The sequence below is a fragment of the Crassostrea angulata genome, chromosome 7 (assembly GCF_025612915.1).
Source record: "Crassostrea angulata isolate pt1a10 chromosome 7, ASM2561291v2, whole genome shotgun sequence".
In the NCBI taxonomy this organism is placed as follows: Eukaryota; Metazoa; Mollusca; class Bivalvia; order Ostreida; family Ostreidae; genus Magallana; species Magallana angulata.
In genome coordinates, this window is record NC_069117.1 from 12,373,120 (window position 1) to 12,433,116 (window position 59,997).

Sequence of the window (59,997 nt, forward strand, 5' to 3'; positions counted from 1 at the left end):
TGTTTTTCCATCTGTCAAAGACATATGCACTGTAGAATTATTGTTTAAGATGTTAAAAGCAATGTTTCCAAGCATTAAAAAGTCTATGGTGGCTGAAAAGGGAAACAATGAAATTAAAAGGAAAACAAGTGTTATAGGCTTAACATTTGAAGTGAGACCAAAGACTCCTATAAATTTCACTGATTTACAAACACTGATTCCAGCCCAGTGGAAATTACTGCAGAAAACAAATGAAATGCTAAAATTAGGGTTAATTTCCTTAGAGAAGTTTAACGGAAATTCTGTTATTACTGAACTAATTATTAACAATACAGGTTTTGTCCAAGTTCTTGTTGCTGGTAAATCAGTAGATCTGTCAGAGTTCCTGATATCCAACCATATAAAGTTCAACACAACAGCAGTGGATGGCCTATTCAGAACACTTAATACATTCTCTCTTTGTCATGGAGCGCCCCTGAATCCTGGTGAAGTGGACATTTTCTCCAGTGGCTGAAAGTCTGTAAAGGAAAGAGTCGAATGCAGTGAGACCTCAAAAACTGTTATTAGGCATATTGATTGCATAAGGGTTGTTTCTTTGAACTCAAAAACTGGCATATGTTTAAAATGTTCCCAGTGCAAAAAATCTAGGAAAATATACAATTTAAACAAGAACATTTCTACTGTTGACAAAGAAAATGTTGATCCTAACCTTGCACATTTACCAACGGTTATACAAGAATTAAAAAAAATAGCACCAAATTTAAATTCAAACCAATTAATGCTGATAGCAACACAAATGAAATCATCAGAGTGTACAAGTGCAAGTGGAATGAGATGGCCCAAAGAAGTAATAAGCATGTCCCTTACCTTGTACAATAGAAACCCCTCAGCCTATAGGGACATCACAAAAATGGATGGGTAAATCTTCCGTCTGAAAGCCTTCTGTACCTCTACAAATCAGCTGTAAAACAGAGACCTGGAATCATTCCTGAAATGATGCAGTGGATGAGGAATGAAGCTATTAACTCAAATATTAGTAACGAAGGTCTGTATGGTGGTATAATCCTTGATGAGATGTCCATTCAGGAGGACCTACAAATTGTAAACCAAGGTAGGAAGAGCTCTTTGTATGGATTTGTAGAATGCGAAGCAGATGTAATGCTGATGCACAATATCAATGAAGGGCGATATGAGAACAAACTGGCTAACCATGTCATGCAGTATTTATTTCATGGACTTACTGGCTTTCGTTGGCCATTTGCAAATTATCCGACCACACAATTTTGTCCAGCTGATATATTTGTGTCCACCTGGAAATGCATCGATTCTTTGTATGAATGGGGGTTCAAACCAATCTACTGTTGTATGGATGGGTCCAGCAACAATCAAACATTTCTTAAAATGCATTTCCCCGAAAATGAACCACTGTCTACCGAAATGGTTGCCAGGCACTTCAAAAACCCTGCAAGAAAAAATGATATTCATTATGGATCCATGTCATCTTATTAAGAAGTTACGTAACAGTGTACTGAGCAGTGGGATTCAAAAAAATCACCAAAGGTTATTGACAGTTGGGGGAAAATCAATTCAGTGGCAAATGTGGATTGATGCATATAACTGGGACAAAAATAACCATAGCTTTAAAATACATCACAGGTTATCACAGAACCACATACATCCGAATAATGCACAGAAAATGAGAAATAAACTGGCTTTCGAAACTCTTGACTCTGACATGTTGCATTTAATGAAAACTTACAGCAACACTCTCGGTGAAGCTGGTAAGGCTGCTCTTTCTGGAGCTGTAGAGTTCCTTAAGGCATCTAGCATACTGGTGTCGTTTTTTGGGGACCCAAGACCTGTAAAAGACATGAGTGATGTAAGATTAAATGAACTGAAGGAGTCGTACAACTGGTTTAAAGCATGGGAGAAAGAAGTCTGTCAGAGCGACACATCAGCCAAACGTTATAAGAGCTTGATAACTATGGAAACTCGTGAAGATCTCGACTTTATGTATTTTGGTGTCATGTCCTTGATTAAATTGTGCATTGAAGAGATTCACACAGAAATAATCCCTGCTAGACTGAATAGTGACATAATTGAAAACATTTTCTGCCAGCAGAGATCTCTCTATCATGGACCTATGACAAATCCTACTTACAATTCTTATAGAACTGGCATCAACAGTGTCATAATAGGGGAAACCGTTGTGTCCAAAAAGTCAAATTCTGGAAGACACTCTGCATCTCCATTTGTTGCGGAAATACCTCCCAAAAAACTGAGACTTTAAGATAAAAAAGAACTGATTGTAAAGCCTGACATATAATATATATTGAAAAAAACAACAGGTAAACGTTTTTTTTTAATTTGGTCTAGTTAATTTTTTAATTAGAAGTTTAGAACATGTACATTTAGTCCATTGGGGAACTAAAATGTGCAACCTTTCTACACTAAACTTTTAGTTCCCATCTGCATCCATTAGTCCGTCTGTCTGTGTCTGTCCCACATCAGCTTTGTACATTTTTTAGTCCCCTACCGGTTTCACCAGAGGGGACTACAGGTTTGCTCTGTGTCCGTCAGTTGTCTGTTACACTTCACGAATTCCCGCTTTTTTTCAAAATGCATTGGACTGTTGTAACAAAACTTGCTGGATAGGTTTGTATTATCAAACTACAGAACAAGTTTATACTTTGTTCATTGATTAACAGGTATTAACAAAAAAAATTACTCTCAGAATGCTTGTTATACCGGTATATACTGGTATTTGCTCTGGTCTTTTGGGAATAGATATACAAGTAGTTACTAGTATATTCAATCATTAAAAAGTTATTTTTTTAAAAATTGTAATAAATAACAGTGATTATTACTACTACCAAGTGAACATATAATGGACAAGTCCATGACCTCAATAAACTCAATGATCCTGAATTTTAAGATTATCAAACTGTCATAGATAGTTTTTATGATATCACTCACATTTCCATCTTGTCCTAGGTAAAAAAAAAAATTAAAAGTAGCATCAATAAAAAGATTAGTAATGAAATGCAATAATGTTTTAAATTTACACATATGACAGTCAATATGCCATTAACTTAATATATAAATTTACATCTTAGCTAGCCAAGAATAATTTTGGTCTAAAAGGTTTTGTAGGAGCAACTTAGGCTAGCAAAGATAATATATTATAATATATACATATTTTATGTACTTTACTGTATATATTGGTACTCACATCTTTAACTTTGCCTTCATTCACAACACTTCTTACAATACCAAACTCCATGATCTCTAATAGTTTTTAAAGCTTTCCCATCTATATTCTGGCATATTCTATCATACCATTCATCACAAATGTCACATTGAATCCAGTCATCTTCATCGGTTTTAACAAGACCACAGTTGGAACACACAGTTTCATCTTTACTTTCAAATTCAGCAACCACAGTTTGGGTTTTTCTTTTCTTTCTTGTATAAACTGACTTAACTTTTCTTTTTCTACCAACTGTTTTCTCTGACTGAGTTTGTACACTGCTACTTGATGGAACAGCCTCCTCTGAAGGTAACTCTGGTGCATCATCACTAGTAAGAACATCAGTGTTGGGAATACCTGGACAGTTTGGAATGTGATGAATTAGGTTGTCAATTATGGTTGCTTTAGTACTTTTCATTGACTGTGTTAAATTGTAGGCTTTAGCAATATTAAGTAGTAGTGTCTTTGAAAATCCTTTTAAAGCTAAAGGTCCAGTTTCCAAAATGAGAGATTGGATTTTCAAATGAGATCGTAGTTTTCCAGGAGAGTCATCATTGTTTATGTACATCATTGTAAGTTTGGTTGTACCGTCTTTTAAAACACTTGAGGCTGATGATTCCACAACTCGCTTTCTCAGAGTGTCCGTTTTTTGCTTTCTGAAAACTTTGATCATATCCTTTCTGAACTGGTTATCTGCAACACGACAAAATCTCCAGATCATATCATCATAGAGTTCTTTTAAACTTTTCAATGCCATGTTCACATCACATTTTAGAAATGATTCATTAAAATCAAAGTTCTGTAACAAGTGCTTGAATGAGTTAAATAGTTCCTCATTTTTTGAGAGTTTTTCATTTACAAAATTTAAGACATTTGAACCTTGCATATGAAATGCCTGTTCATAAAGTTGGGACTTCATCTTATCCACTTTAATGAAAAAGTCTAAGACATTGTCTTTGATATTTGTCAATCCCTGGGAAATGTTCTGGTGTCTTCTTGTCTCTTCAAGAGTTTCTTTGTAGATGCTCTTATCCATCAATTCAACATAGGTAGAAGTTAAAAAATCCAACATTTTCACTTTCAGAAAACAGCCAGAAACAACTATCACTTTGTCTTTTTTGTACATGTTATTTCTCCCTAATTTCATAAAATAATGTTTAGATTTGGCAACACACCTGCCACATATATATCTAAGTTTGCCTACATCAGAGGAGTCCACTGTAAGATAGTCTTGTTTTGAACCTTGGGTTGGAGCGGTTTTCAAAGCCTTTGCTTTTTCTTCTAATACAAAGTGTGAAACTATGTCAAATAACTTGCTAAAAGTCAAAAAATCATGCTCAGCAGCATTGTGATGAACACATTCTTCAATCATTGATTTATATTTATCCGAATTTGTGAATTTATACAACTCGGAATAATATTTGGTCCAATTCTTTGAGTCTGTTTTTTTTCCCTCACTTGTACTGCAAAGTTCAGAGTATATTGTTGAGAGTTTATGATAAAGTTTACTTAAAAATGTTCTTGCATCGGTTTCATGTTTTTCAATGAGATCAGTCAGTCCAGAATGTATTAATTTTTGCTCATCTGTCTGTACAAGCATGCCTTGTATGCTCGAAATTATCTCTGCAAAGTCTATAAGACATTCAGTCTGCTGTGTCTCTGAAGATTCCTGTAGATGTTGAGTTTGAGAACTAACATTTTCAGATAAAGATTGATTACACATTCTGTCAATTTCAAGTATTTCATCTGAATCAAAGTCTGACAGTTCCGAGTCTGAAGATAAAAGTTTGTTTTCAAAATCTTTGTTCAAATCTTCTTCCAATGAATATGAAATTTTGCAGCATTCTAATTTAGGAACAAATGGAAATGATTCCTTGCTGTAGAAATCAAAAATAGCAGCATCTGGTTTCAACACATTGCTTGGGTGAAAGTTTAATAGTCTCAATCCTTTCTTCTTTCTTGCCCGTCCAATCGCAACTCCCAACATGCCTGCTTTAAATATATTTGAACAATCTACTTCAACTCTGTCCAATGTCAAACCTTGAGCTTTGTGAATGGTTATACCAAATGCAACCACTAACGGAATTTGGGTTCTGCTCGCAACAACTTTTTCATCCTCCGAGCTATATGCAGTGAAAACTTCTTTCTTTAACTCTGTCACTGTATTACTGAATGTCACCGTGACTGAATCTTTTGATATGCTTAAAACTTTTCCTTGAAGACCATTTACTAAGGTATTGCTTAAATTTTTAACAAGCATAACAGGACAATTTTCTTTTAAATACAAACATTTTGGCACAGGAATTTTTTCTAAATAATTAGCATCCCCTTCATCAATTGCATTGAAGGTTTTGATTTCTCCAGGTAAATCTATTAATAGTGACGAGTTAAATATTTCCTTGTCAAAATTTCTTGCAAAAAGACGCATAGGATTATCTCCAGGTGGGAGGGCTCTTTGCAGACGTCTCAGTAGATTCAAACTTTCACTCGGAAGTTGGCCCTTTGACACATCATTGATAGCATTAACAAAGTCTGCTTCATCTTGTCTCATCACTTTCTCTAATATTATTTTGTGTCTAAACACACTCGAAAATTTTTTAGATTTAAAGCAAAAGTCACCAGAATCTAGTTTCAATGCATCAGGGACAGGGGGCAGTTGGAAAAAATCCCCTATGCCTACAACTTGAATGCCACCAAAGTAATTGTCATTTGCTCGAATTGTTCTACATATATATTCTAGTTGGTTAAAAAGTTTCAAGGAAAGCATGGACAACTCGTCGATGATCAAAATATCTGTTTTCTGTATGTTGTGTTTGTATTTTACGAAATGTTCGTCATGTAAAATTTTCGTATGCAGTTTTTCATTAGAAAATCTGCCATCTCCAATACCCGACCACGAGTGAATTGTCACACCGCCGATGTTCAGGGACGCCACGCCTGTAGTTCCTGTTACAGCTATACATTTTCCAGAGTTTTTAAACTTTTCACGTATTTTAGTGATTAAATAGCTTTTCCCCGTACCACTCTGTCCTAATATAAGAAGATTATGCCCTTCTATAACAACTTCTACGGCCGCGACTTGTTTGGCATCCATGTTAATGTTTTCCCTTCGAGGCTATAAATAACTCGTTCAGTTTTCCTGTGTTATTTTAGAAACCGACTCCTAGCCAATCAGAATCCGATTTACTATTCTCTGCGATACTATCATGTCAGTGCCTACGGTTCAATTGGAGTCTATCATGTTTTGACGCAGATTATGCACATTAGAATACAACAAAAGTAAGCATGCTATATATGGTTGTTTAGATAATTTATTGTAGAAGAAAATGGTACTAAACACTTTTGCATTGCATTTCGTATAAAAGCGAAAACGACTGCAACACACGGGAGGGGGTGGTTTACCTCATTCGGAGTTAGATACCTTGTGTTATTATTATACCATAGGGTAATGAAACAAGTGCCTGTGATAAAAACTTATATATATCGAGTCATTTTCAAGGAACATTCTGCATAAAATTGAATAGTCTGTTTCACTATTGATGCTATTACTAGGTCAGGCGCGGATCGAAAATTAATCCTCAGAGGGATCTCTACTTAGCATGTAAATTGTTGCAACAGCTGACAAAAACTATTTTTTGTATTGTCACATTTATTTCTAGAACGTATTTTATTCCCAATTAATGAAGATAAAGTTTAAAATCAATAAACCTCTAGATTTTTTTTTTTTTTTTTTTTTTTTTTTTTTTTTTTTTTTTTTTACCATTTATTGATTCCTTATAAACAAGTACATAATAACATATCAGAAAATAGCATATGGTGAAAACAGAGTTACAATATATATCAGGTTTTAATAAACTAAAATTGTACACTGTATATATATATATGAGATAGTCAGAAAAAAAGGGGAAAAAAATCAGTATATGTTGAAAAAACGTATACGATATATATCAAGATTTTATGGGGAAAAAAATGTTACATGTACACCGTACGTACATTTAAACATGTATGTGTTAATCAAAAAAAAGTGAGAGAAAATAAATCCTTGCATTGATAATTTACATGTGATTTTTTTTATATTTTGGCCCACACATAACAAAGGGTTTCCCTACCATCAGTCAAAGTCTGTGTCCATGTTAGAAACCCTTGTATACAACAGAGGGACTGTCTCCCTCGGAGGGTGGGCGTATATAAATATATATATACATACATAATAGATATAAGCATAAGTACATATTCATAGCATAAATGAATATTCATAGTAAAAATGCAAAATTTTGAAAAAGTTTCTTTTCTTTCATTTGATGTAAAAAAGATAGAACAGAACAATAAGATAAAGTATTCTCTTTAATATACATTCTTAACGATTGGCTTGTTTCTTCTAAGTTTTCGACTCTACAGAACATTTTATATTTGTAAATTCTGAATGCAATAAATGAGAGGAAGATATTATAAAGCTTTGTTGTTTCGTTATCATCAACAAAAAAGCCAACAATGACATTTTTTCAAACAATATTAAAATTTAAGCATTGGCTTGCCATATGCCAAACATGTTTTACATTTACACAATCAAAAATTAGATGCTGTGCATTTTCTATCTCGGTTCTACATATTTTGCATTTGTTATTTACCCCTTTATTCCACTTACTGATTAACAGATTATTACTTAGTAAATTGTTTAGAAGTTTATAATTAAATTCCGCAATACTTTTATCTTTGACATTTTTAATTTTGTTGAAATATATTGATTTCCAAATTTCCTTATCTTGGATCTGGAAATCCCTACCAAGCTTTCCTTGTGAAATTGGACTTTGAAATTTGAGCTTTACAAGCTTCGAATAAAAACATTTAGTTTTGTATTCTTCGTCATTCTGTTGCATTTTGATATAGGGGATTTTAGAAAAATCATACATGAATTCAAATTTCTTAAACACTTCTTGTATTATTGTATACTCGCAGATCCAATTGCTTTTTTTGTTTAACCTATCAAATATATCTCTTGTACTTTTTAATTTACCATTTTCTTCAAAGATATCTTTAACATACAGTATTCCGCTATTAATCCATTCATCAAAACATATCGTTTTACCTTTAAAAGTAAATGAAGTATTCGACCAAATTGGTTGTAATAAAAACGATTCGGTATTTATTGATCTGTCATTATTTTGCTTAAAATCTTTACATAGATTAAAACAGGTAAAAACTTGCTTATAAAATTCTGGAAAGTTTTTTAGTATACCATAATTTTCAGTCGATATTTCTGTTGTGCTCATTAAATAGTTTATATTGATATTCAACGGTTTACAGAGACTATCTATATATTTTTTTACAACATGATTAGTTGTAATTAGGCGGGCAATCCACGTTGCCTTTATAGCCTTTAATTTAGAGTCTATGTCGGTAATGCCTATACCGCCATCCATAACATCACCTATCATCGTATTTCGTTTGATTCTGTCTGTTTTATTCCATATGAAATTGTATATTACTCTATTTATATCATTCACATAATTTCTTCCGGGAAGTTCTAAAATACTAGAAACATATATAAGTTTAGGTAAGGCAAGAGAATTAACTACAGTAACTTTACCGAATAATGTTAATTTTCTCTTTTTCCATGATTCAAACAAAATTTCAATATCGTGGTAAATCTTCATCCAGTTTTTATTATAACACTCGATTTTGTCGTGTCCTACAAAAATACCTAAGCATTTTACAGCTTGTTTAGCTACTTTAATACCTTCTAGATTTTCGAACTGGTCTTTTAAATTTCCTAACAATATGCATTCAGTTTTTGATAGGTTTATCTTTGATCCAGCTAATTTGCAAAATTTATCTATGGTGCCAATAGCATGTTTCATGGATTCTATATCTCCTAAAGTAACCGTCATATCGTCCGCGTGCTGTACATTTTTTATTTCATCTTGTAAATTTTTCGAGGTAAATCCATGTATTAAATTATTTTCTTTAATTTTACTTGATAAAATTTCCGCAACAAATAAATATAATATAGCAGAAATCGGACACCCTTGTCTTATACCTCTATTCATTACGCATGTTTTTGAAATCCATCCATTATTTTTTAAACGGAAAACGGGGTTTTTATAAAGGATTTTTATCCATTTTATAAAATCTGGTCCAAAATTAAATTTTTTCAAAGTTTTAAAAAGAAAATTCCATTCAACTGAGTCGAAAGCTTTTTCAAAGTCTAGGAATAGTAATATACCGTTTTGATTATTATTTTCACAATATTCGAAAATATCAAGAATAAGCCTTGCGTTGTTTCCAATATATCTTCCTTTTATATATGCTGTTTGTTCATTTCCTATATAGTTATCAATAACCTTTTGCAGACGGCGAGCAAATATAAAGGCAATTATTTTGTAATCAGTATTAGTGAGACTAATTGGTCTATAGTTTGTAAGCTGTGACCGTTCTCCTTTTTTGTGAATTAAAGATAATACAGCAAGTCGTTGTGAAAATGTCATTTCGTCTAAACTGAATATTTCTTTAAGCATATTATGAAAGAGTATTGATATTTTATCCCAGAAACATTGATAGAATTCAACTGGTAATCCGTCTAACCCTGGTGATTTATTATGTTTCATGTTCATTACAGAATCTCTACACTCTTCTAAGTTTGGAAATTGATCACATGTATTTTTTACATTTTCAGATAAACACATGATATTACTATTTTGTAAGTAGTTTTCAATATCAGAACTACTTATATTTTTACTGCGATAGAGTTCTTCATAAAAGCTACACATTTCACCTAATATGTCATCATCCGTAGAAAGAGTGTCATTATTTTTATTTTTTAGTTCATAAATAGTATTCTGTGTTTGGTGCTTTTTTTCCAAGCCTAAAAAGAATTTCGTGTTTTTCTCCCCTTCATTTATCCATTTTGCGCGAGACCTAATTTGAGCGCCTTTTGCTCTTCTATCGTATAGATCGCTTAGTTGTCTTTCAAGAGTTCGCTTTTTATTCATATTAATTTCTAAATAAGGTAACGATTCTATCTCGATTATTTCCTTTTCTATGTTTTTAATCTGATCTTTGTAACTCTTTTGACTTTTTATTGAATAATGAATAGAAAATCGTTTAACCTCCTGTTTCAGCTGTTCCCATTTTTGCATACAAGTAACGCTTAATTTACTAATATTTTGAATAATGTCATATATTTTTTCCTTATAATCAGATTTTTCAAGTAAAGATGTATTAAGTTTCCAATAACCCGTTCCTCTTTCATTTTCGTGTAATTTAACGTTAAATCGTATAGCCTTATGATCTGACATTCTCGTTCCGTTAGAATGTGTACCGGGGATTTTACGAACTGAGATATTTTTAGCTTTTAAATATAAATATTTGCTTAGAAAAATGAAATCAATTCTACTTTTTGGTGTGTCAGTAGCATCGCACCATGTAAAACCGTCTGTATCATTCAGCTTATCCTTCCATATATCAACAACATGTAATTGAGCTAAAATTTCTTTAAGTAACTTGGAACTCCTATCTGTAGAGTTATTTAATTTACAATTAAAATCACCGCATACTGCAATATTTGTTGCATTATTTGAGTAATTATTAATAAAAGATCTCATTCTTTTAAAAAACTGTACTCTGTATGTTTCATTATTAGGTGCATATATGTTAACTAAAGTTAAATCTATATCACCAATTTTAACATTGATTAGTAATTTACGTCCATCATTAGATCTATGTATGGCTAGGATTTCTATTTCTAAACCTTTCCGAATTAAAATGGATACTCCTCTGCTAAGGGGGGAATCTGAGTAACAGTGTATAGATTTCCCAGGCCATATAGAATTATAAAGAAATTCATTACGTTCGACATACTGCGTTTCTTGTATAAAAGCTATATCAACTTTTGAGTCGCTAAGCCAATTATAAAATTTAAGTCGTTTTTCTTTTGTATTTAGACCTCTAACGTTAGCAGAGACAAAATTAAACTGATCCATGGTTTCTCATAAAAATTATGAAAATAGATATGCTAATATAGATATACTACAAAAAAAATACCGTAATTAATTCTCACATTCAAGAGGAAATTGAAGCTCATATCACTGTCCGTCTCTAAAGTAATGGTCCTGTTTATAAGGAATGAAGTTATCCATCACCATCGCGTTTCTTGGAATCGCGCACTTGGCTTTTAGGAGAGGATTTCCTGCTACCGGAACAACTGCGTTTCCTTGGGTTCTTCAGCTCTTTAAGCATTTGCGAGATATTTGACTGGGATTTAGTTTTTTCTTTTGGCGCAGTTCTCGGAGCGGAGTGAGAGCGACCTGTGGCGCGGCGCATACGCGAAGCAATTTCGGAAATGATATGACCAAGTTTGTTTGATCCAGGCCATGCACTAGAATGTGCATGGCCTCTAGATTTAATATTTGACTACTATCGTACCTATAGATTCTATGAACTAGACTATAAACACGAGGCACGATTTTTACTGCGAAACTGAAAGGGTCAAATAAAACCACATTGTCTAAAATTTAAATGACAATAACATTCGCAGGGGTGAATACGGAAGGAATGAGATTTGTAAGAGATTTTGGAAGACCGGCAAATTCTAGAGATTTATTTAATATTGAGCAGAATTGAAATCTTGTACAGTCAGTTCAAGCATATCTTTTACAACATACACCATAGCATAGCATAGCATAGCATTGAAATCTCATAGCATAGCATTGGAATCTCATACCATAGCATTGGAATCTCATACCATAGCATACAATCTCATAGAATCGCATTCGTTATATCATACCATAGCATACCATACAACATTATTTTAACTCGGTTTTAAATGTTTTTATTTGAAAAAATAAATGGTTACATGATAGATTTGTTGTAAACTTTGGCTTCTTATTATTTCACTTCGAAATGTGTGGAACTCTTCTGTGTATGGAGGCGTTTTTGTTCAAATCTCATAGCATAGCATACCATACCATATCATTAAGCCCTTCATTTTAATTTCTCATAGCATAGCATACAAATCTCATAGCATATCATTAAAATCGCATACCATAGCATAGCATTAAATTGTAAAAGATATGCATAAAATGACTGTAAGGGGACTGCCGTTCAAATGCATGAAAAGCTCCCCACTAACATTTGGTCTGATTGACAGATATTTTTTCAACCATAATACTGGACATATAGAGTTTTTTGCTGGCTCCAATGTTATCAATACTCCCTTTCCTGACTGATCTGTTTTTGAGAAAGGAATTTTTAATAACTCTATGTAATCCTCCCCCGATTTGTGTTTTGTTTTAAATTTAAAATGTTTAATACAAATGATTTGATTTTTGCAATTTGAATTAGCAGTAAATTCACCAACTCGTAAGAAACCATGATACGCCAAAGAAAATGCCGATGAAAAAAGGATAGACTCAAACTTTGACGAGCATACTAATGATGTTACATTAATAAGTTTTTTGAAAATGTTTTTTGTAATCGGAAGTCTGCAATATTTTGAATGTTTTGACCTTCTGATTCATTCCAGTAATTTTCTGACTAAAAAATTTTGTGAGTTGTCCGAGGCTCCTACAAGTTTGTATTTAAAACCAATACCGGATATATAAGAAGAAATAGTAGCATGGGCTAAACCTTTAAGCGATAGATGAGCAATAAAACTGCAAATGTGTGAAACAGGGGGAGGCCAAATTAAATTGAGTTCGTATAACGGCCTGAATTGCTCAAAACTTCTTACAATAGATGAGTAAGAATTTTTTGAGTTTGGTGCTATTGAATTAAGCGATAAGCGTTTTATTTCAGCTTCGAGATTATTTCTATAAAATCTTCTGGAATCTGGATAGGGTGTGGCCTGGATTTTGGGGCAAGAGCTCGAAATTTGGTCCACCGTTTGCGTGAAATAGAATCGGCAATAGAATTGTTATAACCAGCAATTTGACAAGCTTTAAAGTAGATCTTACGAATCATGGAATGTAAAACTAAAGGCCGAACCAATTCCATAACCCTAACTGACTTTGACGATTTTTTTGTTAAAAATGGAAACTAAAGCTTTGTCGTCAGTGTGAAATTAAATCTTTTTGTCACAAAATTGAGTCTTAAATAAATCAACTGCAAGAACAATTGGCACTAATTCCAAAAAAGTTATATCTGACATAATGACTGGAGTGCTTAATTCCGCACATAGCATCACAAAATCTTCTATTTAATGCTCTAGCTGATCATGGAATTGCTTTTGCGCAAAAGTTAAGAGAACTTACTAGTGATTGTAACTTTCCAAGAGTAACTTTTTTTTGGTAACATTTCTAAGAGTGCTGTTTCTAAAGTCAATATTTTGTCATTAGGAATTGTAATAATCATATTATCTGTATCTATTACAATACCTAAGAAACTAATAACAGTTTTAGGTCCCTCTGTTTTATCTTCCGCTAAGGGAATACCAAATTCAAAACATGTTTTTCTAAATGAAGACATCAACAATTCACATATTTCAGAGGTGTCTCCTGCAAATATAAAATCGTCTAGTAATGATTCAGAGTGTGAACTCCAGTTTTCACTTCAACTACCCACTGAACAAAATATGCAAATTTTCCCCAAAGGGCACAACTAATTAAACATCCCATTGGTAAGCACATATCATAGTAGTAAAAATTATTGAATTTAAAACCAAGGAATTGGTGATCTGAAGGGTGAACTGGTAGCAATCTAAATGCTGACTTAACATCCATTTTTCCTAATACAGCACCCTTACCTAGTGAACCTACCATTTCTAAAACCTCATCAAAAGAAGTATAATGTACAGAACATGCTTTCGGATCTATAAAATCATTTACACTGAAATCAGCAGGATGTGAAAGATAAAGGATTTTAAACGCCAACCACCATCTATTTTTGCAACCACCCCAATAGGCGATAACCTTAAATTAAACAATGGTTCAGTATCAAAGGGACCTGCTATCCGACCCAGTGAAATTTTTTTGTCAATCTTTTCTTTCACTTCATTAGGATGATCATGTACAGAAACTAAATTATTACAGGTTGTTGACATTCGCGGACCTTGATATTGTAGAAAAAATCCATACGTAAACCCATTTCTTTATTCAAAAGCAACAGATTGATTGGGATACATTGCTAGATAAGGACACATACTTTTTAGTCCCCTACCGGTTTAACCGGAGGGGACTATAGCTTTCCTCTGCGTCCGTCAGTCCGTCTGTCTGTCCGTCCATCTGTCTGTCCCACTTCAGTTTTCCGTTGTTTTTTTCTGCATGCGTTTGACGAATGATGTGAAACTTGCTGAGCAGCTTCAAAATATCAAACAGCAGACCAAGTTTATACTTTTGTAGCGTCTGGTCAACACAATTTTCAGAAATTTAATTTTTTTCATTCCAAATTTTTTAATGATCGGGTTCGTTATCGGGCTCGGTGTGTACTAAATGAACGAGGACATTATGTGGTCAGTAAAATAATAAATAATATCGTGCATTATTTGTATTATTACATTTATCATTTCTAATAACAAACAAATAAGTTCTGTATTATGGTGTCAAGTATTGTGTAAATTTTAACGGCAGGGTTTTATCATAATTATTATTACAATCGGGTTCGTTATCGGGTTTGGGCTGTTGAACAATAGACTAGACTTCTGTGTTTCCTTTGCTTCAAATATGTATTTTTTTAATGGATTTTAGAGATTGTTTGCTGTTTATTATAATCATTTTTCATAATTTCATACTTTACAATTACTACATTTATGATAGGGAATATTTAATATACAGGGTCTCAAACTTTTGCCATTCTCAATCAAAGGGGTTACCGGTAGGGGACGTGTATTGCTTATGCAATACTCTCAGAATGCTTGTTACATTAACTGGAGTTGAACCGGTTTTTGCCACGAATGGAGTTAGGCTGGTGTCTATAGCCTGACTGACGAAAATTTGATGAGGCTGATTGTGAAGCTTGAAAGTGTTTTGAATTGGGAAATTCTTGTAAAGATTATTTGTCAAAACAATGGATAGCAGGGTGTTTGTTTTGACATTTTAAACATTGATGTTGATATTGACAGTTTTGTAAACGACAGACAAAACCTTTGTAATTGTATTCATAACAAAATGTTGGACTGGTTTGATTGTTTTTTCAATACTGAATGCACATTTGGAGTAATGTAAAGAAGCCATAACTCCTGGTCAATTTTCTCTCATGATATTGAATTGTCTTTAGCTTTTTTCAGACGAAACTGCCAGTCTGGCGGTCATAATCTCTCCAACCCAATCCGCCGGAAACACGACTGGCGCCGAGTTTAACATTTGCTATATATTTGATTAGACTGTGAGTTTCATCAATATATGCGGACAAATAAATACTCATGAAAATGAAAAAAAGCATCCAACCAAGCATCAATTGTTGTAATTTTGATTACATATGTAGGTTTCAATGTAAATTGCCCAAATTCTTTTTGATATGATGGTTTCAATGGTTTTGTTTAACTCTGGAAGCATCCTCTCAGCCACGGATGACAACATCTTCCAAGTCCGTGGTGGTACTTGGTCCAGCTCGTCCGTGATTCGGCGCAGTTTCCTGGGCTTTATCCGGGTCCACCGCCTTGCATTTTCTTTTTACTCCCGGTAGTCTTGCTTTCCCGGAAAATTTCCTTTTGGCGTTTGACACCCTCCCCCTTCCTCAAGGGAGTGCGATTTCTGCCTCGGTTGCATCGAATCTCAAAATAACAGAATAAAATTTGATAAGAAATTGGTTTATACTTAACTATAAGATTCAATATTTTAGTTAAATTCATAAAAATATTGATTATGCTGAATTCATTAATATGTACAGACTGTGGACAAAAGTATCGGAACGATTTACGACGTCGCGCAGTTTACGGAATATACTCCAGTTTGATTCGATACCGAAAATGGCCGTAGTATATAAAAGCTAAAAAAATAAATTACATCCGTTTTAAAGAGGAGACAATTTTGCACCTTTCTATCTAAAATAAAGCTTATTTGTAAAAACGTTCCTTAATATTTTGTGATATAACCCTTGGCTCTCCGTACTGCAGCGATTCTTGAAGGGAGGGATTGATACAAATTTTGAATGGTCTCACAATCAAAACGGGTCCAAATCAAAAATATGTTTTCATACAATTGTTCCACAGATGTTATTTCATGCACAGACTGCTCTATTTTTCGTGTTATCTTTACCATAAAATCTCAATAATGTTTATATCTGGGCTCTGCGCCGGCCACTCCATCGTATTGATATGGTTGTCTTCCATGAAAGTATCAGAAGGTACATTTGACCCCTTATCAGATATATTTTAATATAGAAAATTTTCCTATTTTCTACATATTGTGTCTTTATATTGTAATTGTGTTTCAAACTATTTCTGGAACAAAATGCACAAAAGTAACTAATATCTTTTTGTCACTATAAATCCCATTTCGCCGCAAGGAAATATTTTCTATCACTTGATAATCTGCTTCGTAAATATTCACACTTTTCATGGCGACGACCAAATATCTATCTAGTTAAGGTCAAACAAATTTTACGTAACAAATCACTTTTCAATTAGAAATTTCTTTTAATGTTTGATCTACTCAAATAGTGTCAGGTCATCGGATTAAGCCCCTTTGTCTGAACCCACGCTATACCTATCTTTTTGTCAAGACGCCCTCGCAAGGGAATCCTTTCTTATTTTTATTGATATAATAAGTAATTAACCTGTTATGTACCTCACCTGGTCTAAGTCGATTTTTGTCCCAAGATCCCAGCGCGTCACTTTATGCTGGACCCTTGTGGAATAAATATCTTTATCGTATATCGACTCCATTTATCAATTACAGAAAACCAACCTCTAACAACAACAACCCAAAGCACGAAATACTCTTTGTGACGAAATATTTTTACGTGACAAATACTTTTTCGTGACAAATGGTGGAAGAACACGGTTCATCCCTTTGAAAAGTCAGCTAGCAAGCTCCAGGACCTATAGCCTTGACAAACTGATGACTGGAGAACAAGTCCCTCTGAATACTGAAGGAGAACAACCAGGACATTGGCCTCGACAAAGATACTGACAGCAGGACCAACAACAACCATGGTGGCAGTCGACATGACACCCTAAGCAATGGCCTACAAGTCAACAGACGCCACAGCTGACATCAAAGCAACCTCAACAGCCAACTCAGCGATGGGCTCCACAACATTAGTGACAGTCCACACTACATCATCCTGTCACTGCAACGCGACAGTGGAACCAGTCTCCAAGGCAATGACCTCCACAACAACACTGGTAGCAGTCTCCACAATAACCAGCCCAGCAACCATGGCAACGACCTCCAGTACAACAGTGGAAGACCACACTGTGTCCTCCCTTCACTGTGACAGTGGTACCAGCCTTCAAGACAATAATGGCCACTACAAACTTTTGCTACATAAAAGACTGTGTTTAAGGTGGTAAGTCTTGTTTTCCAAGACATTCTTACCCTTCATACAATTCCTTTTTTTTTCCAAAATGTACAACACAAGGAGTCATTCACACAACACGTTAAATTACTTTCATCAGACACCAAAATACATCAGTACCATTATAATCACAAAACACCAATTCACAAAATGTACTTATCTAACTAATAGTCACTGACACTGCACGTTCCTCAACAAAAAAACCCAGTCTACTAACATACTTACAGACCCAATTTCAACACTCCTTTACAAAACCTTACAAGTGTTTAATAACAAGCATGCACCCTGATTCTCTCAAAACTTGTCCGGTTGCAGTGTTTAACCAGAGCTTGCATGTTTTTACGAATGAATTTAAGTTGTTGCAAGTCCTAATCTTTGACAGCTTTGTCTACATCCTTACTTCTCTCTTTGCTCACTGAGCCACTCGTTATGTATACTTGTACATATTTAACATTATTTTCTTTCCATAGAACTAATGTTAACAGTTAAACCTAACCCTTAACTTGAGCAATATTGACAACTATACATAACTCCTGATCTATCTGATCTTAACTTCCTTCCCTAGGTCACTGGGACTACCTAACACTTTCCTATTCACCTGCATTGTTTTGAATGAATTAACTGCATGTTCTTGGGCATACTTACATTTTTACTAATACATGACCTCATTTTACTCAAACAGACCTGTGCACATTATCTGTACTCACTAACAACTTTACACCACCACAATAAACCCTCAACTCACAACTGGTACTGACTGCATGCTTCATCCTGTTTGCTCTGACAACCTGCATACCCAACATTTGACCATCGATAGTCCAACAATTCAAAACAAACACACCAACAAATCGGTCAACATTCTACAAAATTTCACCTTTCACCTTCAAAGCATCAAACTCCAATCAATGTAACACCAACCTGCACAACATACTTCTTGTTATATTCGACTCCCATTCAGAGTTTCAAATTTATTCAATGATTTTTATGGGAAAGAATCTTGGAACACAATACTTCCAGTGTAAAAGTGTGTATGTATTCCCTTAAAATAGTGTACACCCATGAATTTTTTCATTCGCTCATTTGTTGTACAACTGTTACTTTGTACCATACATGTGTAGTTATTTTTCAGATTTTTGTATATAGTAAAGTTGTATACTTCGTACTTTGAGATGCTTTTATCTCATCTGTACTGATGTATCTTTATTTTGAACTTCAACATCACCATTGGTTTTGAAATTTTGTTATTTTTTTCACTCATTAACCAATTTTAATAGTCTCCATGTTGTTTTGTTATGTTTTTTAAAATATTTTTTGCCAAGCATAATCAATTATGCTGTACTATCACATCACCATAGATGTTGATATTTTTTACCAGCATCAACCACTGATGCCCTATTCTCACATCATAGATGTTGATATTGATCCCAGCGCGATGCTGATATTGATCCCAGCGCGTCACTTCATGCTGGACCCTTGTGGAATAAATATCTTTATCGTATATCGACTCCATTTATCAATTACAGAAAACCAACCTCTAACAACAACAACCCAAAGCACGAAATACTTTTTGTGACGAAATATTTTAACGTGACAAATACGATTTCGTGACAAAAGTTTAAGTAGCCCTAGAACGATGAACTGGTGCATTATCATCTTGAAATATATAATTATTGTCAGGAAAGTGTCTTGCTATAACTGGCCATAGATTGTTGTCTATAATTTGAATATATTTATCTGAATTTATGTCTATATCCACGCGTGTTAATGTGCCGACGCCATGATAGGTTATGCAACCCCACACCATCACGGTAAGTTTCTTGTGTTTTACAGGTGAAATACACTCTGGCCTGAAGGCTTCGTCGCTTTTCCTCCAGATATACACTTTGTTGTCAATACCTATAACAATTTGACTCTCGTCTGAAAAAATGACCCTTTTCCAGTCATTGTTTGTCCATGCTGATTTTGCTCGACACCATGCTACTCTCCTCTGTGTGTTTACTGGGGAAATTCTTATTTTTTTCTTACAAACACAGCGACGATATTTCTGATTCTTTAGAAAACGCCACACAGTCTTTTTAGACACAATTCTGTATTCATTGTTGTTGAAATTATCCGTAACATCAGCCAATGGAGTTTTCCTGTTAGCTTTAACTTGCCGTAAAATTTTTCTTCCGTCGCAATCGCTCAGACTTTTCTTTCGACCTGTTTTGGGGCTGTTTTAACAGTTCCTCGTTTACAAAAATTTCTGTAAACTCGTTGGATAGATTAAGACTGGTGTTCCAACGTCTTAAGGACTGTGGCATCAAATTGTCACCAAAGAAGTGCTCTTTATTTAAAAAGAGAGTGAAATATGTGGGTCATGTGGCATCTGCCAGTGGTATTGAACCTGATGACGAGAAAGTCCTAAAGGTCAAAGAGTGGCCTACACCCACCAAACCGGAGGAAGTAAGGAAATTCCTAGGATTTGTAGGATACTACAGGAAATTCATCAGAGATTTTTCAAAGATAGCACGACCCCTCACAAATCTTATACCCTCCACAACTAGATCCAAGACAACGATGAAGAAGAAAACAACAATTCCTGAATGGAAATGGGAACAAAAGCAGGAGGAGGCTTTTGCGACACTTTAATATTGCCTGACATCCTCACCCATTTTATCCTATCCAAACTTTGATTTACCATTCGAAGACCATACCGATGCCAGTTCAGTTTGTTTAGGAGAGATCTTGTACCAAAAGCAGGATGGACATCACTATGTTATTGCCTATGCGAGTAGAGGACTCAGTAAATCAGAGAGGAACTACCCAGCACATAAATTAGAATATTTGGCAATCGAAATGGGCTATAACAGAAAAATTCCAGGACTATCTATATGGAAAGAAGTTTACTGTAATTACTGACAACAATCCACTGACATACATTTTATCCACTGCAAAATTAGATGCAACAGGACACAGATGGGTGGCAGCATTGGCAGCTTTTGACTTTGATATACTGTACCGACCAGGTCGCAACAATTCAGATGCAGATGCGCCTCACGGTTACCTTGGTTAGAGTGTAAGGATGATTACCTGCCAATCTCAACAGACTGCATCAGAACAGTATCAAGTGTCCATATTCAGCCCTATGAACCTTGCATAGAGAGCATAAGTTTCGACAGTGAAACACTTCAACCTCTGATGTCAATAGAGTGTCAACTAGTACACAAGTTTGACATTGAGAAAGCACAACACCAGGATTCAATTATTAGAGACTGGATTTATTTTGTTGAGCAGCAGATGTTTCCAAGCAAACATGAATTGCCACCCACACAGGAATCGACTATCCTCAGAAAGAACTTTAACAGATTCAAGATCATTGACAGGAAACTTTACAGAGAAACAACATCAGATTCTGAAACACAGCAACAACTTGTAGTTCCACCGGAGTTAGTTAATGAGGTGTTAAGGTCATCACATAACAACCTTGGACATCCAGGTAGGGGTAAGACAACTTCCTTTATCAGAGAGATTTTTTTGGCCCGGGATGACGTGTGACATCGAAGAATGGATAAAAGGATGCAAAAGATGCCTGTTGAGGAAATCACCAACAAACAACAGAGCTCCTTTAGTCAACATTCAAAGTTCTGAACCTTTGGAATTAGTTTGCCTAGATTATCTCACATTAGAAACATCAAAAGGTGGATATCAACACATACTGGTTATAACAGATCATTTCACCAAATATGCTGTTGCCATACCAACTAGAAACCAAACTGCGAAAACAACTGCCGAAGCCTTTTACAACAATTTTGTACTTCAATACGGACTTCCAAAACGTTTACACTCAGACCAAGGTGCTAATTTCGAATCCAAACTTATCAGGGAACTTTGTGACCTCACAGGAATAGAAAAATCAAGAACAACCCCATATCATCCAATGGGCAGTGGGCTCACTAAGCGCTTCAACAGAACATTGCTCCAGATGTTGGGAACTTTAACAATTGAACAGAAGCAGAACTGAAAGAAGTATGTTGGTCCTATGGTGCATGCTTACAACTCTTTACGGCAAGAAACCACTGGCCATACTCCCTACTTCCTGATGTTTGGAAGACAACCCCGGTTGCCAGTAGACATATCATTTGGTCTGGACAATACCAAGCAAACCAATGGTGAGAAGCAGCCAATGAGTAGTTATGTTTCAGATCTGAAAAACAGATTAGAAAAAGCGCACGAAATAGCTTTAAAAGCTACAAAGACTGCTCAAGAGAAGCAAAAGACATGTTATGACAAAAGAGTGCGGGGAAATAACATCGAAGGTGGAGACAGAGTACTTGTTAAGATACTGGCTTTTGATGGCAAGCATAAGCTTTCTAATGAATGGGAAGAACACCCTTATATAATTCCGTCAAAGCCAAATCCTGACATTCCTGTCTTTATTGTGCAGAAAGAGAATGGTGAAGGGAGGCAAAGAAACCTTCATAGAAATCTCCTGCTCCCAGTAGAGATCTTCAACTCTGAGGATCATGTAGAATCAAAACCTGTTCCAGCTCCAAGGAAGAAGAGAAATATCCCTGATAGCAACAGACACCCTGTAGTATTAGAAAGGGATGCTGAATCAGTGGATGATGATGTTGATGATGAATCGGATGTTTTTTTATTTCCACAAAGAAACCAAAATCAGTGCCTAGGCCAACAACATGTATCCCACGTGTCTCTTTTGATCAGACTGGTGACGACCAGAATGACAAGAGAGGACAGGTTATGGAAGCCGAGGGAGACGCCTCTCATCCCGTCATTGAGGAAAGTGTTTCCATACAAGAAGCTGATGAAGCTAGTGTAGCTAGTCAAATGAGTACAAAATCATTTTGACATGAGGTTTTAGGTGGAGCTGATGATGTAAGTTCATCTAATATTGAAGTTACAGGGCAAGATGAAATTAAAAATACCAATCCCAGTGACAATTCAGAAAACATGGTAAATAAGACTCCAATACCTCCCCCTCGTAGATCCAAGAGAACAACGAAACCACCCCAGTGGATGCGAGATGGAGAATATGCTGTAAATATGGTTTGCAGGGCAATGTAAAATGCAGTGTTAGATAAGACATAAGGTGCATCTAAATCAGTTGTTTTTAATCTATAGTTTAAGTATTTTCCTTTACTATTACGTACTCGTATACTCCTAGTGCAATGACGAGGACGTCATTTTATATGGAGGGGGCATATGTGATGGTGTGTTTTATTAGTTTAATTTAATTTGTCATATTGTTTTCGACATATTCAACATATCTGCAACTTTCTGAAAAGAATTTCCCTTCTGAACCAATGCTACAACTGATTCTTTAACACCATCTGATGCATATTTACGATTTGCAGCCATGTTGTTTGTGGATGAATTTACTTACTATAATTTGCAGACGACAATATCTGACGTAGCTAATATAAACATGAAGACGTCATTTTAAAAATACCCGAGGTGTACCATTAAATCGTGTCTACACCGAAAACACCCGCGGTAAATAACGCGAACATGTGAATTTTTGTCTAACGCAACGTAATTCGTTCCGATACTTTTGTCAACAGTCTGTATGTACCCAGAGCAGGGGCTAAACATTTTTTCAAATAATCGCAAAAAATGCTTTTTTCAATAAATTTTGCCTTTTATTAATCATGATATATAATTTATATTTATATTACAATAAAATTGAAAGAAAAAAAGAAATCTGAAAAGGAAATTTGTTTTTAAAGCAAAGACATAAAATTTGCACCCAACTCTCGAATTATTATTATTATAACATTTATATAGCGATAAATATAATAAAATTACTCTAAACCGCTTTACAAAATAAGTTAATACTAAACAATGAGCATACACAAATAAAATTGATTGAGTTTTTATAAGCATATAAATCTATAAAAAGAGGATTACATATTGAAAATAGGCTAAACAGTTTTTAAAATATTCATAAAACATTTTCAGCACAGATTAAACACTGAAGATCTAATTAAACTGATGAAAGGGTCAATTATAAACCGCTAATCTAAAAAGATGTGTCTTGAGTAACTTTTTAAAACTGGTCAGATTTTCTTCGAGTCTTAAAACTGCGGGAATTCAACAGCTAGGAGTGTGATGACGTCAAATATAAATAGAACGACGTCATGTATGGTATGTCATTACGCGCAAAAATTATGGCGCTAATCATGAGTCAAGCAAAATATGATATTACTATAATAATTTGATTTGTTTTATATTCTAAATAAATCTTATTAAGCTGCAATCGTCCTTGTTGGAGCATTCTGACATTGCGAACCATTCCATTAACTTCACCGTTCTCCGATAACGTCGCCGGCGAAGCAACGTTAATTGAAAGCGCCCTTGGAGCTCGCTTCGCAGCGCCGGCGAGCTGCAATCGCTATTAAAATCAAAGCGTCCGCGAGTATGGAAAAATCTTATAAAGCTCGAAGGATTAGAAGTTAATGAAAGATATGATCACGTACTGACTGTAATGATCACCTTAATAGTTAAAGTGTGATTCCTTTTTTTTTTTATATTAAAATCATTTTTCAATAACTGTACTTACAATTAAAATTATTGATATTTTTTTTACATTATTTTGATCACCTACTGCAAAGCAAACGCGTACGTTTTTGGCAATAGAATTCTTAAAAAAATTGACTCTTAGTTTTATCACTGACAAAGATTCTGGAGAATGTAAATATATACCGATTAATAGTAAAAATTGGTAGATTTCAGGATGAAGTTTAACATGTAAAACTGTTAACAAACGACGCATGACCAATGGCAATAGGTTCCCCGAGTGACTCAAGTGATCTAGAAAAATCACATGTTCATTAAATGGCAATATTTGTCACACCCCTCCAAAAAATGCGTCGTTTGTTAACAATGTCATGGCCTCATGGACATCACAACTATATACACTAGGCAAAATTGCTAACGCACCACTTACTATTTCTTTGATTGTTTCAGATCTGAACGCAAGAAAGATTGATTAGTATATTATTTAAATAGTTTATTATAATACGGAAAATGAAACATCATTTGTTGCAAACTTATTGACCAGTAACTTTGTGTACTGTTTATGAAACATTAGTACCCCCGCCCCATTATGTGATTCACATATCACGATCGGGTGTGAACTTTATTTGCTCGGATAAATGCGATGTGTCTGTCTTGTCGCGTAGTAGTTACGCGGCGCTTTGAAATTCTTGCTCGGTCCCTTACACTTCCGGTTTGTACAAATTCCCAGTACAACCCTGCAATTTCCGTGTAGTGCCTATTACACACTGTGACTACCTAAAAAGACATTGATTTTGTTAGATAAGCACGCTGTATCATGTTTGATCCAATATCACAGATAATCGTTAATTTATTTTAAAAAATTCTAACCTCTCTAAAGAAGCATCCCGCAGAGACAATACCAACTGCTCTGCCACGCTTTTCTGTGGTCAAACGCGGCATACCCCGTCAGGTTTTTTGTAATACATGCATCAATAATAAGAACACAAAAAGGAAAGTAAAGATTGATTTTTCCAAAAAAAGTGTGAGCACGATTTTAGCATTTCTAAAGAACAGTTACCCTTTGGTTAACATTGTATCCATTTATCCGTTTGGGCATTTAAATGTCTTACTTATTATTAAAGTAAACTATTTTAACATCCAATTTATTTTAAACAAATTTTCGGATGTAAATATTATTTTATTTTAAATGGTGCATTAGCAATTTTGTCTAGTGTACATGTAACAATAGTGGCCCCGTCTTAAGGCCTGATTTCTTCACCCTAGGTGAAGACAAATTATTTATTTTCATCCACATGTGTGGAAGTAGAGAAGACGATTTTTGAAAAATTGGCTTTTTTTGCATAATTGGCCCAGCCTATGATGTCTCAGGCTTGGTAAGGTCATACATTTCACAATTTAGATTCCTCTAATCCTTAAAATGCTACGAATTAAAAATGATAGCAATTGGTCTCCATGTGTTTATGACGTTGCAAGAAGTTAAAAAATGAAAAATTGTTAAAGGACGACGCACAACGCCGGACAGAGACCAATATTACTTCAAAATATATTTTATATAAAGTTTAACACTTGAAGTCAAAATTTGTTTTAAAATTACAAAAAAAAAAAAATGTTGCATAGATATGTATGCACTTGTATATGTTACAGTGTAAGGTGAATTTAAACGAAACGCTGAGAATCAAATGGATATTTCGTTCTACGTGAAATGTGTCTATCACCTTTTCTATGTTCACGGAGCAGGGCATGTTTTCCTCTTTTAAGTTTAAAAGAGTTTTGGTGCGAAGGAAAAACGATAAAATAAGGTGTAGGACGGAAAATACCACCACGAAAACAAACCAAAATTTCCTTTTGTTACAAACTTTTCATCACAAGAAATATTTTGGAAACGTTTATGACTGGTTTGTTACAGTCTTCAAAAGAAACCAAATCTGAGAGACGGATTGTTGATTAACAAACATAGATTACAGACATGTGTCGTCTACCCAGTGTTTAAACATTCTTCGACCATATAATTAACCACAAGCATTAAAAAGATATAGTAAGAGATAAATTTTTTTATAAAACTGTCACTTATTATTTTTATTATTAATATTAATAAATCGGGAATATTTGTATTCATGGAACAAAACTTTTAGTGCCACATATTATTAAAGTTTTTAACATTCGTTATTTTCTGTAAAATGGTAAGATAAACTTATTCTAATCCATTGCAATTTTTGACGGTCTTGCTCGGGAGAATAACGAGACTGCGTGAAATGTGAAACTGATATTAGATATTGACAACATGTAAGGTTAGTCTAATAAAGGATAAGGACTTGTTTATTGGCAATAAAAATTGTTTGGTAGTATTATCTCTGACAACTTAGGTAATTGGTTTTCAATAAATGCAACTTTTACCTGCAAAAAATGTGCACAAGATTGTTCAATTGGCAATTCTTTTATAAAAAAAAAAATACCACACACAAAATTAGCATCGCACATGCACTTTGTCTTGATTCTGTTTACTACATACACGCCTGGGACAATAAGGTTGAAAAAGAAAGTCCGAACTATCAGCAAAAATTGCGACAACGATAATTTCATAGATAGGTCCCTCATAGGTGACACTGTAAGCTATAAGGAAGTTAATGTTTGATCTATGTATAGAGGATCGTAAAAGAACAATTAAAAGTCCAATTTTAATTAGATTACATCTTATTCAGACGCATTTTCTCCTAACGTTAGCTTTGAAAAGACGTTTTCAAATGATACAATAAACTCAATAGCAACATTATTAAGATTCCAGCTATTTTTTTCACATTTATATGTAAGTCCAAAGATGCGTCTAAAATGATCTGCTATTAGGTTCAAATGCGTAGGTTACTAATTAATTCAAAAAACGATTTACTTGGGCATGTTATGTTAGTTTTAAATAATTTCCGATAGTGTGTCTGGGAGTGAATTTTTTTTACTCCAATTTCTTTATCCCAGAAAATCAAAGTATGTTTTCGTTTTCTGCTTAGTTTTTAAATTAAACGCAGACACTCCTAATTCGGTTCCACTATAGTACAAACATACGACAATTTTATCATTTTCGTGTGTATCAGGAGGCACTTCCAAAACCAGCGAGCCCAACCTAGTACAGGAGTTGTCAGTCACGTATTCAGGATGTGGAACGGAAGATGCGTACACTTCTAGCAAAGAGTGTGACTGTCCACGATGTAAACTGTATTCTTTCCCTGTTCTGATATCATAGAGGGACACTCGTTCACCAACACTCAAGTGAACATCAAACACATCATCACATATGAGTTCTCCATTGATGATACGTTTTTTTCTTGGATCGCTTAAACCTTCCTTAAATGGAGCCATCATCGCTATTCCATAAGTGTATTTACACACTCTCGCAACAATGGCATGGGGATCATGGCCAAACAATACAGCTCCTTTCAAGATGGAAGCAGCAGATTCAGGAGGATGAATAATTTGGAGATTTGGAAAATGAGTTTCGAAAGAATCTCTGACCACACGACTTTCGGCATACCCACCAACCAAAAGTAGGACACTAACACCAGAAACTTGTTCCTTTTCTAATAAAGACTGAATATGCCTCACAATACATGAAATTGATTTGTTAAATAATCGATGGAAAGTCTTTGGGAAAACCCTTAATTTGTCTTGAATTAACATTATTTCTCCATTAAATTTGGTTTTCAATAGTCCTTGGAAATCCTGTCCACTCCGATGTTTGTAATGGTCCACTAAAGACATTGGTAGCTTTAATGACAAAGGTGTATCCTTGTCAGGCTCAAAAAAGCGTTTCTTTAATTCGAATGCCTGAAGGAGATCAACCACATCTGCTGTAAATTGGTTTTTAAACTCCTCAAATACCTCAAGGCCAAAAATACTGACAAGAAGTGCACGAAACTCGTCATCGACTGTGGAACCTCCCCATGGCCCACCTGTTGGTTGATATACTTCCTCTAAAGCACCGTTTTCGAGAACTCTGTGAACGGTTATGTCAACAGTTCCACCTTGTTAAATAAACCAATATATTTTGATTAACATTGTTGCACATCTTTTAATTATATCCTTCAACAAGAATATCAACAAATCTTACCACCAAGGTCGACAACCATGTATTTATTTTTTGGTCTAAAGACGTCGAATTTTTCAGCATAGTGATGGACTGCCGGTTTGTATGTTGGAAGATGTTGACAATACAACGAAGCAGCTTCAGGTTCAATAGCCAGTGTCAAGTTTCTTCTTTCAATACCAGCCTTTATTCAATAAAACAGAATTTTTTTCATATATGTTGTTTTTACACATAAAGTGAAACTCGTGAATAAACTTTCTAAAAAGAAAACCATTTTCACATTTAATATTTACATTCTACTGTGTTTTTCCATACAGTAGAAGGAAAAATTCAAAGATACAGAGAAAAAAAATAATAATAAGAGACTTGAACATTAAGGAGTGAATATAGATGATGATGAATGTTCCAAACGTTGAAATATATCTTTCCAATAGGTATCAAACAAGTGGTAATTACAGTTTTTCATAAGCCAAAGTTTTTTTCATAAACAGTCTTTTGGTTATAGATTTCTTAATGATATTTACATTTATCCTTGATGTTTTCATTTTACTTTGCAGAATATATTGTTTTGCGAAAAGAATGATTAAATTTTTTTACCTATGAATTTCTGTATTATCATATTTTCCAAAAAGAATTGTACATTTATCAAAATTTGATTGTAAACCAAAGATATTTGTCATCCATTTCACCAATTCAATCGAAATTTCTTTCACTAAATAACAGTTGACAAAGATATGTTCTATTGTCTCAGGGGTACGTTGACAAAAGTAACACAATGAAGAATTTACTATCCCTACTCTATGTAAATATTAATTAGTTGGCAAGATCCTATGTAATAATTGGTATTTTAAAAAGCCACAATAATTTTAAAATCCTTTGTGCACTTAAAGGGCATACAATAAAATTTTCCTCCATTGTTTTTTAGTTAATTCGGTTTCTGGCATCCATTTTGTTTCAGATTTTGGATAAGTTCTTTTCTTTGATATTAAGAGGTTGTACAGGTCACTGCAACCCCTTATAAATCTACAAAATATTTCTACTGTATTTGGATAACAAATATTACAATTCTTAGTTTACTGGATTTTTTAATGCGTTCACATAATTTTGTAATGCTTTTGGTAGACCGAAATATTGAACAAAATTTGTTTAAGTTGAATCTGGTTTTTTTCAGCTTATTATAACTAAACATCTGATTGTCATTTTCATTCATATCCCCTATACATATAAAACCTTATTTGAAAAAAATCCTTACGGCAAAACTGATTTATTGTCGATTTTAATATGATTATACCTTATGTGTTCATTAAACATTCTATCACAATTTTCTTTTTGCATCAATAATTTTTGTCCAACATTGTAAAACGTCTTTCCAAAATCTATTGTTTGAATTTTTTTATAGTCATATTAGTAACATCAATACCAAATTTCATCAATGTTTGCATATTATATCCAAAACTAGCTTTATACAAGTTTGTCCATTTTGAATTTGAAAATATAAGCAATCTAATCCAGATTGATTTTAGTGCTATCAAAATTTTTTTAAAAATCTATCATTTTTAATCTGCCATTCTCATATCCTTGAATAATATCGTTTAATCTGGAAAAGAGTTTATCAAAATTTATATTTAACATCTTTTCCAGATTTACTGAAAAACTAGTACCCAAAAGATTAAACCTTGTGTAAAATTCAGTAAATTTCCATCTAGAGTGATGATAAACTTCTTTTGAGATTTTTTTTACATCTTATCCACATTAATTTTGTTTTAGTAAAGTTTATCTTTAATCCAGACACATTTGCATACACATCTAGTGTTTGGAGAATTCCTTCATGAGATTTTGGAGAGCCGTCTTTGTTAAGCGAAGTATCATCTGCATACTACGATATTTTGTATTCTTCCCCGTCTATATTTAAGCCCTTTATATCTTTTTTATTTCGAATGAAGATACAACGAATTTCAGCACAGAGTATAAATAAATATGGAGTAATGGGTTCCCCTTGTCTACATCCTCTCTCTGGTTGGAAATATTCAGATATAATGCCATTTTGTATAATGCATGAAGTTATCTTGTTGTAGAAAACTTCTATCCATTTTTTAATTGATATACCAAAATAAGAATACTCTAAAGTTTCGAAAAACATTTCCAACACACTGAATCTTTCAGTGTAGTTCATAATAATGATGATATCATTTAAAAGTCTGATATTTTTCAGATAAGAAAGAGATATGACGCATTATACGCCCACTCCCTGGTGATAAAATGTAAAAAATGTAATTTCTTTCAGTCAGCTTCAACAAAAAAAATTTAAGGCCATGTACATGCGTATGTAAATATATTTAATTTCAGTTTACATTTTCATCACTGCTGTACCTATAAATATCTAGCCATGCCGTTGCTTTCTTATTTCTGTTTTATAGTATAGGTTAAGAAAAGCAGTTTGGAAAAATTTCGGACACAGTATATACAAAAACAAGAGGCCCATGGGGCCACATCGCTCACCTGAGCACCAATGGGCGTTCAAAAGATATTGTGCCATATGGCCCTCGGTAGAATAACAAAAAAATAAATATTGTAAAGTATTCAAATTTTACACTTATTTTTGCATACACGTTATCTTTGACATTGTACCTTCATGAAATACTGTTTTTACACAGAATAAGAAAATCCTACGCAAGATGTAGAACTAAATATTTGGTAGGGGCACACTGTTATATAACTTCTAATTCCCTGTATTTTTGTTCCGCCCCCTCCCCCACTTAGTAAAGCGATCAAAATATATGAGAGCATATAGGTACATTTTCTTCCTCAACTACTTACTAGTTATTGTATTTTCTTTTAAATATAACAGTTATTGTACTTTATCAAAAAAATCCTACATGTATATATGTGAAGAAGAAAATTGCACCTCAATTTCTCAAATTAAAAATATTCAACAATTTAATTTGTATTCTCCATTATAATTAAATGACTGTTGTTTACCTGTGACTTTTATAACTTTACTCACACTTGATTGATGAATACACTGGAATGAAAAATGTTGTCACGTGACATGTAAAAGAGCTATAAAAATCAATGTTACCGTATTGACAGGCACATCACTCTAATTTACTATGGCCCACCCATTATTTTCATTTTTATTCAAAAATAACAAATGGCTACAAACCAGGATAATTTTCCGCTGTAATATTTTCTTAGGAACAACAATAATTCTTTTATTCCCTCAACAGAAATGTGTCAGAACTATGGAAACTGTTTTAATGATGTCGTTTTTATTTACTCACATTTTACATTATTCATTGTATAAAGAGGGGGCCCCAAAGAGTAGTTATATACAGCATATCATTGTTTAATTTTTTTGTGTACAAGTATTTAACATACTCTAATTCATATAGAATTTCTAATAATCAACCAAAATTTCAGCGTCAATCGTAGAATTATAAGCAAGATGAGCTCAAAATTTTGCTAGATTTGAGTCATGTTTTGTTCACATGACTTTATTACATTCAGCTTAAGATATTTAACTTGGTATTTCTAATCAGACATTTGAAATGGAAAAAAATGAATGGCCTCAGATCTGTGTACAAACATAGAATTGTGAGCAAATCTCTGTATCTTGCTTATAATTCGAAGCTTAACACTCAAATATGGTAAGTAAATAGAAACTGTAAACAATTAAACACAAGAAACAATCGACTATAACAAATAAAGAACACAATTTATTTTTCAAAATGAATCATATACATGTATATACCTACATATTTCCGTCAGCGATATTAAACTCTATTTAAATTTTAACTGAATAAACTCGAGAAAATGCCCATCTTCGCCAGCAAAGGGTTTTCGGTCCACTTTGCTCCCCATAAACCCTTGGCGGATTTCATTACGAAAACTCGGTGACAAGCTCCGTTTTATGATTGGCTGCAGCTGGGAGTAGCTGATCCAATCGCAGTGCTTGTAAATAAAAACTTTAAAAGAAAACACATGTGTGATCTTTGGTAAAACATTCGGTGCTTTTAACAAGTTGAGGCACAAGTTCTCGAGTACAGTTCCTCCCCAACGATGGTCTAACCAGATCGCTTTAAAAACCTATATATTTTACTGGGATTATACATAGTTCTGCAAACTTGTCAAGGCTCGCGTGAATGCATGGGAAGTAAACATGGCGAATGTAGAAGTTGCCTATCCTGTTAGTATATTCGTTCCTTCTTATGGTTATTGCTTTTAAAGGTTCAATGAGCTCTGTTTTATTTTATTTGTTTGGTTCGCATTATTCACGACAACGATACCTGGTTTTATGGCATGAAAGCTTTCATATAAATCGGCGACTTTTTCACTCCCGGTACAGGTCCTTACAAAACACTATGATTAGTGACTATGAATAAAGCATTCCGTGCTTTCCCATGGTTATAACTTAATTCTTATTTAATAGCATCGTTAATTATGTTCCGATATTCGGTAGTCAACATGTTTTCAAGTTGTATTAATGCCGTAGTGTATATAAAACCCGTTGTTTAATTCGATTAAAATGTAAATATGCAAGGGGCGCAACTCAAGTTGCTCGCTAGATAGCGCCACCACATCACCGAGTTTTCGTAATAAAATCCGCCAAGGGTTTATGGGGAGCAAAGTGGACCGAAAACCCTTGGCTAGCGAAGATGGAAAATGCCGAGCATCTCAACAAAACATATTGCATTATTCTACCATTACACAAAAGATGATACCGAATAACCGATAGCCTGAATGAATTGCATTTTAGTTCTTTCTTAATACATCAGATGTTGCTTAATTTGCGCAGGTAAACAGTTAACTGTTTGATTTACCGAAGTCTCTGTTTGATTTGATGCGTAAAAATCAGGAAATACAAGCGACAGTTCCCAGGTTAACGCAAAGCATAAATGAAAACGAAACGAAAATCACAACAAGCTAACACCACCGTCATAGGTAAAAACTGTCAACGCATTGAAATATTTGGCCTCAATTTACTTCACAAAATCAGCACCAATGTATTTTGCATGTTTCAAAGATTCCCTTCGTACACGAACTGTTGCACAACAAACAAATTCATCATTGTCAGATCGACCCGTTTATCATATAGTGTCATGGCTGCTTTAAACAAAGAACCTCGTTTTAGAATGATGGAATACGAGTCTTGGTAAAATGGGTAAGCAACCCCGGGACGGGGCAAAATAAAAGCCGGGGCAGATCGGCAATCGTCAACTCCAATTACGCATTATTTTGCAGCAATATTTACAGCGAATACAAATATACTGGTCAGTAAATATCTTGAAATTTTAATGAGATTGGCAGATTAATAACTGTCAATCTTTTATTTTGTCCTGGCCCGGTCATGCCTACCCATTTTACCAAGACTCATGGATGCTATAAATTGCTTGAAACACGCTGTTTCTTTCTTATTATTTTCGTAATAACTCAGATTTGAAACAGAATTCGAGAAGAAGATTTTTTAAAATGCAACCCCCCCCCCCTATTTCTACAGTTTCGAGGTTTTCTCCGCTTTCAATAAAGATCGGTCTTTCATTTCTGCAATTTATAATCACCTTTCAATAGGGATGCTTTGTGCCAAATTTGTTTGAAATTGGAATAGTGGTTTTAGAGAAGTTCAAAATGTGAAAAGTTTACAGACGGACAGACAGACGGACAGACGGACGACGGACAAAATGTGATCAGAATAGCTCACTTGAGCTTTTAGCTCAGGTGAGCTAAAAAGAACAAAAATCTGGTTCAACATATTTACCATTCACAATTTCATATTGTTTATTCCATATAAGTCGTATAAAGTATATACCTTCTCAGCCGCTTTTCTCATGAAAAATTTAGCTTTATCATCCCAAATAGCTGGAACAGTCACAACCCACTGCACGTCGTCTGTAGATAATTTGAAACTAGAATCCAAGCATTCCCTAACTCGTTGTTCAAGGTGTTGTTTAAAGTACAAAATGGTTTTTGCAAAAACATCAACAGCTACCATTGTTTTCCCATTTATGTCGGAGAGGATAAATTCTGTTGAAAGATTCTGCAAGATAAACTTTGATAATAAAATTAATATTGAGCGGATCTAAGCTGAATGGAATAGCGTATGTATATGAAAACCATTAAGAACTGAAAGATTAATGAGGAGTACTATCAGCTTATAAAATCATTTCAGCTCAAGGCACCGTCTATTGACAGCCATTTTGTTTAACAAAGTAAACCTGATCATTTAAAGACAGGCGCTTGTCGATGGAGGATGCCACTATATATTTTTAATACTTTTCAAAGTTTCAATCATATATGTAATGTCCAATCCAAAAACCATGGATAATTTTATACAGTTTATCTTGTAAAAATTTTTATCAATATTTTTAGTTAAGCATGAGTCTTTCTGGACCCCAGTGTTGTTTTAAAAGTTTTTTTTTTCTCAACAATTAAGAATCAACACTATATTAGGATGCTTTATGCAAAAATACATTCTTTTCTTAAATGAAAAACTTTTTAACCCTTTTAGAGATCCCACTATAGTTTGATGGTTATGATTTAGCAATTGAAAATCTTAATTATACCCCCCGCAAACAAAGTTTGGGGGGGTATATAGGAATCACCTTGTCCGTCCGTCCGTCTGTCCGTCTGTCTGTCTGTCTGTCTGTCTGTCCGTCTGTCTGTGCAATCGTGTCCGGTCCATATCTTTCTTATGGAGAAACATTGGAAGTTCTTACTTCACACAAAGATTGCTTATGACCTAAGGGTGTGTCATGACCTTGACCCAAGGTCATTCGGGCAAGGTCAAGGTCACTGGCAGAAAAAGTGCAAAATTCGTGTCCGGTCCATATCTTTCTTATGGAGAAACATTGGAAGTTCTTACTTCACACAAAGATTGCTTATGACCTAAGGGTGTGTCATGACCTTGACCCAAGGTCATTCGGGCAAGGTCAAGGTCACTGGCAGAAAAAGTGCAAAATTCGTGTCCGGTCCATATCTTTCTTATGGAGAAACATTGGAAGTTCTTACTTCACACAAAGATTGCTTATGACCTAAGGGTGTGTCATGACCTTGACCCAAGGTCATTCGGGCAAGGTCAAGGTCACTGGCAGAAAAAGTGCAAAATTCGTGTCCGGTCCATATCTTTCTTATGGAGAAACATTGGAAGTTCTTACTTCACACAAAGATTGCTTATGACTTAAGGGTGTGTCATGACCTTGACCCAAGGCCATTTGGGCAAGGTCAAGGTCACTGACAGAAAAAATGCAAAATTCGTGTCCGGTCCATATCTTTCTTATGGGGAAACATTGGAAGTTCTTACTTCACACAAAGATTGCTTATGATTAAAGGGTGTGTCATGACCTTGACCCAAGGTCAATTGAGAAAGTTCAAGGTCATTGTTTCAAAAAAGCTAAATTCTGTCTGTGTCATGTCTTGTATTAATGGAAATATTAGAAGCTAAAAATTAACAGTTTTCAAAAATAAAGCAGTTGTTATTTATAGAAAATGGACGGTGAAATAGATTCATCCAATATTTTCTATAATAGCAAAAATACACGCGTTATGATTTTTTTCTTAGCGGGGGGTATCAATTGTGAGCTTGCTCACAGTACCTCTAGTTTTATTCTTATATCAAACTGTTAACCCCTCTTTGGTGTTCAATATTTTTGTTGGTGGTTATATTTTAAACAATTTAAAATTTACCTTTACGAGGATGTTTGAATGGTATACGGTATTATGTATTGCAAACAAGCCCATGGCTATAGCTACTTACACTTCGGCATATTTTCATCAGCTTTTTTACTTTGGCATACAGAAAAATGTGTACATTATATTCAATACCTAAAATCGATATTATGTTTTTGTTCATTAGAAATAGGTAACACTGAAATTTATAAAAAAAAAAATAATCATATATAACAATAGCGTACCTTGTTTTTATCTAAAAAAGAGATTGTCTGGTTGTCACCCTATACATTTCTTACACTAACCCCCCCCCCCCCCCAACCCATGAATTAAGGATGTACACTCTCTCAACCCTGTGTTTTCGAAACATTCTCAGTTTTAATTTGAACTAAAATTAATGGATGCAGAAAAATTAACTACTTTTTTTTCATTTACCTTTTTTATTCAAAGATTTTTTAAAATACACAACCCTTTTATCTTTCCTTTCTTATTTAAGAAAGATGGACGTGTTGCATCTGAAGACAAAGATGAAAATATTAAAAGTTTCCAGTAACAATTTTGATTAGATAAACTCATAAACTCACCTGAGTTGAGAGGAAAACATCAAAAGATGCAAGTGTATGGTAGTCACGACCAAAGTTACATGTACGTACCCAAAATATCTCTTGTCCCAAACCATGCTACATTTTCGTAAATAAATGATGAAAGCAAGGTATTCAAATGATATAATCTAATGGTAATAAACAGTAATCACCATTACCTAAGATTTTTGTCTATTCCCGATACATTTAAGCTTTTACTTTGTGCCAATACAATATAATCAAACCACTGCTCATGGTAATTTTTACAAATTTATGACGAACTTCATTTATCCCATATGAGAAGTACGCCAAGATGGGCCTGTTAAATGATCGACGAAAAACGGCGAAGTGGCAAATAAAATAAACTGCCGTTAATTTATAAGCAAAATGGAGGAACATGTTGTAGTCACAAATGTTTTGTAACCATTTACCAAAAGAAATTCTGTGGGTGAAGTATGAACCAGATAGGGCCAAGAGGAGAAAAGATATGCTCCTGAAAAGCGATCTCGGACGAACAGACTTATTACTTTAGGGCGCCAGCAGAGCGGGGTTATGAAGCAACAGACCGGGTCACCAAAGGTCAGTCGGTGCATTCGGCGTAAGTCGGCTTGACAAATGAAATCCTACCTATATATACCATTGCGCTCTCGCGGGGTGAATCAACATTTGGTGCATAAGAAAGAGCCATTTGCTATCTCAAATCATTAAAGCAGTATGAGCTGCATTTTCATGCTGGTTTTTTTAACGAAAATGTTATTTTCTACTGAAACGACAAAAACATGGTTTAACTTTTTGAGTTTCTGTTAGACATATTTTTGTGGAAAAAAAACCCTTTAAAAAGCCGTAATTGAAGCAAAATCGAATTATTGTCGTCCTGTACAAAAACTGATCTCCTATATATTTCTTAGAAGAGAAATCTTTCCTCTGACAAAAATTAATGATTTTTTCAAATCTTACAGACTTATCATACTAGCAGGTTTTTGCAGCAAAATAAAATTTTTAAAAATACAGTGCTAGCTTATATTGCTTTAAGGATTACGTTTACTCAGGGGCGAAGAAAAATCCACTAATAGGAACGAAAAAAATACTTATTGTTCACTATTGTGGTGCTATTTTTCACTTTCAAATAACTTTTCTGCTAGTGACCTCTAAATGTTTTTTGAAAAAAAAAATGTCAAAATTTGTCAAAATTATCCACCATTTTCAAGGTAAAATAAAACAATTTGTATGTTGGGAAATGATAAAATACGAATAGCTTTACTAATTTTATATTTGAATGAATCGTTTTAAACTCATATTTTAAGTTTAATTTAGTCCGAATTTCCTCTATCAATTTTCAATTGTACCTATTTTTGATCGAGTTTTACATAAAACTGACTTATAGGAGACCAAACCATTAATTGCCTAAAACTGTTTTTATTGTCTGTATTATTTTGTCATTAACATTTTTAAGGTCAATGATCATAATTTCGAGATATTTTATCTTGAATCGATTTTATGTATTTTAAAGATTTTTCCAATCGCGTGCCAGCCAGTGATATAAATTTATAGACGAGTTAATACAACCATAAAATATATAAAATGATATGAAAAAACATATAAAAACTTAACTTTTGCAATTACACTGCAACAGAAAGTTTTTAAGAGAAAAAAGGAAAATGAAAAATTTAGTCCGAATTTCCTCTGTTTCAATTTTAATCTACCTTTGTTGGAGCATATGTTCCTCAAATAAACAAATCATGGATATCAATATCGATATTTGTTAATAATGTTGTTATTTTGTGTGTTTAAATCAACTTTGGACCGCACATATTGAACTTTGTAAAAATATTTTTTAAAATCTCAAACCCTGAGTGAACGTAATCCTTAAACTTTGGAAACTTCGCCTGAATTATAAGCCTTTCGTCAATTCATACCATCGGTGCTTACGTCGACAATCGGACTTCAACGTGACTATAGAGTCTTATATACATATGACAATCGAAAAAAGAAATTTTAAGAAAATAGAAAACCTACACTTTGGTACAGATTCATTTTGAACTTGTCGAAAAAATAATGGTCTTGGTGCTGATTATTTTCTGCCAAATCTCCAAATTTGCTGATAGCTTCGTATCCAAACGCTTTCAAATTTCCATCAGGACCAAGAAGAATTGATGTTGGTGCTTTCATGGACATCCCGTTCTCATGCGGCCAGTTATTAGTACTTATTCGCATAGGGTCAGAGAGGTACTCATGAAGAAACGAGAATGCATATCCAGAAAATGTTGTTCCTATATCAATGGCCGCAACCAACAGTCGTTCTGATGGTCCCTGTAAAAATGATACACCTATCAATTGTTTCAAAAGGAGATAACAGTACAATAAAGGTACCCATTATGCAATATTTAGCAATAAAATGACCAAGTTCAAAAATAAAAAAAACCCTAGCAATATGCACACCAATTGATCTGCAAAAGAACAACTTCTTATTGTAAAAACTGCAGGAGAAGTTATCCGTTCCATAAGGGTGCCCTTTTGGTAGCCGCCCGCTCGACCGCCCGCCATTTTCACCAATTTAATAACCGGATTTTTTCTTCGGAAAACCCGGTTAAAAAGACTGAATGCATGATTTTATATCCATGAAGCCCTCTATCTAGATTGTACAATTTACAGCCACTTGATCAGGGGTTAAGGCCTTCAAATTGGGCATTTTCAGTATGAAAATATGCTTAATGTAGGAATAAAATCTTCCTTTCTTCTTTCACAGGAGGGAAAAAACCGAATGCATAAAATAATGTCCATGAAATCTTCTACCTTAATATTGTGAAATTCATAACCCTTGGAACTCAGTCTATTGGGTTGAGCCAATTTTAAAGTTCACTGCCTAAAGGGGGGGGGGGTTCGGGGTTTTTATTAGGGGTGAGATTGGGAATGACAGATTTGGCCATATAGTGAGCATGTACGTTTTATGTCATTTCAGTCATATTGCTGTTGGTTGATGGTACTTGCATGCATGCGACCGTATAAGCCTGTCGTCCTCTTGTTATAAGTGTAAATGAAATGTCTTGGTAACGAATATTGCTCAAACTGAAAAGTCAGAAGGCAAAAACCCAAATCAGGAGCAGTGCAAACAGGGACCTTTACTAAATCAGAGGCAGGGTCAGGTGCAATGGAGGATTGAGCATCCTTTGCTGACCGGTCAAACCTGCGGTGTGGTTTTTTTGTCGTGATCGGGAAAAGGGGAAAAATCCTATGACAATTTGGTGATTTATAATGGCCTATTAATTAGTATGAAAACGTCGGTCAGCAATCAACATGGGGTTATTTGTAAACGTCTGACCTTGATCACCTTAAATGTGTATATGACGTATATTTTCATGTTAAGAAATATTTGATTGATTGATTTATTTAAATAAGTTATATAAAGATATATATTCACAATAAATTACGCAGTTTATATTATTCGGGTTAAAAAGATATAGAAATAAATAAACAATTTTTATAATTATTGTGTAGTTGATAATAAATCCAGCATTTGAATAGACCCAGCCTTAAATCGGTCATGTGATACCACGCTCAGTATATAACAACAACAATGGCGACGGCGAGAAAGATAGATATACCGTTAAGTTTGACAGATTTGGCAAAGAACGAAAAAAGAGACAGACTGACAAGGATAGGAACAAAGGGAAGATTGTCATCGGAGACAATGTAAAATGATGGAATAGGAATTAAAGCCAAATTAAACTTAAGTTTTTATCATGAAGTTGTAGGGGTTTTGCTAGTCATGTTTGTACGTACTCCATGTGTTACATGTCATTACTTTATAAGTTATAAACCACAAGTAGAGGAATTTTTTAATAAAGAATAAATACTCTCAGTACATGCATCCCTCAGGGAGAGGGGGTATTCACTCATTTTACCGTGTCGTTGATGCTAAAATCGTGTTTCATCTTTATTACACATATTTAGCAATTTATATCGTTTTAATTATTGAATAACGGAATAGTAATACTTCAGGTATCATCTGATATAAGAATTATCTTATTTAAGACATGAAAAACTTGATTCTAATTTGTAAACAAACTGTTCTTCCATCGTGTTTTCAATACTAGGTTTTCCCGCACTCATGCGCAGTGGCGTTACAAATGGCGGATCACATTAATATTCATCAGATGTGTAGCAAAGTTTAGAGACAAATAACTAAAGAAAGAACATGTTTACAGGCCTATAGTTTGTAAAACGTCTAATTATAAGAAGCACGATGTATATTTTTACTACAACTCATGTCAAAAATTTTACTCTAAATACGCCACATATACCTTTAATATTAATGAATATTTCATATATTTCTCTATTATAGATTTTTACATATTGTATTATTAAAAACTTGATGCCAAAAAGTAATAGGTAATATCATTAACTTGTCACCTAGAAAATAATACTTTTTAAATTTGATGCCGCGGAAAAAACTTACAGGCAGAAACATACATGTACATATAAATTTGAATTTTATTTAGTTGATATCTGACGTTTTACCTGGTCCTCCAGTGCTATTGGTATATCAGGATTAGAAATAGGTTGAGACAAACAGACTTCATCAAGGTGTACCTCACAAAATCAAATAAAACATTGCAATAAGTAATAAGTATTTGTTCATTATAAAATTGGCATTGAAAGGATAAAAGAAAGATATTTCTTAAAAGAATATGTCTGCCAAAGCAAAGAGACAATATTCATCATATATAGACAACGGAATGTGTAACTAGCTGGAGACGTATAGGTCAAAATTCAACTGAAACTGTTTTATTCTTGGCGACCTACACGATATCAGACGGCTACCTGTTTAAACAGTAAGCAGACCAAAATACATGATCGATAGTCTATTGACCCAATCTGTGGATTTGTACAAGGTTACGTCAATCGAAGCATTGGTTAATAGTTCATTTTACATAAAAATGTACTTGTTTAGAAACTCCGTGATTTTAATATTTAAAATAATAATAACTTAATTTTTTTTCATAGTTGCATATCCTCTTATTAAGCATATTGAAGATTAATCCGCAATTTGTTTTTGATTTTTTTTGTAATAAATCACAAACAAAGGTACAAACATAACTATATTTGAAGGTAAAAAAAACCCCAAATGCAATCATGAGAACAAAAAACTCATCAACAAAATCTTAAAGTTGAAATTTCAGAATACAGTATGTACTTGTTCATCAATCTATTTTAAAACATGTTGAATTCTAAATACTTACAATTACTTCATGTTGAGATGGTTGCCTTCTGCATTTCGTGCAGCACACACATTGTCCCATTGTCTTCTAGATGTACAGTCTTAGTTAAGAAACAACCACAAACACTAAATAGAGCAAAATGTTCTTTGAAACGTTCTCTATGTATCGACACTTTATCGCAGGAATAGCTTCAAACGGGAAGTAGTATAGAGTACACCTTAAAACAGGGTCACCGTATTTGTGGCAATGCTTTACAGTTAAACTCCAAGTATTTAAAAGAAAGATAAAAACTTTGGTATCATGCATCTATTACTAAATAGCGTATTTATGATGCTTTAGAGCATAAGATGAATTCACAAGAAAGCGCATTACTTTTCGTATTTATTTCCTTTAATAATAATAGGCTGACTGTGTAGTTATTGAAAGAGGCCAATGGGTCACTTGGCTAACATGAGGAGCAGTGCACAACTGTCCAGGGTATCTGGTTTAAGTATATCAAAATGAAATGTCTAATTTCATAATCATTATGAAATGCTTAGCAACACAATGATTTTTTTTATATACGCAGGTATGATAAACACATTACTTCAATGACCTACCTTTTGATTTAAATGTTACAAAATTTGCTAAGATTCTTTTGTGACATAGCCCTGGTATGAATATAGTTATATCTCTCCTCCCAAACGATTTCAATGTAACAGAGTACTGCTTAACAACCCCTTTTTAAACTACGGTGCGTCTCTATTTCAATTATATTCAAATACATGTATACATATAAAATAAATATTTATTTTTCTTTTACTAGTATTAAACCAATTTGAATGGGTATAGACATATTAATTTTCCAATCTGTTAAAGAAACTCGTCTATCAACATTTGAACACACGATTGTGTGCGCCTCTCCTCTTTCAATATGACAATAGGACAAAGTTTTCAGATAAAAATGTATGTCTACAATCTAACAATGTATCCTATTGCTTACTTATTTTTCAAACTTTATAAATGAAATATAATGAAACATTTTTTTTTATGGTATCCATGCATTTTACGAGGTTATTGCAATCTTGGCAACGATGAATATAATGGAATAAATAATGTATACTATACTAGTTGGGATAATAAGAAAAAAAATGTTGAATCGCTGAAGTGGTGGCTCGAACCTCTTTACCTGCAGGAAGTATGTCTCTGTGGAGACACTAAGTTAAGCAGGTCGTTGAATGGCACAACGTTATATTAAAAATTCCAGACTAATTTACATTGTTTTTTAAGATACGGATAAAAAAATTTCGGATTGATTAGAGTTATCGCACATTGCTGAGGTTTGGAGATCGTTGATTATTTGTATTTTGCGTATTTCCCATGAAAGATTCCCTCTGACCCCTATGGCTTAGTATGACTAAATGTGAAAAATCTACGTTCTTTCTTGCAATAATCTGGTAATACTGTTTTGGCCATTTGTAGAATTTTTTGCTGTATTTGGAATTTCTAAATTTTGTAAAACTAGAACAATAGGAATATTATTTCTTGAAGGAAAAACTGTGTTGTTTTTTTTAAAGATTTTTTTCTGATTAGAAACATCCTAACTATATTGCACTTTGATATGTGTGGATTGTATACAGAACAAAAGTTATATGAATTTAAAAACAACACAACATTAAAATCACTTCTTAATGTATGAAATAAACATTAAATTAAAAAAAATTTCGGGATATGAATTTGGTTGCTCACATGATTTAAAGTCTTTACACCCGATAACACACAGCTAACTGCATGTCAGAGGAACAATGAAATACTAGTTAATAATCTCATATTGCATATTACTACATCATTTAATAATGTTACAAGTTACACACATCCCTGATCATAGTTTTCCGACTGTCATAAAACATTAAATATACAGTATTGTTGAATGCAGTGTATGTCCGTTAGAATAGTTTGGTGATATCAAGAACGGTACTCGGTTGAACTAATATAACATGGTGTCCCACTGACAATTTTTAAACTCCGCTCGGAATTCGTTGTGAAGATTATTATGAAGTTGGTGGCGGCAGACGAAGTATGCCATTTATTTGATAGATTATTGACAGGTATGGGTCTTATCAGACAACCTTGTGTACTCGGAATATTGGTACATTTTGAAATATAGGCCGTAAAACAAAAATTACGAGCACTTGGAAGTTAGGGGCTAGGATCATGAACATAAAGATATGTGTTTCACTAAACAGCAAATGTTTTTTCAGGATTGGTCTATAAATTTAGAAAATTGATATAATCTAAAAAAAAAAAAACATGACCTTAACACAATACATGTAATATTAGGACCGATTTAAGAGATGAGCAATAGTACAGGTGTTATAAGTTAAATATTGATATCTTGTAAAACATTATTGTTATATTTCATGAAAAATGACTTAATGATGTTGGCACCTGAAATACTAGTAATGTCAATCATCCCAAAACATCATAACATTTTAATTAAAATAAATTTAGTGCCTTTTTGGAAATATGGGGCCACAAGCAGAAATGATAATTTTCCTGAAATTATTGCTTAAATTTGGCATGGGAATTGATTAATTGAAGAAATCGAACAAATATTTATAGTTTGAACTAATATTTAGTTATCATTTTATTACAGTATGAAGTTAAACACATGTAGTTACTGACTATATAAGTAATATCCAAGTCAGATTTTAAAAAACCTTGCTTTATTGATGGCTTCAAATGCCAGTACATAACAAATACAGCATCAAATGTAAAGGTTGTTACAAAATTTTGGAGTAATCAAATTATAACGCAAATAAAAAAATAAAAATAATGTCATTTTCCCAAAACTTTGCATACAAATAGACCTACATTTAATGTCTCATATAAAAGTAATATAAGTAGGGGTCACGTCTAAAAAATCAAGAGGCCCATGGGGCCACATCGCTCACCTGAGCAACAATGGGCGTTCAAAAGATGTTGTGCCATATGGTCCCTCGGTAGAAAAACAAAAAATAAATATTGTAAAGTATTCGAATTTTACACTTTTTTTTGTATACATGTAATCTTTGACATTGTACCTTCATGAAATACAATTTTGTACCAGAATAAGAAATTTCTACGCAAGATATAAAACTAAACATTTGGTAGAGGTATACTGTTAAGTTGTTAACATCCAAATCCCTATATTTTCGTTCTGCCCCCCCCCCCCCCCCTTTGTAAAGCGATCAAAATATATGAGACCATAAAGGTACATTTTTTTCATCAACTACTCAGTACTTACTAGTTATTGTACTAAAATAAAAATAATAGTTATTGTTTTTTATTTTAAAAACCCTACATGTATAGATATGAAGAAGAAAATTGTACCTCAATGTGCTCAATTCCTCAAATTAAAAACATTCAAAAATTGTATTTGATTAAATGACTGTTATTTACTTCGCGTACAAACCAGGATAATTTTCTGCTGTGATATTCTTAGGAATAGCGATGATTACTTTATCCCGCAACAGAAATGTGTCAGAAATATGGAAACTGTTTTAAAGATGTCGTTTTTATTTACTCGTGTCTGGAAAACTATCAAAATTGATGTAGATTTCACATTATTTATTGTATAAAGAGAGGGCCCCAGAGAGTAGATATATACAGAATACTCTATCATTCTTTTATTTTGTTTGTACAAGTATTTAACATACTCTAATTCATAGAGATTTTCTAATGTTCAACCAAAATTTCAGCGTCAATTGTAGAATTATAAGCAAGATACAGAGCTCACAGTTCGCCTAGGTTTGATTCATAATTTGTTCACATGAGTTTATTACATTCAGCTTATGATTTTTAACTTGGTATTTCCTATTCAGCATTTAAAATGGAAAAAAAGAATGGCCTAAGATTTTATATTCTTTTATTCACCCAAGACCCGTTCACTGGTATCTGAGGTTCAAAATCAGTTTATACAAATGTACACAAACACAGTGAAGGATCACATGTACAGTAGGAGTAATAATGACGAAAAAATGTTAAGTTTTCAATACAATAAGATGTTAAAGTTGGTTTCTGAACGAACAGACTTTGAAAATTTTCTTAATAAATATTGACAAATTTTTTACTTTTTTAATCTTTAGTTTTTAAGATCTGTGTACAAACATAGAAGGGAGCAAATCTCTGTATCTTGCTTATAATTTGAAGCTGAACACTCAAATATGGTTAGTAAATAGAAATTGAAAACAATTAAACACAAGAAACATTCACTATAACAAATAAAGAACACAATTTATTTTTTCGAAATGAATCATATATATACATGTATATACCTACATATTTCCGTCAGCAATGTCAAACTTTATTTAAACTGAATAAACTCGAGAAAATGCCGAGCATCGCAACAAAACCTATTGCATTAATCTACCATTACGCAAAAGATAATGCCGATCAAATTACCGATAGAATGAATTGTATTTTATTATTTTTTGATACATCAGATTTTGCTTAATTTGCGCAGGTAAACAGTTAACTGTTTGATTTACCAAAGTCTCTGTTTGATTTGATGCGTAAAAATCACGAAACAAGATATCTGTGAGCCAATGCTCACTAGTGATACCCCCGCTCTGATGTGAATATGCAAAATAAGCAAAGTCGACATTTAACAGAAAGCTGGCATCCGATTGGTACAGAAATATATCCCACAATATGGCATGCCTAAACAAATAGTGTGTTAAAATTTCAAGCATCTGCGATAAACAGTTGCTGAGAAATCTTTGACAGAAATTTGTTTGAAAATTTTTGCTAAAAATAAACAAAGTCATTATTTAACAGGAAGTTGACGTCCGATTGATACAAAAATATATCCCACAATATGGCATGCTAAAACAAATAGTGTGTTAAAATTTCAAGCATCTGCGATGAATAGCTGCTGAGAAATCTTTGACGAAAATTTGTTTGAAAATTTTGGCTAAAAATAAACAAAGTCGTCGTTTAACAGGAAGTTGACATCCGATTGATACAAAAATATATCCCACAATATGGCATGCCTAAACAAATAATGTGTTAAAATTTCAAGCATCTGCGATAAATAGTTGCTGAGAATTCTTTGACAGAAATTTGTTTGAAAATTTTGGCAAAAAATAAACAAAGTCGTCATTTGACAGGAAGTTGACGTCTGATTGGTACAAAAATACATCCCACGATATGGCATGCCTATACAAATACTGTGTAAAAATTTCAAGCATCTGCGATAAACAGTTGCTGAGAAATCTTTGACCAAAATTTGTTTGAAAATTTTTGCTAAATATAAACAAAGTCGTCATTTAACAGGAAGTTGACGTCTGATTGGTACAAAAATATATCCCACGATATGGCATGCCTATACAAATACTGTGTAAAAATTTCAAGCATCTGCGATAAACAGTTGCTGAGAAATCTTTGAAGAAAATTTGTTTGAAAATTTTGGTTAAAAAATAAGCAAAGTCGTCATTTAACAGGAAGTTGAAGTCCGATTGGTACAAAAATATATCCCACGATATGGCATGCCTTAACAAACACTGTGTTAAAATTTCAAGCATCTGCGATAAATAGTTGCTGAGATAAATGCGACAGAAATTTTTGTTACGGACGGACAGACAGACAGACAGACAGACGGACAGACAGACGGACGGACAGACAGACACACAAGGGTAAAACAGTATACCCCCTCTCCTTCGGAGCGGGGGTATAATAATACAGACGATAGTTCCCAGGTTACAAGCAGATATAATGAAAACGAAACGAAAGTCGGAACAAGCTAACACCAACGTCATGTGTGAAAACTGTCAACGCATTGAAATATTTAGCCTCAATTTACTTCACAAAATCGGCAACAATATATTTTGCATGTTTCAAATATTTCCCTTCATACGCGAACTGTTGCACAACAAGCAAATTTATCATAGTCAGATCGACCCTTTTTCGTATAATGTCATGGCTGCTTTAAACAAAGAACCTCGTTTTAGAAGTATTGAATACGAGTCTAGGTAAAATGGGTATGCAAACCCTGGCCGTGGCAAAATAAAAGCCAAGGCAGAATGACAATCGTTAATTCCAAATACGCATTATTTTGCAGCAATATTTACAGCGAATACAAATATACTAGTCCATCAAATATCCTGAAATTTTAATGAGATTGGCAGATTAATAACTGCCAATCTTTGTTTTGCCCAGACCAAGTCTTGCCTACCCATTTTACCGGATGCCGGATTACCGGATGCTGAACCCGAAGCTATTAAACTGATTGAAACACGCATTTCCTTTATTATTATTTTCGTAATAACTCAGATTTGAAACAGAATTAGCACTTAATTTTTGCAATTTATATTTTCCTTCCCATAAGGATAATTTATGCTAAACTACGTTGAATTGGAATCAGTAGTTCTTGAGAAGAAGATTTTTAAAAATGCACCCCCCTTTTTCTACAGTTTCAAGGTTTTCTCCGCTTTGAATACAGATCGGACTTTTATTTTTGCAATTTATATTCGCCCTCACATAAGGATGCTTTGTGCCAAATTTGGTTGAAATTGGATAAGCGGTTTTAGAGAAGAAGTTCAAAATGTAAAAAGTTTACAGACGGACAGACAGACGGACGACGGACAAAATGTGATCAGAATAGCTCACTTGAGCTTTCAGCTCAGGTGAGCTAAAAAGAGATACATGTATGACATAAAATAAGCGAGCTTTAGGTAGAAATTAGAGTGTTTTTTTACTTCTATGAAATATAAGCTAAATATGCCAAAATATATCGATAGAAATATCAAAATATTGTTCAAAAATGTTTTTCAGAACATGAATATATCGTAATACACAAATTATCTGGAATTTTAGTCTGCGCTGAAAATTGGGAGGCCAAAGTAACGGTACTCTAAAACTATTAAGTTATAAAAAATGGTTCATTTTTCCTTGAAAACCTTCCGCCACAAAATATAGCCCCTTACTAAACTCTGTAAGTGTATACTGGTTTATTTGGTATTTTAAATATAAATATACAAATAGAATTAATATTAATGCAAAATTTTTAGATTAAAGGTGACATAAAATAGTTACCTTAAAAAAGAGAAGCGAACCTCTTTAAAATAATGTATCATGTTTGTTACAAGCAAACAGCTTTGTATTGATCTGTAAATGTCAAAGTGCTCTTTTTGATGATAACATTCTGCTTGCACTTTGCAGAAAATTGTAATTTTAAAAATGTCACGGAACAGCTTTTAAGGAGCAGGAAATGTAGATTATGCTTTTTATCAAATTTAAAATTTAGAAAGCATTGTTGCTGAGTATGTTTGTTCTGTCATGCTGATCATACTGTGGAATCATTAGATTTCGTGGTGGCTCAATTTTCGTGGAATTCGTGGGCACCTCTCATCCACGAATTAACACCCCCACGAATTAATATATTAGGGCTATAAAGTCATAACCCTTTTGTAAGTATATGAAAATACACGAAATTACGTCCCCACGAACGTGTAAAATTTAAGCAATCCACGAAAATTGGCCCCAACGAATTTTAATGATTCCACAGTAATCTTTCTTTTGTTTTTCGATAATCTTTAATGTGGTGTTCCCCCAGGGCACATCATTGAAAAAATACAATATTGTAAGGAGTGCAAAAGATATCTTAATGTATTAGTTGAGGCTCGTCTTTAACTGGTTCCCAAACAGTGTAGATTGACCAATAGATTACGTTAACAAAGACATAAAAGATCGGAAATACGATTCGGGCAAGACGGTCCACTTTCCTTCCATTCTTTATATCCAAATCATCGACACTGGCAATTTTTATCTGTGATTCCTTAAATAAAAAATGTTGGAATTTTAGAATAAGAATTTTGAATACGTTTTTTTTTGTAATAAAAATTGTTTGAATTACTTTTAGATGTAAACCTTACTTGTGAGACTTTGGCTTCCCCGTTTGATTCAGAATATTCACTTTCAATCTCGTTGGAGTTTTGGATGTTCGAGGAAATGCTGTTGGAGGCTTTTTCGTTTATCGTTTTTTTCACCTGTTTCCTCGTGTTAACATGAATGTAAGCGTATTCGATTACGCCTAGAAACACAAATGCTAGACTAACGGCGGTCCAGACGTTCATAGCTGTAACATATGAAACATGTTGAACTCCTGTGAACTTGTTCTGGGTTGTCATTGCTAACACAGTGAGAATCCCAAGGGATATTCTGGCAGCAGTAGCCTCGATGTCAAGCCAGAATGAAATCCAGGACAGCATGACTATCAGGATGGACGGCACATACATGTGGATAAAGTAGAAGCCGTTCATCCTGGACAGGTGGAAATTTACTCCTATGCAGGAGTAATTATCTGTAAAGTTTTTATACTTATATAACTTCTATCTGTATTACATATAATTATGAATCCAAAGGGAATAATTGAAGTTGCATAATTTATTTTAATTTGTACGTGTTTTTTTTTCAATTTTAGTTTTTATAATTATTTACACTTTAAAAATTGCTGCAAAGACATCTGAAGTAAAAAAAGAACCCTATTTACACTGTAATTGCACAAACCTTACTTCACTTCGAATTGTTTGTATTATCACTAAGGTAAATCGAAATTCTATTAAATACTGTGGAATCATTAAATTTCGTGGGGGCCGATTTTCGTGGATTGCTTAGATTTTACAGGTTCGTGGGGACGTAATTTCGTGTATTCTCTTAAACCTATATAGGAAATATGACTTTATTACCCTAATTTAGTAATTCGTGGAGGATGTTAATTCGTGGATGAGATGTATATGTACCAACGAATTCCACGAAAATTGAGCCACCACGAATTTTAATGATTCGACAGTACTGAAACAATGCTTATTGTTTTCCTAAATAAACCACAAAGCTTTACAAACTAGTCAAGGGCAAACTACCCTCACAATATACCAAAAATAAATTGACAAACTAATAAAGAAATCCCAATCCAAAGTAAACCCTCTCCGAACCCCCCCCCCCCAACAGTTTTTAATGATGTCTTATTATGGATGTGAGGTGGTTGAAGCTCTTTACATGATGTCTTATTATGGATGTGGGGTGGTTGAAGCTCTTTACATGAGGTCTTATTATGGATGTCAGGTGGTTGAAGCTCTTTATATGAGGTCTTATTATAGATGTCAGGTGGTTGAAGCTCTTTGCATGATGTCTTATTATGTATGTCAGTTGGTTGAAGATCTTTGCATGATGTCTTATTATGTATGTCAGTTGGTTGAAGATCTTTACATGATGTCTTATTATGGATGTGAGGAGGTTGAAGATCTTTACATGATGTCTTATTATGGATGTCAGTTGGTTGAAGCTCTTTACATGATGTCTTATTATGGATGTCAGGTGGTTGAAGCTCTTTACATGATGTCTTATTATGGATGTCAGGTGGTTGAAGCTCTTTACATGATGTCTTATTATGGATGTCAGGTGATTGAAGATCTTTACATGATGTCTTATTATGGATGTCAGGTGGTTGAAGCTCTTTACATGATGTCTTATTATGGATGTCAGGTGATTGAAGATCTTTACATGATGTCTTATTATGGATGTCAGGTGGTTGAAGCTCTTTACATGATGTCTTATTATGGATGTCAGGTGGTTGAAGCTCTTTACATGATGTCTTATTATGGATGTTAGGTGGTTGAAGATCTTTACATGATGTTTATTATGGATGTCAGGTGGTTGAAGATCTTTACATGATGTCTTATTATGGATGTCAGGTGGTTGAAGATCTTTACATGATGTCTTATTATGGATGAGAGGTGGTTGAAGATCTTTACATGATGTCTTATTATGGATGTCAGGTGGTTGAAGCTCTTTACATGATGTCTTAGTATGAATGTGGGGTGGTTGAAGATCTTTACATTATTTATATTTACCTACATTCCATATACTGCTGATCACATATAAAAGGCACAGTCTTTTCTATCCTGAATTGTGTCATTTTAATGTTTTTGCTCAATACCACTGGTGGAGAATTCCAGCGAATCGTCAAAGAGTTTGTGCTTTGGCCATCTACAATAAAACTCAAGCACAATGATTTAATTCTCCAAATTGGTTCCATTTTTTTCAACAAATGGTTCAAAAAAGCTTAACGTATGAATCAAAAAGGTATAATTTTTTTTTTAATTTTTGAGTCCTGAAATCCCTCCATCACGGTATTCCTGGTGCCGTCAATTACGTACAACTCTCTATTTTAATGTGGCATGTCTGTATATCAAGTGGATACTTCCGTAGGTCCATTTCACATGTATACGTTCCAGTTACTCTAAATCAAGTGGAAACTTATTAAATTGTTTTTATTTGCAATTATATCATTTAAATTATGATATTTTAGCAGAACTAGATATATATTAATCACATGGTGAACCTAGTAAAAGGTTAAATACAATTTGGTCACTTTTTAAGACATTTAGTTATTATTCGCCTGACTGAATGGCGAAAATTTATCTTTTACAGCTTAAACGTTGTGCTTATCATAAACTCAGGGTAGTATAAATACAATTGAAAACTAGACAACTTTGAGATGGTGACCATATCAAAAAACCCTGCTTTATAATGGACAATAGGATGAAAAGCATTTCAGAGAATTTTGCTTTGCCCTGACCTATAAGGGCTGTTGCTTAAACGCGGAACGGAAAACGGAACGGAACGGAAAATATCATATCACATTTATTGCTTTAAAAGGGTATAGACTGGCCGGAAACGATTTACTTTGTATCATTTATTCATATCTAATGAATGATTATCAACATGTGGCTGTCTTATTGATATTCTTTTGAATGTCTATCAAATATAGCATTGTATTCAATTGGCTTTAGTTGAGTTCGAAACGGAAAAAATCAAATGTATACGAATTGTGAAATATTAACATGATTAAACGGGTAAATAAGCTAACAATTTTTTACTTTTTTTTCTTATATAGTATTGCTGGCATATCAGCGTAACATACGCAGATAGTGAAGGCGTTTTATGTGTTTTTGAGTATTTTTATATTTCAAATATGTTGTATATACTTTGAACATTGAATGTTTGGTGTTCTATACGATCTTATATCATACAGACGATACAGTATCATTGAGATGGGGAAAAAAACGTACGACTGACGACAGTCAAAATTTAAATACGTACATTAAACATTAAAATACCCGGTATCTAGTGAAACTAGTGTTTTTAGACATGCAATTTTGTTTACGTTAGCAATACTTGGCGGTTGTTAATTCCTGCAGCTATATAAGTATGATCCGTATAGAGAGCTGTAGACGTTGCCTGGTTAGATTTTCCAAATATAAATTAGGACTATAGTCTGTCAATCCCAAAATATTCATGCAGCACATTTGGACGATTTAAAAAAAAAATACACATACCTGTAAAAGATGCAATTGAAATGAAACGGGAAATATCCAATAAAACTTTATTGACATATTATCATTTGTTTATCGGAAAGAATCACAGGTTCTTACGGAGATTCATAATGGAAAATGTTGACATCTTTTCTCTATTTGGAAGTCACTAAGAAGACCTTGCACAATTTTTCAACGTTATAATCTGGGTCTGTTGATTTAAAAAATAAACCCGTAGACTTCTTTATTTTTAGCCGTGTTTTGAAACCAGCTGATGAGCTAGAGAGGACGTTTTAATGAGGGAATGATGAGCATTTTTTATGCTTCTGAAAGACAATCGCTTTAACCCTGAGGTATATATAAATATCGAGTTAATCAGAAAAATGTGAATCAATGATATTTTGGGACAGAATATAGTGGTCAATGCATGTACTTTTAATTTTGAGGAAATAGTTATTCTTGAATAAATAATCTAATATTGGTAATCTTTCCAAAAAAATTAAAAATTACATAAAGTATATCGTTTAATAGCATGATTAACAAATCTATCAAGTAAATAACATTAAAGAAGATTTTCCGTTTTCCGTTCCGCTTTCCATTCCGCATTTTAGCAACACCCATCTATAAGTTGGACATTTTCCAGCTGGCATAATACTTTTAATCCAATCTCATTACCCCTTACTACAGGCATGTTTTGTTCTCCGAGGAAGATTAAGCCAAAGATAAAAACTTACGGTCTAAAACTGATTATAAAGAAACTGATATGACCATCACGATGACTTAGTTCAAAGTCACTACTCATTATAAACCCAAAAGCTCTATTTATGTGAAGTACATGTATGAGCCAAATAGGGCTAAGTAGAGAGTATATATAATCTAAAAAAAATTGCATGATCCAATATGACATTGACACTAGATCTACAAACATCATTCAAGCTTACTGTACACCCTTTGATCATAGACACTGTATATGGAGGTAGTTGAACTAGTTACCTTACGCTGTAAGACACCCTCCCATCTGGAAATACGTTAAACATTATATTGGGAACAGAAACATCGTGGAAGTAGCAGTTTTTTCATTGACAAAATATATGTCAGGTATCCAGACTTTATTAATGGCTTTGTGGTGAAGTTCAAGGACGGACACCCCACTAGAGTTGTGAGAAAGACGGATATCTCTCCATCTCTGACGCAAAAAGAAGCTCATGGTAAAATCCTAAAATTAAAAGCATATTGTTTTATGATACCAATGCCTTGACAATAGCACACAGTAAAATCTAGTCTTCACATTAGAGATTTTGTAAAACAGGTTTATATTAACAAACTTAAACAAACTTTCGGGGTTAACGAGCAATTAAAAAACACTATGATCATCAAATATTAATTTTTTCCTTTAGTGTTTGCAAGAAGATCTGCATTTAAAAGATGTACTATTCAAGTACCAAACATGTCTTTTTTTCAATGTTTCTTATTATTAAAAGACTGCTCTGGTGAATCTCAGGTAGAATGCATTAAAAAAATTTATTAACGTAGTATGGTACATTTGTCGATATTAACGTCAGTAGAAGTCCATTATAATTAAATCCATTGCGCCACACTGGTAACAATTTTTGGAAGAAAAAAAATCCACGAAATATATCATGCTTGATTCTATTGTTTATTCCGATAGAAAAAAGTCACTATATGAAGATGTCCAATACCTTAAAATACAAAACACTATGTGCATAAACTCTGAAAACTGCACATTATTTAGATAAAAGCTTTATTTCAAACATCGCAACCTGCGATATTTTTTTATTTTACCAAACGCTATTCATGATTCATGGTGTGAAACGACTTTCTATTTGGCAAGCACACCCCGCATTTTTTTTTTAAATCCGCCTACAATGTTAGGAAAAAACAACAACCACCAAACTACATGTAAATATTTTTAATCAATCGTCCATCCATACTTATTGTACTGAAATGAATAAGAAAAACTAATGGACATTGAAATCTGAAGCCAGTTTTTATAACAAATAAATAATGTAGAGAAAATTCCAACTTTGGCTCATGCTCCTTTGCCTCGCTTTTAATCTTTGTGTTATAGTCTGTCCCAAGTTATTGCTTCCATCACATTTTGATGATTTTTAATAAAATACACATACCTGTGAAAGAAGTACACTTGAAAACGATGAAATGGAAAATATCCAAGATATCTTCATTGATAAATTATCTCTTTTAACTCATAAAAGTTTACAGGGAGGAAAACAAATTTCTTATTGAGATTTATAATGGGAAATGTTTACATCTTTTCTCCATTCGGAAGTACTCGGGACACCGCGCAATCTTTCAACGTTATCATCCGGGCTTATTAATGGCTGATGCAATGCAAACTCTCCGTAGACTTTCAATTTTGGGATGTGTATTGAAACCTGAAGCGGTAGAGGGGGCGTTTCAAAACAGATAATCAGGACATTTTTCATATTAGCGTAGTTTGAGCACAAAGGTATTTATCAAGGGAAAAGTGGTGGAAGCAAAAACTCGGGACAGAGTATAGTCAGTTGCTAAAGCTCATTCTCCGACACCAATGGAATTCAAGCTTCAAAAGCACCTGACACTTCGTGCTGCATTTCCGAGGAAGGTCTTTTGTACTTCCGTATAGTCTCTACTGACTCATGTCCAGCCCTTCTCATTATTTCTTGTTCTGAAATTCGGGCTCAGTACAGGGGTAGCGCATGTACGCTTACCTGAATGTTTTGTGAAGAATGTTAGCTTCTGCGCACATGCTCTTTAAATGGCAAGATAATTTGTTAACTTCGAATGGTTGGGGACTGAATCGTACACGTCATTCTCTCCGTTTTCTAGTGATCGTAAATGAAAACTTTCTGAACCTTCTTCTTTGATACACTGTGTGTAGACTTTATAGATCTCATATGGGGATTTTTTTTTGCAAAGTGATGTTTCAATTCCTTGGCTGTTGTATATCGCCGATTTAAGCATCCAGACAAAAAACAAAAAATAATATTAAATATATATTAAATAATTAACCCAACACTTTTTTATATATCTTAAAGGGTCGCTTTGAAATCGAAGATTTATTTTTTGTTTTGTCATTTTCTGTCAAAGAAACCGACGACAAGGACAAACATCGACTATCATACAAGGGTATGGAATGTGTTAAAGAACTCTCAAAATAAAGCCAATATAGTTCTAATCTATGTATCATTAAGGTCAAGATCTAGTAAATGATTCCAGAGTGTCTTTCAGGTGTAGGAACCATTATGACGTCATAATTGATTTGCTGAATCTTTTCCTGTATTTTACGGCTTTAAAGGAATTATGTAGAAAATAAAACAATATTTTGCCATTCTATATTTAATCATGGGAAAAATAGTCCCGGTACCTATATTCAATTTGACATTATTTTAAAGAGGAGGTCAAGATCTTGTTTAATGCCGTTTTTGGAGAGACTGTAGGCATTCTAGATACATTCCATTAGCCTAAAATGGACAAAACTCTGAGATTTGTTACTTTTATCCTTCATATTTCATAGAAGATTGTTGCTTAAAACATGATTTTTCATCGTGTTTTAAAATAATTTAAGCCCCGGTACACCCTATGAAACAAAGATATTGTTATGAAGCATTATTAAAAGAATTTATATCTTGAATTTCATAAACCTGTAGGCACCTTTCATTTACTAGATTTTGACCGTAAGCTGGAAAACTGATAAATGAGTGGGCTTCTGGTTTCATATCACGAACGATATCGTGCATGCAGACATGTTCTTTGAGATTGAAAATTACATATATATCGATCCTGGCGACGTTTAATAACAGGAAGCTATTTAAAAAAAACCTGTATATTATTGGGAAGTAAAGCAGATGCATGAAGTAACCGTAAAAATAAAACCGTTTGACAGGAACACAGTCATGTGAAATACTAAATTATATTCCAAAGTAGTTATTTAAGAATTAAGGGATCATTTTTTTAGTATTATGAGTCGATCATTATGGTGGGGTGTGATCAAATCAACTATATCCAAAGGGCTTTATCATAGCTTTGATTTCGATTTATAACTACAACAACCGTGACATTAGTAGATTTTTAAAAAAAATCAAACACCTGAGAAACGTAAAGTTAAGTAGTAATCTATCTGTGAATAAAGAAGTAAATGCAGTTACATGTACCGCCATACTTACCGAAGTCTCGTCCGACGAAGCGAGACTTAGAATGTACAGCTGTACTATGTCTTCTACCGGTCCAGATTCTATACATATTAACAAATAGAAAGCTTACATGTTATTAATCTAAACCCGGAAGAAGGTCATATGAAATGGAAAATAAAGTGGTAATTTCTTACCTAAAGAGTCTGTAGGAGAAACCCGTTCGTCATAGTTGCTCAGTAAAGTATCGACAATTTTTTGACTAAAAACGAATCTAAATTTAGTATTTTGAAGAGTTTAGATAAATCTATGAATTTAACCTTTATTTCAAAATGATAGTAAAGTATATGGTTAAGAGTTTTTTTTTTTCTGGTAGAGCCAAGATTCAACGCTGGAATGTTCTACGTGAGCCTATTAAAGGGGCATGGTCTCGATTTTGGTCAAATTCTATTTTTCTGTTTTAATTATTCCAATGCTTTAGAAATGCATTTCCAATGACCTAATGAAACTGGAGAGTCAGTAGCTTGATACAGGACTCACAATTCTTTGTCATGTAAACAAGGCTCGTGTCCCGAATTTGTTTACATTAGTTCAATATACCGGTAAAAGTTCTTTTTTAAGCTGATTTTTCCATCTTCTTATACATCTTAAGCATAAATAAACAGATCTGAAAGATTACTACATTCATTTTTGGTCTAAAACTGATGTTTTCACTTCAACGTTCAATATGTAAACAAAAGCTTTGTTTACATAGAAAAGAATTGCAAGCGATGTAACTCGCTTATAACGCAATGAATGACACTTAAATTTTGGTTGCCTATTAAAAATGCCTTACTGAATCATTATAAACATTGAAATCGGGAAAATGATTTTTTTACCAAAATCGTGACCATGCCCCTTTAAGATATCACATTAAGTATAAAACTACAAGTACAATGTTTTGAGAAAAAATTAAAAAAAAAATTGTGTGACTATTTGCCAAACTTTTGTAAAAGATTAGCCAGTATTTTTTTTTAAATAAAAAGTTTTCAGATTATGTAGTTTAAAGCATTTCTGATAAATGTATTGTTTACCTCCTATAATAATTATGCAACATAATTTTTTGTTTGTTGCATGATTGGAAAAAATATGATTTATTGTTTGTTTCTCTGAGTTTAAACTGTGAGGTCATTTATGTAATTTAGAACATATTGAACAAAATGGCATTCTGTTAATCGTTTCTTTAATCAAAAGCAATAAAAAAAGTGTTTTAAAATGTTCTGCTCAACCTTTCTGCAAGAAAGTCAATAGAAAGGACTCTGCTCATCTTTTAATTCCATTTGATGCAATAAACTGACTTTTAAAAATTGTATGAAAATAAAATCGATCAAATCATGACATTTTCAGTGATTAATCGTACAATTGATCAATATCAGTTTTACCTGCTGGTAAAATTTCCTGAGCAAGATGTTCTTTCTGTACAAGAAAGTATCCATAAGGAGATTCCCAATAACGTTAGTTTTTCCATTATCTTCTTGATGATTTTTGATATATATTTTCATTAATACGAAGTTCAAGTGTATTCTGCCTAACGCAGATACAAATGGATATGCATGTGGTAACACGTACATGTAATGTATACAATTTCGAAATATTTATTAATAATTTAGCGTAATTTAGTATAAAATGAGATAAGAGAAATATCAAGCTACATCAGACGATGACATGGTGATTTTTCATTGTAAAGTAGTATATACGATTTTGTAACATTGGGCCTAAAGAAATGGGTTTTTTTTTTAATTTAAAAACTATCTTGACAAGGTAAAAATTGTTAATCTCTAGTTTGTTTAAATTCGTGTATACCTCATCATAGTGATTTATTTCAAAAGTATTGATTTTATGGACATAAATATATATTTATTCAGAAATACAACTATGGGCAATACAGCCCATCAGTTTACAATAATCCACATATTATAATATAATGTTTCACAGTAGATTCATAGGAGTCTAAAATTGGGGGAGGGGGGGGGGGGGCTGATTTAGGGTTCCACAGTCCCACACGTAAATAGTAAATTAAATGCATATCATATACAGATTTGAGTATAAGTTTTGAGTCAACGATTTTTACATACAACTAGAGGCATAGAATAAATGCAAGCCATATTTTACATACAAAGAAATATGTTTCTTAAATTCATTGAATGAGTTACATACAATTTGGCAATTAATTATTACGGATTAATAAAGTACATTATTATATATTTAGCAAAACCAACCAAGGTAGATACGTGATCTGAACCCAACAATTGAAGAAATTTAAATGTACTTGAAGACTTATAATAGTACTCCCCGTAAATTATAATATTTTGGGTATTGCAGAATAAAATGAAATTAGTCTTCAATTTTTTGGGGATCACAAACATCACATATTCGAGACTGTCTACTCTTACATTGGTACCTTCCTTTTTCAATATTTAAACTTGTAAAGAAGTCTTATGAAATTTGTATCTGAAAATCATTCTGCATTGGTTTTGGTACATGTGGGTATGAATGGATTTTCGAGTAATCGTGTTTTACATCTGTATGAAAGACTCTTTGAAGAATTTCCCATAAAAGCATTGCTTTGTTGCATGCAAATATCAAAAATTCCTTTTTCATATATATGTTAAAAGTGGCCAGTATTAAGTGACTGCTCTCCGATCCAGAATTCTCCTAGATCCACATGGAACAATTCATATTTGACGTCTCTTGCCCAGTTTACACTAGAAGCTACACAATTCTCAGTACTATTACGCAGG

At 33.5% G+C, this 59,997-nt stretch overlaps 2 protein-coding genes and 2 pseudogenes across 5 annotated transcripts; all 4 read right to left on the minus strand.

Moving 5' to 3' along the window:
• Nucleotides 1-364: 364 nt before the first annotated feature.
• LOC128191444 (uncharacterized) lies at nt 365-6,660 on the minus strand. Of its 3 annotated transcripts, none has more exons than XM_052863509.1 (7): nt 3,212-6,660; nt 2,853-2,969; nt 2,141-2,263; nt 1,739-1,838; nt 1,221-1,441; nt 847-940; nt 365-497 (listed from the first exon to the last, which is right to left on the minus strand). In XM_052863509.1, exon 1 carries the CDS (start codon nt 6,321-6,323, stop codon nt 3,228-3,230), a length of 3,096 nt encoding a protein of 1,031 aa, XP_052719469.1. In that variant the 5' UTR covers nt 6,324-6,660; the 3' UTR covers nt 365-497; nt 847-940; nt 1,221-1,441; nt 1,739-1,838; nt 2,141-2,263; nt 2,853-2,969; nt 3,212-3,227. The 3 variants fall into 3 exon arrangements, with proteins under 3 accessions (XP_052719469.1, XP_052719470.1, XP_052719468.1); XM_052863510.1 differs by having other exon boundaries at nt 847-967; XM_052863508.1 differs by having other exon boundaries at nt 847-1,071.
• An 8,422-nt stretch (nt 6,661-15,082) lies between these two features.
• LOC128156647 (uncharacterized) lies at nt 15,083-17,329 on the minus strand (annotated as a pseudogene).
• An 8,889-nt stretch (nt 17,330-26,218) lies between these two features.
• LOC128157395 (heat shock 70 kDa protein 12A-like) lies at nt 26,219-41,945 on the minus strand. 2 transcript variants are annotated; one of them, XM_052819913.1, is made up of 6 exons: nt 41,758-41,945; nt 41,036-41,107; nt 38,534-38,827; nt 34,081-34,308; nt 28,299-28,458; nt 26,221-28,212 (listed from the first exon to the last, which is right to left on the minus strand). In XM_052819913.1, exons 1-6 carry the CDS (start codon nt 41,815-41,817, stop codon nt 27,161-27,163), a joined length of 1,866 nt encoding a protein of 621 aa, XP_052675873.1. In that variant the 5' UTR covers nt 41,818-41,945; the 3' UTR covers nt 26,221-27,160. The 2 variants fall into 2 exon arrangements, with proteins under 2 accessions (XP_052675874.1, XP_052675873.1); XM_052819914.1 differs by lacking the exon at nt 41,036-41,107 and having other exon boundaries at nt 26,219-28,212.
• Nucleotides 41,946-49,267: 7,322 nt separating this feature from the next.
• On the minus strand, nt 49,268-58,789 carry LOC128192435 (glycine receptor subunit alpha-2-like; annotated as a pseudogene).
• Between the last annotated feature and the right edge of the window lie 1,208 nt (nt 58,790-59,997).

What these genes read in the sequence shown, in the direction of transcription:
- LOC128191444 (XM_052863509.1), bottom strand. Translation starts at nt 6,323, where the DNA reads ATGGATGCCAAACAAGTCGCGGCCGTAGAAGTTGTTATAGAAGGGCAT.
- LOC128157395 (XM_052819913.1), bottom strand. Translation starts at nt 41,817, where the DNA reads ATGGGACAATGTGTGTGCTGCACGAAATGCAGAAGGCAACCATCTCAA. An exon ending in CATCTCAACATGAAGTAATT is followed by an intron (nt 41,108 to 41,757) that starts GTAAGTATTTAG and finishes TGATTTTGTGAG; the next exon opens with GTACACCTTGATGAAGTCTG. An exon ending in AAATGAATCTGTACCAAAGT is followed by an intron (nt 34,309 to 38,533) that starts GTAGGTTTTCTA and finishes TTTATCTTGCAG; the next exon opens with AATCTTTCAACAGAATTTAT.